This window comes from Leptodactylus fuscus, chromosome 1 (genome assembly GCF_031893055.1).
Source record: "Leptodactylus fuscus isolate aLepFus1 chromosome 1, aLepFus1.hap2, whole genome shotgun sequence".
Lineage (NCBI taxonomy): Eukaryota > Metazoa > Chordata > Amphibia > Anura > Leptodactylidae > Leptodactylus > Leptodactylus fuscus.
The window spans coordinates 108,373,728-108,445,816 of NC_134265.1; the positions used below are offsets into that span (position 1 = coordinate 108,373,728).

The window sequence follows — 72,089 nt, forward strand, 5'->3', positions numbered from 1 at the left end:
AACATCCCAATGATCCTGGTAACTATGGCACCAATTCTGATTCTATGGATAACCTCACCAATGTGTTTCAGTAAGGCTGGTCTTACACGACCGTAGTGTTTTTACGGTCACTTAAAAAACACCAAAAAAAACCTCATTCTGCAGACGACTGTGCTCAACCGCAAAGTGTGCATGTGTGCATCCGCGTGCATCCGTTTTTGTGCGGATCCGCAAAAAACAACACATACCCCCTCCCAACAAAAAAGGAAGTCACTGCAACTTTATCTATATACAGAGGACCTGTGGTTACCAAGTTAGACCCCTAAGGGTAAATTCACATGGGGTTTTATGGTCAGGATTTTGAGGCCGTATCCACCTCAAAATTCTGACCAAAAAGACAGCTTCCATTCAAATCAATTGGAGCCAGACAGTTCTTTTTTCCGGGAGCTGGTTTGTTCATTCTTTCAGGCGGATTCGGCTCGCGACATCCGACTGAAGACACTCCCTCCCGACTAGGCCCATTCATTTGCCATGCACTGCACCGACATCCAGTCACAGCTACCCGTATTTTGGTCCGGAACCTGAGGCAGCCTCCACCTCAGATTCCGGACCAAAAAAATCACATGTGAATTTACCCTAACATAAAATTGACAAGTCTCAATGGGTGGGGACCACTGGCTAAAACAGATGCTCTGACAAGCGCTACCACACCCTGGTGCACCAAACAGCTCACTTTTCGTGCAGGCTTAAGAGTTGATTTTCTCAGCAGTAAGACTGCAGTTTGGTACAGAAAGGTATGTTCAGTATTCCAGTAACAGCCCCTGCAACACAATATAAGTGGTTATTCACATGATTGTGTATCGGCCACATCTCCTGAATGGACTATGGCTGTGTGAATAGAGCTCACTACATAATGAGTGATGATGTAGAAAGCTCCCGGACAGCCAAAGCCCTGATGTACTGAACTGACATGAACCCGTGTTCAATACTGAACTCACTATAAGGCAGTAAGTTCCATCCACAAGGACATGTCCAGCTGACAGATAAAACAATTCTCTGAAGACATTTTGGTGGTGGTGAACAGTTTCCTGACCTCCGCCATACTATTAGAACAGTCTGAGAAGGAGAACGGGTAATTGAAAAGAATTGCAATGCATTGTATTAGTGAACAGATCCCCAGGGGACAGTAAGAACAGTAAGAATTAGAAATCTGAATCACCTCTGCTTTCCCTAGAACTGATATAAAAGTGCTTAAAGGTAACACACACAGTATCCCTGTTTCCAAAAAAGAGACAGCAGATTTCTATAAAAATTGAAATATAATAAAGTTATATGCGTCAGAATATGGTGATGGTGAAGTGTTGGATATTTTTTTAAAGGGGGGTTAAAATGTAAAAAACAAATTTAATATCTTTGGAATTGTATCAACATGCAAATACTGTACAAACGAAACCCATGAAAAAAGTCACACACAATTTTCTTTATGAAAAGTTTATTGAAATTTTTACAATTTTTACAAAACCAAGGGAGGGGGGGGGGAGGGAAGACCATAAAGGCATACAGAAATATTAACAAAGCACAGTGTGGGAAGGAAAAAAGGGGGGTAGAGGGGGGTGGGATATGGGGAGTGGGCAAGTAACAGGTAAATGCTCTGACGCAGCGGAGCTGGCAAACAAAACATCTCAAGAACCTGGGACATTCGGGTGTCAATTGTCAAGTAAAATTAAAGACAAAGTTTACAAACAAAACACATAGGGAGACATCACACAGGGGACACAGAAGGAAAGGGGGTACGGAAGTCAGTGAAGTAGTAGAAGTGATTCCAAAGGAGCCACGTCTGTCGGTGCTTGTCATCAGTCTGGTGGAGCTCAGCTACCAGGGTTTCCATAGTACGTAAGGCAAGCACCTCGTTCAACCAAGAAACAAGCGAGGGTGGGGGATTGTAGACCTCCACAGCCTGGGAATGACCAAGCACGCCGCCGCTAACAGAAACGTGAGGAGTCTACAGGTGGATTTACGAAACTTCCTGGGAAATATAGAAAGAAGCATTCTTCCAGAGTCCTGCTGATTGGCCTTAGCGGTCACGTGACCGCTGAGGCCAACCAGCAGATCCCTGATAGAGGCCCATGAGAATTTTGGAAGAGGAGGAGTCAAAAAGGTAATTCAAAAAACGGCTGCAGTGGGAAAGGGTTAATACGATGAATAAATTTTTCAACTGCATTGCAGCAATTCAGCTGTTAGAGACATGCCCATGTTCTCTTATACATTTTTTTTTATTAATAGTACGAGCACGTTTTCTAATACTTTACAACCAGTGGGTGCATATACAAAGAATGTCTTGACAGAGTAATAAAATCAATAAACATATCAAACAATAGAGGACCCTGCTCACAAGTGTATATGGGGAAATAGGGGTGACAAGTTACAGTGCATGCTTGGCACAACGCTTCAGCAATGCATTAAAACAGGGTAGTGCCCCATACGTGTTTTCCTGACTGTAGTTTCTGCTGTGTTTTCCCTGTCTGTTGGTTTGCCCCCTACTCTCCTTTTGATGTTGTTCTTTCTAGTCCCATATGTCTGGACCTCCCGTCCCCTTATTATTATGTTATGTTCCATAGCGCTGGATGGGATCTTCTCCCCATCCTCTTGTTTACAGGCATGACCTGCGAGCTATTGCACCAACTGTTTGCATACATTACTCTTGGGGTTTTTTCTGTTCTATTTTAAAAGCTTGAATAAAATTTGATTATAAATAAAACCGGGTAGCACATATAAATCTATATATAGTCCAATATTTTGTGCATGCAGAGATACATGTTATATACAGGTTTAATTGTGAAATTATTAGAAATCTATTATAAAACAGCCTGCATAGGCACAGAGTGCCTGTGAAAGTTTGTTATGACCCCAGCCACTTACAGCACATTCCTGCTACACATAATTTGCTTGAGTTTTCTTTAGGGTCCCCTTACCAAATCTTGCAGGAGAAATATAAACAGTCCTCTCTATAGTTGTCAGAATGAATTTTTTCTGGCTCACTGGCAGGTGTCTGCCACTTTCCCTTAGGCCTGCTGTGAAATGTCCGGTCAAATGAGAAGAAATTCCAGTCAGATAGGCAGTGGACCTATGTGCCAACACCACATGGATTAGCGACTGAATCTCCAAGGTGCTAGCTCAGGCTTGTTCTGTAAGTGTAGTGGGGCACATCAGCCAGGAGAGGGGCCGAGGACATTACTACACAGGCCATCGGTAATATGAATGCAGAGAGGACAGAGACAAATTATGTACCCCAACCCACATAATAAACAAGATCATGCCACTATCCTCCTATACACGTCTGCCCAAACACAACACTGAACCAGTTACTGGCTAAGATGTCTTCATGTGTACCGGAGATCAATGATCATGTGAATATCAGCACTGCCACCAAAATAGAGACCTGAAGCTGACCACCATATATTTACAGAGTGCCATTAAATAGCTGATCAGTGGGGGTCTGACCGCTGAGAACTGGGGGTGTATTACACCTATTGTAAATTTAGCCTAAATGCAGATGTACCCCCTCCTGGACAGGAAGCATTTACGCTCCCTTGCACTTCAATGGGAGCACAGAAGATGTCCAACACACTCTAAGGGTGAATTCACACTGAGTAAACGCTAGCTTATTCTGAACGTAAAACACGTTCAGAATAAGCGGCGTCTAAAGCAGCTCCATTCATTTCTATGGGAGCGGGGATACGAGCGCTCCCCATAGAAATGAATGGGCTGCTTCTTTCACTCCGTGCAGTCCCATTGAAGTGAATGGGGAGTGCCGGCGTATACGGCAAGCTCTGCTCATGCCGGAGCGTACACGCCGGCACTCCCCATTCACTTCAATGGGACTGCACGGAGTGAAAGAAGCAGCCCATTCATTTCTATGGGGAGCGCTCGTATCCCCGCTCCCATAGAAATGAATGGAGCTGCTTTAGACGCCGCTTATTCTGAACGTGTTTTACGTTCAGAATAAGCTAGCGTTTACTCAGTGTGAATGCACCCTAAGGGTTGTGATAAATAGGCTTTCTGGCATAACCCCTTTACAGGCATATTTTTTCTTTAATTATTTTTTTTTCAATAAGCAAAGCCAGGAAAGAGACTATGCAAAAATGGATATTGGCCACTTTCCCTCTTTTTGAAGTGAAAATGGCCCCATTGAGGTTAGGTTCACATCTGTGTTAGGCTCCGTTCCCACGGAGTAACACGCCACTCATTCTGACACGTAAACACGTGTCAGAGTGAGGCGCTTCAAAACAGATCCCATTAACTTGAATGGGTGCCGGCTTATGCGCGCTACACATTGAACTCAATGGGAGGCTTTTTTTTTTACCTATTGCTTTCGATATGATACGCGCATGCAGAAAATCCACAGTGCAATACAGTAGTGGCTAAACTTAATGTGGCATACACACAAAAATGAATTAGATGTCTATGGATTTCTCTATGAATCCTTACAGAGAAATACGTTATGCAGATTCACCATTGATTTCTTCCTATGTATTCTAATGGATGATATAACTATGAAAACATGTCATATAGATGACATTCTTAAAATTTCATCTGCTTAGCTGTTACTGTATTATACGGCAAACGTTCTATATCCACAACTAAGGCTAAGGTCATAGACTACAAGTTGCAGCAGGAGCCACAGCAGATTCATTGCCAGTTAAAACCAGTTGTGAAGTACAGCACAAGTGTAGCATAAGGGATATCAAAAAATCCAATACATATATACAGTACATTCACTGCAAAAAGAGAAAAAAAACAAAAACCAACCTATGACCACCCGCTGTGAACTTGCAATGTGTAGCTTTAGACTAATACATGTGTAATCTGAACATTTTTATCTACACTTTGCAGAAATTTCGACTGTGCATATTGACCTCAGGTGTGGATTTAGATATCTGGAGTATGTCAACTCCTTGTAATGCATAGGGGTGAAATCCCTGGCAAGGCTGTAAAATATGGATTTGTTACAGAATCACAGTAAAATAGCGATGTAAAACTTAACAGAAAATGTGCATCAAACCCGTAATATTGTGCATGTAGACTAGGGACTGCAGGGGTCACCACATTGTTCTGCTAGGCACAAGTCTTAGATATTTTGTAGGGCTTCTTCCTGTCACAGGTAATACTTTTAGGCTAAGGCCCCACAGGCCGTAAACGCAGCGCTAAAGCGCTGCAAAAAGAACTGCGGTGTGTACGCATTGCGGTTCTCTCCGCAGCGCTTTGAAGAGAAAGTTCACAGAGTTTTCCTCTGCGGACTTTCTCTTAACATTATATCTATCAGAAAGCCGCCAGCGTTTCCGTATATATAATTGACATGCTCCGATTTGTCCACGCTGCGATTTCTTCTGCAAAGTGCGGATGGGATTTGCGTCTCCACTGCGGGCAAATCGTGGCGTTTACGTCCCGTGGGGGCCCCGGCCTAAAAGTAACTTTCCAGTGTATAGACTTGTCATGTCATTATTTAACTCCATATGTACCGTATATTAGTGAACATTCCTACTGGGAGTTGAGACCCTTCGCCATAGAATAGTGCAGAAATTTACCATGGATATTATCTCTTTCCATATTGCGATATTCCTTGGTCTTTGTATTTTCCAATACCAGACAAGGAGAACTTTCTTCGCTGTTTACATTGGTAAAAAAGCAGGACTAATCCCTCTTCTTTTAGCATGACTCTAGGCGCACGGGTTATTCTGTGCCAAGTTTAGGAGCTTTAAGCCATTCATGCATCTTAATTTGTTTGTTTATGTTCTCCAACCCACATCTTACATCGGTAAGCACTGGAGTAATAGACGCGAAAACATTTGACTGCAATTTCGCACAGCTTTAGCATTTACTGTGCTCAAGAAAATTAGAAAAATATTTAAAAAAATAAATAAATCCTGCAAGCAGCACTTTTCTCTCAGCATTTTTCATGCATAAACCACACGGACCCCATTATAGTCTATGGGGTCCACGGGTTTCCTTAAGTAACCACTTTATGTGGATAGGTTTCTGTCCAGGTAGTCCCCAAGCACACTCCCAGAATGCAGATGTGAACCAGGCCTTAGAGATTTATTTTTCACACAATTTACTGTGTAAAAAATGTTGTTACCATTAATGAGTGTGTTGGTACAATCGCAGCAATACCAAATTTATATATTTACTAGCTGGTACCCGCGACTTCGTCTGCAGTGATTGTAGCAGTGGGTATATACAGGGGCGGGTAAGGTTTTTGTACTGTGTATAAGGTATGGGATATGAAATGTAACTTTGTATCTTGTTTTTGCTGTAATTCTGAGAATACGTGAGACTTTTGTGTTGAAGTTAATTTGTATTCGAGCTGCTATATATACGGTGTTGTGAGAAACTTTACATAGTGACTTTGGGACAGAGGTATTTGAAGTTAACCCTTTCCCGCCGATGGCATTTTTTGATTTTCGTTTTTGACTCCCCTCCTTCTAAACCCCATAACTTTTTTATTTCTCCGCTCCCAGAGCCATATGAGGTCTTAATTTTTGCGGGACAAATTTTTCTTCATGATGCCGCCATTAATTATTCTATATAATGTACTGGGAAGCAGGGAAAAAAATTAAAAATGGGGTGGATTTCAAGAAAAAATGCATTTCTGCGACTTTCTTACGGGCTTTGGTTTTACGGCGTTCACTGTGCAACCAAAATGACATGTCCCCTGTATTCTGTGTTTCGTTACGATTCCGGGGATACCAAATTTATATGGTTTTAGTTACATTTTGACCCCTTAAAAACAAATCCAAAACTGTTAAAAAAATTTTTTTTGAAAAGTCGCCATATTCCGACAGCCGTAACTTTTTTATACGTGCATGTACGGGGATGTATATGGCGTCTTTTTTTGCAGGACTGGGTGTACTTTGTAGTTCTACCATCTTCAGGAAATGTTATTGCTTTGATCACTTTTTATTCAAATTTTTATCAGAATCAAAACAGTGAAAAAACGGCGGTTTGGCACTTTTGACCATTTTTCCCGGTACGGCGTTTACCGAACAGGAAAAATATTTGTATAGCTTTGTAGAGCGGGCGATTTTGGACGCGGGGATACCTAACATGTATGTGTTTCACAGTTTTTAACTACTTTTATGTGTTCTAGGGAAAGGGGGGTGATTTGAATTTTTAATCCTTTTTTTTTTGTTTTTAATATTTTTTTTAACTTTTTTAAAACTTTTTTTTTTGCATTTATTAGACCACCTAGGGGTATTGACATGGGTGGGCGGTGTCGCGGATTGTCATAGCGGTGGGGGTTGGCAAACATGGCTGCTCCGGAGCGTTAAAGAGAACCTCCTGGAGTATCGTTAAGGTGAGGGGCAAAGTGGTAAAGTATATGTATATGTGATTGTGTGGGGTTAGGGGCGAGGCTGTAGAGGGCAATATGAATTTTGTGGCTTGCTATGGTCCAAAGTGTGTGAGATTGCAGAGATGGTGGTGTGAGTTTGGGGTTTGTGGGGGTCCTGGGAAAAATGTATGTGCGCTATTGTGACGAAAAGTAGCCTATTGCGCAATGGGGTGTATTAACTATGTGGAAAATTTCAGCCAAATCGGTCGAGCGGGTTTTGCGTGATTGACTAACAAACATCCCAACACACAAACCCACAAACATCCAAACTCACAAACTTTCACATTTATAATATTAATAGGATGATTTAGTGGCAATTTTAAAAATTTCCAATACCATATTGGGACATTCATAACTTTAAAATTTCCCTGTACAGTGCTGTATTTTAGTAGGGCTTTTTACAGTTTATAATTCATGCTTGGTTTTGGAACAAAACCTGAATTTGTGGCATCTCCATCACACCTTCTGCGAAATGACAAGTGGAAATAAAAGTAAATGAGCTTGGATTACCCTTCATCAGAAAGGGCCAGTTAAGATGTCGGAAATCCTCCGGGCCAGTCCGTAGCTCGATTTCTCTGTTGGTATAGAGGGGATGATGTTTGCCTTCGTCAGGTGGTTGGCGACTCCTCACTCCCTCCCTTCGCTCAGTTATGCCTCTCCCATCCCGATCTCCACCTCTCCTGGCTGGAATATGGTCAGTTGTCATCCTTCCTGAGGGAGTTTTCTCTTCCTCCCTTGTCTCCACGCCCCTGACTACGCTGGAATCCTGTGCTGCGGGTTCGGCTCCCCTCCCGCGCGCCCTTTCAGCCCTCTATGATCTTCTCCTTTGCGACGCCACTCCAGGGCTTCCCTCTTTTGTAGAGTCTTGGAATTCTGACCCCTTCGAGTCTGCTGCCTGCCGATTGGAGTAAATCTTTCAGGTTGTCCCATAGATTGGCTTTACCTTGTAGTGCGCAGGAAAGGAACTTTAAAATTTTAACCAGTTTGTATAGGTGTCCCGACCTTCTCCACAGGATCTTCCCTGCTGTCTCTGACCGGTGTTGGCGCTGTGGTACCGAGAGGGGCACCATGCTTCATACTTGGTGGGATTGTGACATCATCAGGCCTTTTTGGGATGCGGTCTTCCCGTCTTACGCTAAGGTATAAGATTACCCTGTCGTTCCTACCCCCCAGCTGGCCTTGATGTCAGTCATACCTGGAAAGCTTTCCCAGATTAAAAAGAATCTATTGGGTCATTTCCTCATGGCTGCCAGGGCTGTCATTCCGCGACATTGGCAGAGCTCTACGCCGCCTTTGACGCTTGAGTTCCTACAGGAATTTCTCCTCATGCGGAGAATGGAGGCTCTGGTCGCGGAGGACTCTCCTGACTCCTCCCGGTTTGACCGGCTCTGGCGGCCCTGGGTGATCTTTCAGGAATCTTCTGCTTTCTCGTCTTCCTTCCTCTGACCAGTCTCTGGCTGCTCCTTCATTTCCCTCCCTTTCCTTCTTCTTGACTGCTCCCCCTTCCCTCCGTGCCTGCCTTTTCCCTCCCGTTTGTGGTCTTGTCTCATCATTGTGTTGGTCGTTTTTGTTCCTGTGCAATCGTTGTACCCTCCCTTCCCTCGCTTCTTTCTGTCTTCCTGTTTACGGCCTGGTTCTGGTCCGTTTCTGTTGTACCCTTACCTTTCTTTTTGTATTTGTGCGGCCCATGTAGTTCTTTGCGTTGCTGGGCAGGGGGGATCCCCCTCGCCTATTCATGCTGTTTGGGGCCTGCGCGTCTGACCTGACAACCCTTGTTTTCTGTGTTTTATCCTTTTGTTATGTAAAATCTCAATAAAACCCGATTATACATTAGATGTCGGAAAATGAAGATGAATTTGAGGTGGACCTCTTTTGATTTCTTCTCATATTCCAACACTTCTACCCGCCTCGGAAAGCAGAAGATGAATGAGTGGGGAGTTTCAAGCCAGAGCCCTACTCTAATCTCTGCCTCCCATACAAAACAATGGGAGGCAGAATAGGAGTAGAATCCACCGCTGAGCAAAATCAGTAGCAGATTTCACTGTATAAACTGGCCCTTAGGGTCCTTTTACATGGGCAAATGGCCTCTGAAAGTGAAATCAGCATATGGACTGTGTGCTAAAAGTTTCAATAAAATGTGTTTCCACAGCAGCCAGACATAAGCTTTAAATTACCTTGTACAAACCAAGTATCAGCTGGAGAAGTGAACTCATCACCACTATACTATGACACAGGCGCACAGCTACAGTGAGAACATCTGTAGCAGTCGCTACTGGCCCTGGAGTCTGAGGGGCCCCAAAGGTCCTTCTGTCACATAATAAAAACCACTATTTTAAATAATACAAGATAGGAAGAGGATCATTTATAGATAGATTTTCAGGTGTTCTAATCTATCAATCAAGTTTTGGTGAACACAGCCTGCCCCAGAATGCAAAGTGCCTTTGGTGGTAGAGAGATCATGGATTTTTATTTTGTTCATTCCAAAACCTTGTAGAAAGCCATTTCAGAAGTGTATTGGAATGGTCAGGTGGCCATGTACATGGTGGCTCAATATGATTGACAGGTCTCAAATGATGAGCCAGGCAGGTGAGAGCATCTAGTGCACCCCTTCTCCTAGTACCCATCACCTTAGAGTTAAAGTGTACTTCAAATTATTGAGAAAAAAAAAAAAGAGAAAAAAAACATACCATACTTTACAAGTGAATATAAGAAACTTTGTAATGTACCGTATATACTCTAGTATAAGCCGACCCGAATATAAGCAGAGGCCCGTAATTTTACCACAAAAAACTGGGAAAACTTATTGACTCAAGTATAAGCAGAGGGGGGAAATGCAGCAGCTACTGGAAAATTTCAAAAATTAAAATGGTCGGAGTTTTTGGGTGCAGTAGATGCTGGGGAAGGGGAGGGGGTGTTTTGGTTGTCTGTCTGCCCCTTCCCTGAGCTTGAGGAATTTTTTTCCCCCCCACTTGGAATTCAGCCTGGCTGAATATAGGGTATCTATAGGAGCACTGCAGATCCCCTATATTCAGTAGACCGGGCACTTTCAGACACAGGGATACCTAATGTGTTTGTGTTTCACAGTAATTTTCTACTTTTATATGTATTCTAGGGAAAGGAGGGATTTAGAACTTTTATTTTTTTTTTAAAGCTTCTTTTTCCCCCCACTATTTTATGGGAGATTCTATACATTGATATTGCGGCTGGTCTGATTCAAAAACCTGAAACTGATTTTGGTGGATTATCATGCATCAACCTGATGACAGACTCCCTTTAAAACAAAACCAGTAGCCTTGACGTCAATGTTTTATTTACAATATTAGGGGATTAGTCAAGAAGGAACATGATAAAATGATTATTAGTGCTGAATGTATCAGCCATAATTTAAAGTTTGCACATAAAAAAATACATGTAAAACATGAATAAAACAAAACATTTACATGGAGACAAGCGTGACAGAACACCATGGCCCACTCAAATAGCACCTTTTCCTGAGAAGAGAGAGAAAATAGGTCAGCATATAATTATTAGGCTGTAAGGTTGCCAACAAATGGAATTGCTCCAATGCATACACAGTACTGTGTAGAAAAGTGGATCATACACTAACCATAGAAAACAAATTAAAATAAAAACTACCTAAAAAGGAGAATTGCTACACTGAATATTAAAGGGATCCCATCACTCAGACCCATTTTTTTTGTAGGTACCACATTGGAATAGCCTTAAGAAAGGCTATTCGTCTCCTACCTTTTGTCGTCTTCTCCACGCCGCTGTTCGCCTACAATCCCGGTTCTTGTCGGTATGTAAATTAGCTCTCTCACAGCACTGGGGGGCGGCTCCAATGCTGCCAGAGAACTCTTTCCAGCAGCGTCAACTTCAGCCTCTTATTCCAGCGGTGGTTTGTAACTTCTAAGGCCTTGGGCAGAGCAGACTGTGCATGCCCACAGGCCATGAGAAAATGGCCACTTACAATACTGTGCAAGCGGCCATTTTCTAGTGGCCTGTGGGCATGCGCAGTCTGCTCTGCCCAAGGCCTTAGAAGTTACAAGCCACCATCGGAAGAAGAGGCTGAAGATGATGCTGCTGAATAAGAGGCGGTGGCCCTGTAGGGAGTTCTCTGGCAGCATTGGGGCCCGCCCCCAAGTGCTGTCTGAGCGCTGGGGCCCGCCCCCAGTGCTGCAACAGAGCTAATTTACATACTGACAAGAACCGGGATTGTAGGCGAACGGCAGTGCGTAGAAGACGACGAAAGGTAGGAGACGAACAGCTTTTCTTAAGGCTATTCCGACGTGGTACCTACAAAAAATTGGGTCTGAGTGATAGGATCCCTTTAAAGAGGACCTTTCACCATTTTGCCCACAGGCAGTTCTATATACTGCCGGAAAGCTGACAGTGCGCTGAATTCAGCACACTGTCGGCTTTCCCAATGTGGGCCCAGTGTGAAGAGCTTATGGTCCCGGTACCGTAGCTCTTCTATGGTCAGAAGGGCGTTTCCGACACTCAGTCAGAGACGTCCTTCTTCACAGCACAGCCAATCGCACTGTGCTGTGAGAGCCGGAGGAACGCCCCCTCCATCTGCTCGCAGTACTCGTCCATAGACGAGCATTATCAGGGAGGGAGTTCCTCCCGGCTCTCACAGCACAGCGCGATTGGCTGTGCTGTGAAGAAGGACGTCTCTGACTGAGTGTCGGAAACGCCCTTCTGACCATAGAAGAGCTACGGTACCGGGACCGTAAAGCTCTTCACACTGGGCCCACATCGGGAAAGCCGACAGTGTGCTGAATTCAGCGCAGTCAGCTTTCCGGCATTATATAGAACTGCCTGTGGGCAAAATGGTGAAAGGTCCTCTTTAAATATATAGAGTAAAATATATAAAATAATGAATTCTGAGTGATCTCTAAAAAAAAACAAACCTGATACCTTATGAAAGGAGAGAAATGAGAGCATCCAGGAATTTGCTACGGTCTTCTGTTCTTAGATTAATTACTAAATACAAGAGAGAAAAGATCATCAATAACAATCTGTATATGTTCTATTTAATAACAATATTGAAAATACATTAGTAGTCACCAAGAGTGTTCTATTTATGGGCAGATGAAGCGCTTCTTCTTAAGAAAGCAACCCCCACCTTTTCCAATGCAGCTGGTAAAATAATAAACACTCAAGACATGTGAAGAGGACATGGGTCAACCTGAACTTCCAGCCTGACCTCATTAAAGCCATTGCAGCAGCCACTGTGTAGCAGCCAGAGAGCTTCAAAGTAAATCTGAACAGTCTGGCTCCCGGCACCTCACTGTAGTTTACCCTTAATCTAAATATCCATAGTGGTCACTTACTAGAAATATCAAATTGATTGTGAAGCGTCCTTGAACTTGTACTCTCTGCAGCTTTCTCAAAGGCTCGACCAAAGAAACTATAGGTAAAACAGAAATACAAAAAAAAAAAATAAATAAATAAAAAAAAATCATTACTACAGTACTGGTGAGAATTCATACTATACAGTTATGAACTCTAAAAAATATACTACAAAATGAAACTAAACTATGCTAATTTTATATATATATATATATATATATATATATATATATATATATATATATATTATATTTTATATTATACACACACATACATACACACACACACACACACACACCACAAAAGTTTGGTGCACAGTAAGTGGCTAGAACCCTCCTGTGCAAAGAGAAACAGTGAACGGAACAGTATTGTGATGTTGTGATGACCGCCCTCCTACTTTTCATTCTCAGGAGCAGGTCCTAGAGATCAGACCCCACCGATTTTAAAGGGATTCTACCATTAAAACTTCTTTTTTTGTGGATAAGACGTCGGAATAGCCTTTAGAAAGGCTATTAGTTTCTTACCTTTAGATGTGCTCTCCGCCGCACCGTTCCTTAGAAATACTGGTTTTTACTGGTATGCAAATTAGTTCTCTCGCAGCGATGGGGGCATCCCTACTGCAGCTCGAGAACACGATCCTGCGACGCCTCTATTTTTGGCTGGATCCTCCCCTTCTCTGTCGTCTTCCTCCTGCGTCACCTCCAACGCCTGCGCAGTTGGCTCTGCCAGTGAGATACCAGCAGAGCCGAGTGCGAATGCAGGCCGGTGGCCATTTTTGGGAGGCTGCTCCTGCATTCAACTACAAGAGCAAGAGCGGCCTCCCAAAAATGGCTGCCGGCCGGCATGCGCAATCGGCTATACTAGTGTCTCACTGGCAGAGCCAACTGCGCAGGCGTCAGAGGTGCCGCAGGAGGAAGACGACAGAGAAGGGGAGGATCCAGCCGAAGACAGAGGTGTCGCAGGATTGTGTTCTCGAGCAGCAGCGGGGACGCCCCCATCGCATTTTCAGCGCTGGGGGCCGCCCCCATCGCTGCCAGAGAACTAATTTGCATACCGATAAAAAAAAGGTATTTCTAAGGAACAGTGCGGCAGAGATCACATCTAAAGGTAAGATACAATAGACTGTGGGGCATAATAGAGGTTACAGGGGGGCCGCTGTGGGGCATAATATAGGTTACAGGGGCCACAGTGGACCCTTCAAGCTGTATTATGCCCCACAGTTGCACACCCATGAACTATTATTATACTCAGGGGTCTCAGACCCCCGAGAATAATAATCGGAGCCTCAGGAGAGGTGAGAGAATATAATAAACACTGTTACTCACCTCTCTGGGATCCGGTGTTAATCCTAGCAGGCTTCGGGGCTATATACCATATAGGCCCAAAGCCTGTGTTTGCAGTACCATATAGGCCCGAAGCCTGTGCTAGTAGTAATAGCCTGTTACTACTAACACAGGCTTTGGGCCTATATGGTAATATCCCAGACCATGTGACGTCTGGGACATTACCATGTAGGACCAAAGCCTGCTAGGAGTAACATCGGATCCCAGAGAGGTGAGTAACAGTGTTTATTATGTTCCCTCACCTCCCCTGGGGCTCCGCTTATTACACTTGGGGGTCTGAGACCCCTAAGTATAATAATAGTTCATGGGTGTGCAACTGTGGGGCATAATACAGCTTGAAGGGTCCACTGTGGCCCCTGTAACCTATATTATGCCCCACAGCAGCCCCCCTGCAACCTCTATTATGCCCCACAGTCTATTGTGCCACTGTGGGGCATAATATAGGCTGCAGATTGAGAGGATGCAGAAGGAACTTTAGTGAGACAGCTGGACTGACATTAAGGTCCTCATCCGAGAGTTTGTTCAGAATTTGTCACACTAGTGTTGCTGTCTGCCCTTTGTGAGTCCGTCAAAAAGGCAGGCAAAACTGCTTGAGGACAGCTTACCGTTAGTCAGTTTAAAAACCCATTCATTTCGATGGGGTTTTTAAAGCAAACTGCCAGTGTCCGTAAGCAGCCTCTCCACGGTAAAACCGTTTTTTTTTTTTTTTTTTTTGCAGGGACACAAAGTTGGACATGCATGTTTTCACGGCAGAGAGGCTGCATACGGACATTGTTGATTTGCTTTAAAAACCCATTCAAATGAATAGGTTTTTAATCTGACTGCCGGCAAGCCATTCCAGAGCAGTTTTGTCTGGCTTTTCGACAGACTCACAAAGGGCGGGCAGCTGCACTAGTGTGAACACCCCGTCACCAGTGACATCAGGAGGGGATGGAGTAGGGGGCTGGTTCCTATAATGTAAGCTAGGACTCCCAGGGTGCATGATAAAGAATCTGCCTGATAAAGCAAGGTAAATTTAAGTCCTGCACAATTCCTTTAAGTTATGAGGTAGCCACCAAAATTATTTTTTTGGTTTGGAGTCACCTCAACATGAGGAACTGTATTGTGGGGTCACGGCATTAGAAAGGTTGAGAACCACTGATCTAAAGAAATGCTAATTTAATTTATTTATTATGCTTAATTGTAGATCCCCAACATATTCTACAGCGCTTTACAGACACTGTACCACATAGGATTCACAATCTACATTCCCTATCAGTATGTCTTTAGAGTGTGGGAAGAAACTGAAGACCCAGAGGAAACCCACGCAAACACAGGGAGAACAGATGTTGTCCTTGGCAGGATTTGAACCCAGGACTCCGACGCTGCAATGCTAACCATTGAGCCACTGCTGCCCCACAAGTGAATTGTACAACTGTAAAAGCTGGCTGTGCCATTTTCAATTTTCTATAAATATCAACATTTCCCGTGTTCACAAAGTTGAAGCTGTACCCCCAAATAAACAGGTCTTACTTTTTTTTGTCAGAACTCTCAACTTCTGGAGGTATTCCCACCATGATCACAGTCCCCTTTTCAACATCCAGCGGAGCAGCCAGAACAAGAGGGAGCAGCTTACATCGCTTGTTTTTAGTCTATATTAAATAGATATTACAAGTCAAACTCAACATTTGTATTCTATATTTAGAAACACATAGCACTACGCAAGAGATCTAACAATAAAATATCTATAAAATCATCCAGCTTTTCAAATGACTTACAAGAAACTGAACTACAATTCAAGATCCAGGATATGAGCTGACTCAAAGAAAAACATTACAGAAGGTCAATGTAAATGTCGTCCTAACAGAAGTCTTGAACTTTTAGTATGTGCAAATGACAGGAGGATATCCCTCAAGATTAGAGGATATATGGCTTTCCCCAGTCAACGGAAAGAGGTTTTTACTGTAAGGACAGCAAAGGAAAAGCTCACAATTGAAGGAGAGCAGGGCACGTATCTAAAGCTGTACAAGTCTAGCAGAACCTCATCTGTAAAGCTGGAGGTGCGGTAATAAATCACAGAGTCAGGAAAGACCTCATCCTCCTCCTGACAGAAAACCTGCAAATGCACCCCTAAGTTTATTTTGGTTGAAAGTCTGCTTTTCCATCCCAAAATGGTTTGCAATTTCAACCTAAAATCTCACAAGAACTAAACGTTAGAACAGAAGCTCTGTACAAACATTTCTATTTTTCGTTTATATTGACTTGTAATAGAACATTCATGATAAAAGTGAACTATAACTAACTAGTCAGTTTTAATGGCAACCATCTTTGCAATATTCACATGAAGAAATGCCATCAGGAAGCAGTCAACAAGCAGGCTATCTGCCCTCAGAACAGATAAAAATTAAATCGGTTTACGCTGCCACCTAGAACTGACCAATACATTTTTATCAGTGAGTTGATTGTTTGTGTAATCTCAGCTTCACATATGAATTGAATCAATGATTTCATCACAAAAGTGTACCATATAAAACTCTTTTGTCAATAAGCACTTGGTAAGGTTTTTTGTTTTTTTTAATTCTTAAGGGCTGAATGAAGATTAGGTTACATACTCACAGAACTGACAAAGGATTTCAACAAATATTTACAGAGCAGACTCAAGGACACGGGTTTAGAAAACATCTTGACATCTGGAGTTCCCTAGAGATTAAAGAATTAAACTCAGGTTAAACAGTAATACATCCTATGCCACTTCACTTTGAAGGGGTTTTCCTGGCAAAAAAAAAAGTCTGTTAGCGCTATTAATGGGTTACTAAATGCACCCAAATACCTCACTGGGAGCTCTTGGCTTTTTCTGCATTTGTTTATATGGGTAGCTTCTTGTTCTTTTATCCTACAACTATCATGATCCATTGCTCTTCATTCAGACCTGACTCCCACTCCCTCCCTAACACCACCTCTTTTCCCCTACCTACCCTGCCCACTTCTAGCTCTAACTAACTCAGCCCTCCCACGCACCCCATCATACTTGCCTGTCTTCCTGTCCAGATCTTCTGAGCATGGCACGTCACTTCCTTCTGTGGGGCCAGTTCCTCCTCTTGACGTCTGCACTATAGAGCCAGAGTGCCAGCATGCCTGCAATCTGGCTCTATTGCACAGATGCCAGCAGACATCAAGAGGAGGAGCCAGCCCCAGACTTGACGTACCAATGCCCAGAAGATCTGGACAGGAAGACAGGCAAATATGATGGGGTGGGAGTAGTTTTAGTCTTGGTGACGCTATGTTTCCAGAAACAGGCAAACAGAACAACACCGTAAAATCTAAAAATGTGCCTGGGGCGGTCATATGACTGTCCCAGCGATATGGGTAAATGTACATTTTTGGTAAAGAAAGTTAGAAATTAGGCAGGGGGATGGCGATTAATTAGTGTATCATTGCATCCCGGACAACCCCTTTAATACAAATTCTTAAATTTCATCAGGTGCTTTTAGAAGTGTTCATCAGGATTTTTCCCCATGTTTCACGTATATCTGTATATATCTATTTTTTTTTTTTTTAATACCTAGATTCTGCAGCATGCAGCTAATATAAACACTTTTGGAAGACTTGGAGTAAAAAACGAAAATCAAAAGAAGTTTGCAGTGGGAAGAGGTTAAAAGCAGTGCAGATTCTTTGTTGACCATCTCTCCCAAGGACAATATACAGAGTAATCTTCACTACATAAACTATATCACTACAGTAAGAGAATTTACCTCAGTCAGTATCTATATCTTATGAATGTTTTAGATATGCTAAATCAGCATTAGAGCATTACTGATCTAACATTAAGAAATTTTCTGAAATAGGACAGTTTTGAATATAGATTTGAATGAACAGTTGAAGACTCATACCTACCTCCATAAGATAACAGTACAGGAAAGGGCCCTGAGATAGAATAAGATTGGTGCATATGCAACTAGCTACAGTCTGTTGAATGGCGCACAGTAACTTCTTCGAGAGATCCAGGCCATGGTGCAGTTTATCAATGTTGCTTCTGTTTGTTAAAAGGAGAAACAATAAGATAATCTGGATAGTTCTCAGATTTGCTCTATACATAGAAAATGAATTAAAATGGAGTTTGTCAGCAATAAATTGGTTGGAGTAAATTGTACAGGAGTTTGCACTGTTCCAAAATATGTCTTTTATTCAGCTTTGGAGCCCCATTTTCAGATAAATCACCATTTTATTCATATGCAAATGAGGGGAACGTGCTTTACCCAGGGATCAAGAACAGCACCAAAGCCTTGGTAAGCTAAGGCATGGGCCCTAAACACTTCCTCCTCATTTACACATGCAATTTACATGGAAATAGGGCTCCAAAGCTGAGCAACAGTGGAAACTGTAGATTCATCTCTAGAAAGTACTGGGGTCAGGTTTATAGCGAAGCTACTACTGACAGTCTTCGTTTAACTCTACCTCAAAATCAACTCTAAATTCCACCTTCAATCTCCCACCCATTGTTTTAAATGGGAGGTAGAAATTGAAGCAGGACACAGAGTGTTGCAGAGGATTCCACACTTGACTAAGCCACAGACTCCGCTGAACAGTCCCAATCATCTGAGACTATTCACCGGATGAAAGGCGTAGCAGAAATAGAAGGAGAATGCAGGGCAGAAGTCCGCCTCAAATTCCTATTCTATTTACGCCATGTGAATCTACCCTTACACTGCAAAAAATCAAAAACACTGTGTAATTATCTTCTTGGGCAGGTATGGGTGTAATGTAAAGATTATTTACCTGGACAAACTGTCTAATGCCTTGATGAAGTTATCAGTCCCATGCTCATCTTTCTCTGTGTTTTCCATGAGAGCAATTACAGAAAAAACAACGTCACTGGCCAGAAACTTATTCTTGAAACCAAACTGCACACTGAAAGTCTGTACCCTGATGTCTTTCATTCTGTCAAAGTAAGGAGAACAAAATAAAGAGGTTCAGAAAATAGAGGATACGTATGTAGATACAGATCAAGCAAACTCTGAAATGTAACTTTCACTTGTTTTTTCTAAATAAATCTTTAGCTGGAAAAGTTAATACAGATTTTTGAAATATACTTACAGTTTAATGAGAAAACGGCCTAACTCTGACCACTACTAGCCGACTTTGGCCATGCCCACTTTCCTCAAAGACGCATCCCCTTTCTACAGATGCTATAACCCCTTCATACAAGATATCTGAAGCATTGACAGAGAATGATTTCTAATGATACACACAACTCTTTTGTATATACTTAAAGGGGTTGTCTGGAATAAATGGAGAACCCTACAGCAGGGGTCAGCAACCTTTGGCACTCCAGTTGCTGTGAAACATGCTGGAAGTTGTAATTTTACAATAGTTGGAGTCCTGAAGGGTGCCTATCCCTGCCCTACACTAATCTAAACACCCCCTCCTACTTTCTAAATAATCAACAACATATATTTACCCATTTGAGACATTTGCTGGTTATCCGGTGATGTCACTACTACTCTCCCTTCCACATCCACTCCATCATACTTACTTTCCAGACATCTTCCTGCAGGACAGTTGCTCCTCCTTTCTGACTGCCAGCGCTGTTCTGTTGACAATAATCCACCTCTCCTGCGCAGCTCCCATGCCTGGGCTACAGAGCAGCGCTGGGACAAGAGCACACTTGGCAGTCAGAAAAGAAGGATGGGCCGTCTCGCAGCAAGAAGCCTGGAAGGAAGGGAGGTAAGTATATAATGGGTTCGGGGGTTAGGCCGAGTAGGTTTGGAAGTTCTAACATTTATACAGAACACCAAAAATACTAATATAGCTTTACTTACCCAAATTTGTTGGCAGATTCTTCAATCATTTCCCGGAGATTTTCCTTTAACGAAATGTCCATGGAGTTAAATTTTTGTTTCACTTGCTTTAAAGGAAGCCTGGGAAGACATACATTTTACCTTTAAAAGGAGAATGAAATTATAAACAGGAGGTCATGTAAGGACTCTAAGGCCAGGGCCACATAGACAGTAATCACAGCAGCCAAGAAGCCTGCAGATGGCAGCAGAAAAATTGTGATTGTGAGGCGATTTGCACTGAAGGAAATAACAAAAATAAAACAATACAAGAAATTAATTTAAGGGTGCCACAGTCTTCCAAACTTAACTAGCAAATTGTAACCACTTGATTCTTCAACCCAAATGTTAAACCAAGTTAACTGACACTGTACTGTAGTCCCTGCAGTGTGGATATGTTGTTAAGCATTGCCATAAGGTCACTTACCCCATATCTGCCAAGAATTCTTGAAGCTTTTTTTGGCCATGCACAGACCAGAGTTTAAGACTGGAGGATGTATAACACGAGTTACAGATGCTTTCATATAATGACCAGTGTTGGTATAAAGAAAGACGCACGCTAAGATCCCAATGTTAAAGAAAATTGGTTGAATCAGTAGGAACAAATATACAGTTAGCTATGAAAACTAACATCACAAAACTAGCAACACAAGATATCAATAGGTCTCAATTTTACAACAATGACCTTCCTTAACCCCTTCCCGCCGATGGCATTTTTTGATTTTCGTTTTTGACTCCCCTCCTTCTAAACCCCATAACTTTTTTATTTCTCCGCTCCCAGAGTCATATGAGGTCTTAATTTTTGCGGGACAATTTTTTCTTCATGATGCCACCATTAATTATTCTATATAATGTACTGGGAAGCAGGAAAAAAATTCAGAATGGGGTGGATTTGAAGAAAAAATGCATTTCTGCGACTTTCTTACGGGCTTTGGTTTTACGGCGTTCACTGTGCAACCAAAATGACATGTCCCCTGTATTCTGTGTTTCGGTACGGTTCCAGGGATACCAAATTTATATGGTTTTATTTACAATTTGACCCCTAAAAAAAATTCCAAAACTGTGTTAAAAAATTTTTTTTCTAGAAGTCGCCATATTCCGACGGCCGTAACTTTTTTATACGTAAGTGTACGGGGATGCATAGGGCGTCTTTTTTTGCGGGGCCGGGTGTACTTTTTAGTTCTACCATTTTCGGGAAATGTTATTGCTTTGATCACTTTTTATTCAAATTTTTATCAGAATTAAAACAGTGAAAAAACGGCGGTTTGGCACTTTTGACTATTTTTCCCGCTACGGCGTTTACCGAACAGGAAAAATATTTTTATAGATTTGTAGAGCGGGCGATTTCGGACGCGGGGATACCTAACATGTATGTGTTTCACAGTTTTTAACTACTTTTATATTTGTTCTAGGGAAAGGGGGGTGATTTGAACTTTTAATACTTTTTATATTTTTTTTATATTTTAACTTTTTTTTTTTTTTAATTTTTTTTTTGCATTTATTAGACCCCCTAGGGGTGTTGAACCCCAGGGGGTCTGATCACTAATGCAATGTATTACAATGCTAATGCATTGTAATGCATTGCAAAAAATCATCATCTCTTTTGCAGGCTGTATACACCAGCCTGCAAAAGAGAGAATTTGCAGACTGGCTGGGAGCCCTTAACAAGGCTCCCGGCTGTCATGGCAACGGGGGGGTCGGCCCTGGAGCATGCTCCAGGAGCCGGCGATCCCTGCCAAAATGGCGGCGCCCATGCGCCGCCGGGAAGATGGCGCCTTTGACAGCAGCGCCGGAGGGGTTAATGCCTCCGATCGGTCCGGGGACCGATCGGAGGCATTAGAGCCGGTTGTCTACTGCTTAAAGCAGTAGACACCCGGCGGCTATGGCGGCCGCCCGGCTCCCGGGCGGTCGCCATAGTTACAGACCCGACACGCGCCGTACTATTACGGCGCATGTCGGGAAGGGGTTAAAGAAAAAAAAAAAAAAAGACCTTACCGTAATTTAGAGCCTGATATAGGCTCTTAGTGTGGGCAGAGGTAGATAGGCGCAGCAGTTATAATTTTGTGTTGAAGGCCAGGATACAGAGACCAGCAAAAGACCCTTTTGAGTGGTAAAGGGGACTATAAGGTTATGTTCAAAGTTTTTTTGCAGGCTGATTTTGAAGAGGAATCTGCCTCAATGGGAGTCAGTAGCAGATTTTTTTTTTTTTTTTTTCCCTCTGGTTGATTTTTATCAGCTAGAGGTAAAAGTGACGTGACCTATCTTCAGGTGGATTCTGCCATGAAAAACCCATTGAAGTCAATGAGAGGCAGTTTTTGCAAAAACCACTAAGTTTTTTTTTTAAAGAGAAGTTTCCAGGTCCATAGCATGTGCTGGAGCAAAAAACTGCATCAAAAACCAGAACAAAGCGCGTAAAACCCCCCACAAGTCAAAAAGCTCTTTCCTATTTCCTGAGGCAGATTTTTTTCAGCTTAGAATAAAAAACTCTGTATGAACATAACCTTACTCAGTTTGTCATTCTAGCGCATGAGAAGTTTTTTGTATTTTTTTAATCCAAAAATAAAAATCAAGCGGCTGGACAGCACCTTTAACCCCTTCCCAACATCAACCGCACTAGTATGACGGATGCTGGTTGTTTAACTATGATGGCCGCTTGGGACCCGGGCAGCCATAGCTACGTGGTGTCTGCTGTTTTATACATCGCGGGCACCTCGGTAAAGCTGATGGAGGCCGCCATTTTCCCAGTGATCACTGGCACCTGGAGCAAGTTCGGGGGCCTGTGTCCCGTTTCTTTGACAGCCAGGAGCCTTGTGAAGGCTCTCCAGCCTGTCATTCTATACTTTCAATTCCAGGCTATATACAGTCCTATGAAAAAGTTTGGGCACCCCTATTAATCTTAATCATTTTTAGTTCTAAATATTTTGGTGTTTGCAACAGCCATTTCAGTTTGATATATCTAATAACTGATGGACACAGTAATATTTCAGGATTGAAATGAGGTTTATTGTACTAACAGAAAATGTGCACTATGCAATAAACCAAAATTTGACCAGTGCAAAAGTATGGGCACCTCAACAGAAAAGTGACAATATTTAGTAGATCTTCCTTTTGCAAAGATAACAGCCTCTAGTCGCTTCCTGTAGCTTTTAATCAGTTCCTGGATCCTGGTAGTTAGGAGTATTCAAATCAATAAAATGATAAGGGTGCCCATACTTTTGCACCGGTCAAATTTTGGTTTAATGCATGTTGCACATTTTCTGTCAGTACAATAAACCTCATTTCACTCCTGAAATATTACTGTGTCCATCAGTTATTAGATATATCAAACTGAAATGGCTGCTGCAAACACCAAAATATTTAGAACTAAAAATGATTAAGATTAATAGGGGTGCCCAAACTTTTTCATAGGACTGTATATATATATATATATATATACACACACACACACACACACACACACACACACACTAGCTTTTACCCGCGACTTCGTCTACCGTGATTTTAGAATTGGGCGGACACAGACGTCTGAAAATAGTTTAAAAATGTTGGTGGGACAGAAAATGTGAAATTGTATATTGTGTATGTAGCAATACAGACAATTTGTTGTTATTTTCGGAGGATTTTTTTTTAATTTCAGCTGGTATATGGTAAAGTGGAAACGTACATACTGTATTGGCGAGCGACGTATTTCAAGTTAATATACTTCTATATACTATATTGTAGGGCTTGTTATTTTCTGCCAAGACGTGTAAGTTTTCTGGGCTGAATACTTGGGAGCAAGTGACAAAGTTGACAGCCGCGCTGGGTCTGAAAGATGTCCGGCCGTGAGCGGCGGTGAGCGTTTTATGCTCTCCGCCGAGAAACCATTTTTTTAAAATCGAACACAGAGTCGGACATGCAGTACTCTGTGTCCAATTTAAAAAATCCGGTTTCGCGGCGGAGAGCATAAAATGCTCACCACCGCACCCGGTCTGACAGGTTTCCGTCTTCTGCATGCAGAAGACGGAAACCACAGAACAGAGATCGAACGCAGGTGTGAACCTAGCGCAAGACTCACCCCCACAGTCACAGGCTTCAAGAAGGCCCTGAAGACTCACCTATTCAGGATGGCCTACAACCTCCAATAACAATACTGTCACCACACCACCATCTGGGCGCCGCCATTTTGGCCGGGATCGCCGGCTCCTGGAGCATGCTCCAGGGCTGACGTCCCGTTGCCATGACAGCCGGGAGCCTTGTACAGGCTCCCAGGCTTGTCTGCAAATCCTCTCTTTTGCAGGCTGGTCTATGCAGCCTGCAAAAGAAAGGATGCTTTTTTTGCAATGCATTAGCATTGTAATGCATTGCATTAGTGATCAGACCCCCTGGGGTTCAACACCCCTAGGGGGTCTAATAAATGCAAAAAAAAAAAAAAAAAAAAAAAAAAAAAGTTAAAATATAAAAAAAATATAAAAAGAATTAAAAGTTCAAATCACCCCCCTTTCCCTAGAACACATATAAAAGTAGTTAAAAACTGTGAAACACATACATGTTAGGTATCCCCGCGTCAGAAATCGCCCGCTCTACAAATCTATAAAAATATTTTTCCTGTTCGGTAAACGCCGTAGCGGGAAAAATAGTTGAAAGTGCTAAACCGCCGTTTTTTCACTGTTTTGATTCTGATAAAAATTTGAATAAAAAGTGATCAAAGCAATAACATTTCCCGAAAATGGTAGAACTAAAAAGTACACCCAGGCCCCGCAAAAAAAGACGCCCTATGCATCCCCGTACACTTACGTATAAAAAAGTTACGGCCGTCGGAATATGGCGACTTTTAGAAAAAAAAAATTTTAACACAGTTTTGGAATTTTTTTTAGGGGTCAAAATGTAAATAAAACCATATAAATTTGGTATCCCTGGAACCGTACCGAAACACAGAATACAGGGGACATGTCATTTTGGTTGCACAGTGAACGCCGTAAAACCAAAGCCCGTAAGAAAGTCGCAGAAATGCATTTTTTCTTCAAATCCACCCCATTCTGAATTTTTTTCCTGCTTCCCAGTACATTATATAGAATAATTAATGGTAGCATCATGAAGAAAAATTTGTCCCGCAAAAATTAAGACCTCATATGGCTCTGGGAGCGGAGAAATAAAAAAGTTATGGGGTTTAGAAGGAGGGGAGTCAAAAACGAAAATCAAAAAATGCCATCGGCGGGAAGGGGTTAAGCTGCCCAGCCATAATTTATGTCTCTTCAGGATAAAGAAAACATGACTTAAAAGAGCCCTTACTACTAAGTACCAAACTAACCACATCCATAAGCGGTAAAGGATACTCATACTCAAATGCTATCCTCATGCAGTCAATAGACAGGGTGTTCTCTTCATCCTCATTGCGATGGTTATGTCTAGAAACATGGCGCTGGAGAGTACCTACATCAGTCACATATTTCATCCTGTAAAACAGACAATCAGCATTTTTAAGAAACAAACATGCTGGTCTCTGTTAAACTATTCTTCCATCTCTAGTTTGCAGGGTAACAATTTTAAGACTGAAATAAAATGGTTTTTTTTGTCACGTGATTGGTGCATTTCTTTTAGGGTTTTAAAACACAAAGCCAAAGAACAGTTTATTGTGTGAATAGGGAATATCTTTTTCTCTATTCACTCAACACATTTTTATTTTCTGTGTATATGTTGATGCTGGGGACATGTTTATTCAATGTCGCAGCACATTCCCAAGTGTGATTTTTTTTTTAATCACTTAAACCACCCCCTCCCCCCGTTATTAGTGCAGTTGTTATGCTGCATTCACAATACTATTTTCTATAGTCCTATTGGGATACAATTTGTTTATTGCAGCACTAGACTTGCTGTTAGAATCAATAGAATGATGAGGCCCTTTAAGTCACTGGGATCAGTCAGAATGCTGAAGCATGTTTGACAAATATACTGTGAGCGGAGAAAGCCTAAATGTTGACCCTGCAGAGCCAATAATATTTATGCACCACAATAGATATATCTCTTCTGATGTGATGGCTCCACTCCCCACGAGCACGACTATCAAAATGACTGTTTTCTGTTTTAGAGAAGTATAACTTACTGAGTAATTCTATCCTGAACCCACTGGTCGGTCAGGCCAACAATAGCCCACCTATAAAAGCAGAAACAAAATAAAAATGCAAGCTTATAAGCAGTCAAACTCATAGATGATATAGGTCTAAAAGGTATGTAATCTGTAACATACAGTACAAAACACCAATCCCCGATAACCTAATAAGCTTGAGACATTGTTTACTTGTAAATCCCATCACAACCAGTCAGTAACACACAGGCAAGGGTGTAAACTGATGTGAACCATTAGTAAAACAAATATTCGCCTGTATAATCCAGCATAATTCTCATAATATCACAAAAACTGACATAAGTATTATATACATATACTGAAATGACAGTGGAGAGCTGAAATCTGACTGGACAGCAACTCCTCTACTCTTCTATTTATTTTTCTCCCACGCCATAAAAACACAAGCGTCTCTGCTTACCATAACATGTCATTAGAATCCTTTGACATGATCCAGGCCAATTCAAACATCATCATTGCCGACTAGAAAATCAAAAAGACAACTTAAGTTTTAATCACAGAATGATGTAATACACAGTCCAAAAACAATCAGTAGGTCTAAGAATAAAACAACCAGCTTTTGTTCCTAGAAGTCCTTAAAAATGTTTTTTTTAAAATGGAGAACACCCCTTCCCACACACAAATTGTGGAACCAATGCCAACAACTGCCCACGGAGTAAGGTTCTAAAAAAAAAAAAAAAAAAAAAGTTTTTGTTTTTTTTCTTTATAGGATGGCCTATCTTTAGGAAAAGCTATAATTATTAGAGATGAGCGAGTACTGTTCGGATCAGCCGATCCGAACAGCACGCTCGCATAGAAATGAATGGACGTAGCCGGCACGTGGGGGGGTTAAGCGGCCGGCCGCCGTCAAAGCGGAAGTACCAGGTGCATCCATTCACTTCTATGGAGCGTGCTGTTCGGATCGGCTGATCCGAATAGTACTCGCTCATCTCTAATAATTATGACCCCCACACTGATCAACTGTTTGACACAGGTGCTGTAAAGAGTCAGGAGTAGATGGCAGTGTTTATTGCAGAGCTGCAGTAACGCCACACAGCCATTACACAATGTACATTGCAACCTGCTTCATCCTCCAGGCCCTGCAGCAGTCCTGAACAGTAAATTGATGAGAGTACTGAAAGGTGGCCCTATCTTATTAACAGTCCGTCAAAATAAATAAATAAAAATTTCACAAAATTTGAAAACATTTGCCTTAACTGTTCTTTAACTGCCCCCTCCACCTTATCAGGTTGCTAGTTGCTCCATAAGATGGATGTTTATCACAGTGAACCCAGTTACCCAGTACTTGTAACACAAAAACAAATATGGATATAAATCATTAAAGATTGCCCAATAAATTTCTTAATAATGAAATAAATGTCATTAAGTCATTTCATTGTGTGAGTTTTAAATATTAACATAAAAACAAAAAAGATTAATTACCGTATATACTTGCGTATAAGCCGGCTTTTCCAGCACATTTTTCATGCTGAAAAAGCTCTCCTCTGCTTATACACGAGTCAGGGTCCACGGAGCACAGAAAACTGGAAGGACCTGGAAGGGGGAGGTCCTTTAGTGCTACTGCTCTGTGATTGGCTTGTCATGAGGTCACGTGACTGTGATGTCATCAAAGGTCCTGTAGCCACTGGTATGTAACATCTGCAGATAAGGTTGAATCTAAATCCTAGTAGCTCCGCCCATAGCAGAGTCCGATCACATGGTCATGACGTCATCAGAGGTCCTTTAGCACACTAGGATTTAGCATCTACCCTGAAGATGAGTGGCCAGGATTCATTGTGTCTTATGGAAGATGTCTGTTGTATGGAGGAGAGGAAACTGCAGTAAAGTGACACACACAGGGACCTTCCTTTAGTTACTCTGCCTATTAATGTCAGGCATTTGGGGTTATTAATTTAGTTTCAGTAACTCCATGTGCCTCACATTAATAACAGTTAACCCCATCATGTCTCTCATATTAACCCGTGTTCCCCATATAAGGGTTACTAATATGTGAGACACATGAGGGTACTAATGAAGGACCTTAATTATGAAGATACCTAATTATTACCTCTATATGTCCCACATATCAGTAACTCTTATGTGAGGCACACAGGGGGTTAATATGAGGGACACGATGGAGTGAACTGCTATTACTATGATCCCCATGGAGTTACTAAGCTGTAATGCACATGACCAGACTTTTTATCTGCAATGGTGGATTCCTTTCCCCCCCGGCTTATACTCGAGTCAATAATTTTTCCCGTTTTTTTGTGGTAAAATTAGGGGTCTCTGCTTATATTCGGATCGGCTTATACTCAAGTATATACGGTATTTTTACTGTTTGCTGCTACCTGCATGAACATATACACTACATGGGCAGAATTACCAGAGCTTTTATGATGTTCCATTTTAAAGTCCTAGGTCATAATATGGGGTTCCCCACTTCCTCTTTAGCCAAAACTGCTTCAAGATTTTGGGCTTTTTAGCCTATTAATCCAGAAGACCATTTGTGAGGCTCATATGTTGGACAAGAGGGCCTAACATGCAATCTCCATTGTAGATTATCCCATAAGTGTATAACGTGGTTGAGGTCAGGATTCTCAGCAAACTAGTCAACCAGGTATCCTTTTATTGACCTTGCTTTTTGCACTAAGGCAGAGAAATGCTGGATTCAGAGAAGGGCCAACACCACAAAACTGGAACTATACAATAGTCCAAAATGTCTTTGGTATGATCAAGCATTTAACCCCTTCCCACCAAGGGCATTTTTTGATTTTAGATTTTGACTCCCCTCCTTCCAAACCCCATAACTTTTTTTTTTTCTTCGCTCTCAGAGTCATATGAGGTCTTAATGTTTGCGGGACAACTTGTTATTCATGATGCTACCATTAACTTTTCTGTACAATGTGCTGGAAAGCTGGGAAAAAAAAATTCAGAATGGGGTGGATTTGAAGAAAAAGTGTATTTGTGCGATTCTCTTACGGGCTTCGGTTTTACGGCATTCACTGTGCAGCCAAAATGACATGTCCCCTGTATTCTATGTTTCGGTACGATTCCAGGGATGACAACTTTATATGGTTTTATTTTCATTTTAACCCCTTAACAAAAATCCAAAACTATGTAAAAAAAAGATTTTTTTTCTAAAAGTCGCCATATTCTGACACCCGTAACTTTTTTATACTTCTGTGTATGGGGATATATAGGGCGTCTTTTTTTGCAGGGCCGGGTGTACTTTTCAGTTCTACCATTTTGGGGAAAATGCTATTGCTTTGATCACTTTTTATTCAAATTTTTATTAGACGCAAAACAGTGGAAAAAAAAAAAATGGTGGTTTTGGCATTTTTGACTGTTTCTCCAACTACGGCGTTTGCTGTACGGGAAAAATATTTTTATAGATTTGTAGAGCAGGCGTTTTCACACACAGGGATATACCTAATGTGTTTCACAGTATTTAAGCAATTTCATATGTGTTCTAGGGAAAGGGGGTAAGTTTAACTTTTAATATTTTATTTTTTTTTTTTAACTTCTTTTTTGCATTTGTTAGACCCCCCTAGGGGTCTTGAAGCCCAAGGGGTCTGATCCCTAATGCATTGCAAAATACCGGGGCTTCTATTGCAGGCTTCATAGAGTAGCCTGTAATAGAACAAATAAAATGACAGGCCGGGGAGCCTTCACAAGGCTTCCGGGTGTCATAGCAACGTGACGCAGGCCTCGAAGCTTACTCCTGGTGCCTGCGATCAGAGGGAAAAATGTCAGCTGTGTGCGGGCACTGACTGTAGGCAGTAGCGCTAGGTGTCTACTGTATAAAACAGTAGATACCTGGCGGCCGCCCAGCTCCCGACAGTTAAACACCCGGCATCCGCTATAATAGGTGTTAAATGGGTTTCAGCATATCCATAGTATTGGGAATAAATTGCCAATGCTGTCCAACCACTGAGACCCAAAAGAGAACAGATTGTGTTACCCAGTTTTGAATGTAGTGTTGAATGCAAAATAAGCCCCTGAACTTAATTTCCTTCAATAGGAATTCCATAAATAGTCATCCTAAAATTCTGGACAAAATTCCTGCAGGCTCAACTTTTTCATCCAGTTATATCAGGGAGAAAACAACGAATACACACAAAAAAAACAAACAAAAAAAAAAACCAACCCCAAAAACCCCCTATAAAAGTCACTTGTTACTTACAGATGTTCCATGGTATTCATACTGTTCATAGTCAAAGAGGATTTCCCTCCTGTAGATTAGAGTGGATAATGTGAGACTAAGACACAAAGCATAGCTCTGTGAAAATAATTGTAATAATGCAATTACATGTAAGAAAACCCGTCCATCTGTCTGTCTATATTTACTAGCATTATAAATTTTTAAAAAGCCACAAGAAACCCCCTCCCCCCAAAAAAAAACTGCTTCTGCACTAGCTTTTATACATTAAGCACAATGCAGTTTTTATTTAGTGAAGATCTTATCTTACCTACGTGCCTCCCACTCTCTTCTTTGACGTCTTCTCTCAATTCTTCTTTCTACAGCTCCCTTAGGAAAGAAGAATCAATACAAAACATGAAATTTTTGAGTCGCATGTTTAAATATATGTCTGATGCTACTATACGGCAGAAATCTCCAGTTTCAGGATGTGTATCAATTCATTTATTTACATCTCTATGCAAAGTAAATAACTGGTATTTAGCATACACATATATTTGTTTAATATTTTATGTAATTAGTTAAAGGGGTTGTCCAGGCAGAAATTTATTTTAAATGGGCAAGAGAAGGAGAAGAGAAAAAAAAAAAAAGATTGAGGATTACCTCATCAAATCGCCTCCTCTTTCCAGAAGGCTCAGAGCCTTCACTTTCGTTCCCAGAATCGTCCTCATCCTCCTCATCTTCATCATCACGGAAAATGTCATCATAGGAAGGAATTTCTAGATCATCATCTTGTTTGATAAGCAACTTTATCTGTATAAACCATAAGGAATAAATTATTGATGATGTTCTGTCTGTAAAATAAACTAAATTAAATGATTCTTTAGACATACCTGGGTGTCATTGTATACATTTACTACATCTATTGGTCTGTGTGTGTCACATATGAAGAAGACTGTCTCTTCTTGTGGTTGCAGAGTCTCCAGAAGATCAACATTTGCACCACAATTTATTAGAACAAAATAACGAAACTGAAGGAAAAAAAAGTCACAAAATAAACAAACACTATGAAGGCATTTACATTTATTTGTTTTCTTTTTGATATAGTGGAGGTTCCCTTGATTTAGTAGTGGTAGCTATGTATGACACTTTCAAACATAACTGTAAAATATTTAACCCATTAAAATGCCAAACATTAAAACCTTCAGCTGAGGAAATATTCACAAAAATGATTAATGGCCAATAAAAAAAAATTAAGATGTCAGACTGATGTTAAAAGGAAATGAACAAGTAAATATACATATTTAACACCAGCCTTGATCTGTGTTGCAATAATATGCAAATAATTTATGAAGATGTTCATGAAACTTAATAAATTAGGCGCATCTTCGCTCACCCACATTCTGCTGCAAAATTTCTTTCACGGTTTTAGTAAAGCTCCATGCAATTCTTTTGGACTATCTGATACAACAGAGCACTGTACTCTGGATCCCATCAGTAGGACTCTAACAGACCTAATACTTATCCTCTATACAGTAAATATGGGATAATGTATTACCCATCACCCCTAATGGGAGTCCATGGCCTACTTTAAATAGTAACACACAGTTTTTGGATTCAGTGGGTTATGAGTGCATGCATGTTTTTCTAGCTTTAATTTATAGAGTCTTGAAGACCTATACTGCAATAAAACAGTTGTCAAGTAATAACTGGAGAGGGATTCATTAAATAGTAGCAAGAATATAAGACAAAAATTTATTGACATCAGACAAGTATCATAAAAACTGCATTCTTATCACAGATTTTTAGACACAGCCTTGTGCAGTTATTTATTTTGCACAAGACAAAAAAAAGGGAAGTAAAGGAAGAAACTGTACACTGAGTGCAATAAATGACAGTCATCATACCTGTTCTTTGTGCTCAAGGAAAACAAATTCAAGTTCTTGCCATCCAGAAACAGGAACTAATGTATACTGAACATGGTCACACTGAAATAATGCCTGAGGAAAAAACACATTTGGACAACTTATTTCTAAATTCTAATATAATAATATTAGCTTCAGCTAAATAAATGCTCTGCTAAAAATCATATATAGAACACGCATTTAGGTCAGAGATGCTCCACTATCCACAAATGTTAAAGACACCAGGGTCTATAGTAATTTCACCATTGTAAGAGGATAGAGCACAAATCAGTCAACAAATACAGAGTAGCTGTATTTGTATATAGTCACAGGATTACAGGAGAGCCTGCAAAAATAAAATACACTTAAAGGGGTTGTCCTGGCAAAAATGAACAACACATCCAAGTTTTAAAAAGGGGGTGGAGGAAACCCCCCCCCAAAAAAACATACGGTACTCTCCCTCCCATGGCACTCCAGTGCTGACGTATGGCAGAAGTCCCACCCACAAGTGATCATTGAGCCAATCAGCGGCCTCAGTGAAGGGCATGTGATGTCACTACCTGTGACACCATGGGTCTCTTCCTGAGGCTGATGATTGGCCTTTTAGGCCATTTGGGATTTGCTCTATGGTACAGCGTTATGTCTTCAGTAGTGAACAGATTCTAAGGCCCATAGTCATGTTCCGATTCCAGTTGTTTTGCTTTTGTCATCATTTCAAAGCTACACTTAAGGATTTTCTTACATACCCTTGCTGGAAACTATTTTTTTGCCATTTATTAATTATCAAAGAAAAAATTAGCATGGTCACCTTCTTAAACCCTAAACAAGGATAAAAGGAAAGTCATCTTACCTGTAGAATTTTACATGCACACAAAGCATCCACATCAGGAGCAACTAGAAGGAGGACACGCTGCAAAGTGCAAAAAGAAATGCAGAAAAAGAATGGTAAGACAATTGAAACAGGATTATTACCTTACACCTCTTTACTTCAGAACCACATGCAAACAAATATAGTTAAAGAAAGTCTGTAAGAAGGAAAATTGGTATCATACGAATGGCAGAAACTTATAGGGCTGCTTCTACACTTTATTATTCTAAATTGCATTAAAAAAAAAAAAGTTTTATTTTTATGTAAATTAGCTGAAACGTGCTTTAGCAGCATTTCTTTTCCTGCAAGGGCTTCACTCTCTACTTTAGATAACTTCCAACAACCTCCACCCCCTCTTTGCTTCAGAGACATATCCCACTTTGTCTGCAGTTAGGGATGTTTCCTAGAGGGGAGAGAGAGAAGCCCTAGGAGTAGAACACTCACCCAAAAGGCCCTTTTTAGCTAATTTACATGAGAATAAAATGAAGATTTTCATGAAAAATGAGCTGCAATACAAAATAAGAAGACATCATTAGACAGTGTAGAAGCCGCCCTACAAGCTACTGTATTTGTACTTCTTAGTCTTTAGCATTTTCTAGGCCATTCTTGATAAACCCTTCCAGAGATTGTGTCTAATTTCTGACAAGGTGAACTCCTCACCATAACTTAGATGCATCCTCTGGGGTCCGTGTACCTAAAATCTACACCAGCTCCTTGCTACCGTAGACTTCTGGCATAAATGATGCTAGATGTGACTTTATTCAAGCTTGTATGCCACGTTTCTGACACAGAAGCCCCAATGTGTTTACACCAGGTAAGTGGTACAAATAAACAGTTATGCCTAAATTCACACTAGCGGTCGGGTCTCCGTCAGGGAGCCCGTCTGCTAAAAAAAAAAGCGGTTACCCGTGGACGTCATACACTGTAATGGAGATCCGCAACGCAGATATGAACCTAGCCTTAGGCTCAGGGTCTGACTGTCCCACCAGGGTAGCTGTGAATCCCACGGTGGGTTCCGAGCCTTTAGTGGGCCCACCCCCATAGTTTTTATTAATAGGCAGTCGAGGTCTGTTAACGGGCAGCATAATGAGTGGTACAGGGCCTGTTGGACATGGCTGGGTGCCCTCAGCACTTTTATAGCGATGAAGCAAAGCTTGGTTCTTCGACCGCTATACACATTGTTAATTGAAAGGGGCCCGGCATTCTGTGATGTCTGTACATGCCAGTCCCCTTTCCAATATTAGCCACCCCATGTGATTAAATATAACAAATACTTACAACATCCAGCATCTTCGTTGTGGGCTCTTTCAGTCTGTGACTGAGGTCATGCACACCAGATGTCATTGTTGGGACCTGTGATTGGGCCCCAGAGGTCATGTGGTGTGCACCAGTGTAATGATGTCTGAGGCAACCCCAGTGTATAATTATAGCACTAAAATGAATCAGAATGCCGAACCTCACGAATATTCATCAAATTTTGTGGGGTTCGCCTGAAGTGGCTTAAAGAGGACCTTTCATGGGTTTGGGCACAGGCAGTTCTATATACTGCTGGAAAGCCAACAGTGCGCTGAATTCAGCGCACTGTCTGCTTTCCTGATCTGTGCCCCGGGTAAAGAGCTATCGGTCCCGGTACCGTAGCTTTTTACAGTCAGAAGGCCGTTCCTGACAGTCATTCAGGTACGTCCTTCTTCAAAGCAGCGCCTATCGCGCTGTAGAGTGTGAGCGGGGAGGAACGCCCCCCTTCACTCCTGATAACACTCATCTATGGACAAGCACTGTGAGCAGAGGGAGGGGGCGTTCCTCCCCGCTCACACTGTACAGCGCGATAGGCGCTGCTTTGAAGAAGGACGTACCTGACAGACTGTCAGAAACGCCCTTCTGACAGTAAGGAGCTACAGTACCACACCGATAGCGCTTTACCCGGGGCACAGATCGGGAAAGCCTACAGTGCACTTAATTCAGCGCACTGTCAGCTTTCCAGCAGTTTATAGAACTGCCTGTGCCCAAACCATGAAAGGTTCTCGTTAAGGGGACCCCGTGGAGCATTTTATGTGTGGGGGCCCTTCATTATTTACATCCCATTTATTTTATAGCAGACATGATGTTATCACATGCTATAAATTACATTGTATGGGCACTATAAAACAGATCTGTGTGAAGCAAATAGCAAAGGGGTGAGGGTGCTTGTAAAAGCACCACAGACCCTTCAAACAGTTGATCAGCAAGGGCCCTGGGTGTAGACTCCCACTGAACTCTTAAACTGTTAGGACCACACAGATCAGATGTTTACCAGAACACACAGCTCTAAGTATCATTTTCATAGTGGGCGCCGTGCTGCTCACTCATCATATTCTTGATAACCACAGTTGTGGGTACTATACTATGCCATAGTGTAGAGGTGGGTCTAGGTAGTGCACATCATATGGCGGGTGAGCAGCATGGCATTGTTATTACCTGCAGCCGTGCGGTGTTGGTACAGCTGATCAGCAGAGGTCCTGGCAGTGAGCCCTAGACATCCCAGTCTGACACTGCTTAGGCTCTATTCACATGACTGGACTTCTTGACCAAATGCTGACCATGACCATGCTCTACTGTGTGACAGAATGGAAACAACGCTCTGTTGCCATAGAATAGACTCTTCTACTGAAAGTCAATGTCAGCACAGTCCTAGGGATATCTAGTCTGGGGTTATATTGTGTGTAGCTGTCACAGTCTCCTTCTCCAGAATGTACTGCCATGTTGTGTCACTCCCAGCAGTGTGACCCCACACCTCACTGCCCATGTAACGTTAGCTTCTCTGTAGGCTTCCCACCCTGGGTCCCTCAGTGAGTGTGGACAGATAAGCACTTAGCACCCGTCAGAATGGCGCCGAGCGGAGGTCTCAGTACTAAGTATTACGTCACCAGCCCCGCTCACCTGGTTTACTATGACATCGTAGAACTCTTTGCGGACATCGCTGACGAACATCTCTGCGGCTGGCGGGCTGGCGCGTCCTCAAAACTGGCGCTAAATCCAGGCTCGCCCTCCGACCAATCATAGAGCGCCCTGGGCCTGACGCGCTGCACACGTCTGCCAGTGACAACTACAATATCCTCGGCACTGTTCACACACTGAGTGCGGTAGGCGGCCAATAGTAGCGCAGGACTTCCGCAGCCGGCGCGGTGCTTGCTGGTTGTTGTAGTTTTTAGCTGTGTACACAGCCATTCTGCTTCTGCGCGCTGCATTCTATTGAATACTCTCCAAAACCAACACTTCCGGGAAGGAGAGTGACTCAGGCTGTGCTAAGGAGTCCGGACTGCAACAGATCGACAGACGACAACATGGTAAGAATGGGGGCTCTTCAGGCTGGTAGGCGGTATGGGCGATTACTTATTCCCATAGAGGTGCATGGCTCATCTTCCTCTGACTATTGGCGACCACCACAAGGCAAGCAGAACTGAGTTCTCTCAGGTTCTGGGTACCTGGAAAGTTTCTGTAATGTGAACTGGGACAGAGGCAGTGAGTTAGCCTGGATAGGGTCCCAGATCCCTGTTATCAGCATAGTGGAGCCTGGTGGTGGTATACTATACTTTACATGAGATGCATGGCGACCATTTCTGCCCGAATGCCAAACCAAATGAATTCCCCCATACAGTGCCAAGGTAGTAACACCGTAACCAGTAACTCAGCCATAAAGAAATCCCTTATAGTAGCCAAGTAATAAGACTACAGTACTATATACCATAAGCATACAGTCATTTATATTAGAACCAAAATAACGGGTAATATAACCCCTAAAACAGCTCAGATTGGTTCTCGCCTCAAAACTGCCTGATCCCCCTTTCTCCTGCAGCAGTGATATCTGGAGCCAGTCACTGACTATAGTGCGCCCCCTTCTAGTTGGGCATTGTCTGCAGCAGTGACATAGTCATGTGCTGAGATGTTATTGGGGGTGTAAAACGACCGTTCCCATCTGTACACAGGTTTACCATAGCTGGAGCCAACTAATGCAGGAAGCCTTTACCATCAGGAAAATAATCATAGAAATCTATGAGTATATGAAGTGGTTAAAAACACTAGAGGGGTTGTCACTAGGATCAGCTATCAAAAAACTAATGGGGCCGAACCAGTTCTATGAGCCCCTCACTCTCTGGATCCCTTAATGTGATGAGAAAACCCCTTTATTACAAGCTGTTCTCCGTGGGGCTTTTTTGTCTGTAAAAATGCTGAATTGTATAATGACCTTTTGTTTATGATTCTCTTTCAGTTTTCCTTCAACATGTTTGACCACCCAATACCGCGGGTTTTTCAGAATCGCTTTTCCACACAGTACCGCTGCTATTCTGTTTCCATGCTGGCTGGACCAAATGACCGCTCTGATGTGGAGAAAGGAGGGAAAAGTATACCACACTAATATTATTATGTACATTGTATTGGTAGTGCAGTACATGTCAGTATGTGATTTGTTTGTAAATGTACGGTTGAATGGGATCTTAGGAAGGTTGCCTCATCGCTGACTCCATTGCTGAGATATTCGCTTTTTAGAGTTGCAGAACAATGTAGAATTCTAAGAAGAGATGCTCCGGAAATTTTATTTATTGAAAAAAATAAAGCTTACTGAAAGTAGATGCATCAGTAATTGTGTCAGGTCCCCTTTCATTTCTACATTCAATGTTGGAAGCAAGGTAGATACTATTCCATTAGGTCCTGCCATCTGCACTGCTGTTCTGTAGTGTAGCTGATGTATAGCTTGTACAGGTAACTACTTACTTGGAACTCTCTTTGTTTTTTCCAGTTATTATGCCTCCATCTGCTCTGGATCAACTAAGTAAGTGCATTGTACCATGTAATATTAAAAGGGTTTGACAATATTGATGACCTATCATATCATTAGGACTTTTGTCACCCAGGACCCCAATTGTTCAGCTGTTCTCAGCAGCAGATACACAAAGAATAGGTCAGGAAGCAGACAGCTCTGTCCTCTGTGTAGTTACCAGAACATGCTACTGTGGATCAGTTCCCATTCCCTTGAAAGGGAGCTTAGTTGCAGTGACTTGGTTCAACCACTGCACAAAGAACGGAACTGTCTGCTTCCTGCATACAACAGCTGATCAGGGTGGGTGCTGGCTATTGGCTCTCCATTGATCTGATATTGATGACTCCATTTTTTTTCTCACTGGTGGTTTAGTTGCTTGTAGTTTATAATATTTCTGTCCTTCGGGTAATGGAAATTAACTCTAACTTCCTGGTTACCTTGTTTTTAGACATAGTACTCTAGAGTAGGCAGAGTTGTAGTGTAAAGAAGGGTGGAGGAATGGGGAATAGATAAGTTACCTAAACCACTTTCCTATCCTCCAGTAAACAAGGAGAAAGATAATAGTCAGTGCTTAAAGGGAGTGTATCATTGAGATCTTACTATCTTAACTAAGCGTATGCTCAAGTAGACTTTAGAAAGGCTATTGTAGGCAAACCTTTTATTTGCAGATGGTTGCAGCTGTTTTTCTGAAAAATCCAGATTATTGTTATGCAAATTAGTATTCCTGGAGCACAGGCGACGTTCCTGTACGCTCGGCCCGAAGCCAAAGTGGCTGGCGTATAGTACATGCGATAGATTTCAACACCCTTGTGCTCCAAGAATAGTAATTTCCATAACAGTAATCCAGATTTTTCGTGAAAACAGTTACAATAATCTGCAAATAACAGGTATGCCTACAATAGACTTTGTAAAGGTTACTTGAGCATAGGGTAGTAAAAATCGCAATGATACACTTTAATAATGTAGACTTTACAGGTTATTGTGTCTTTATTCAACATTTTCTAATTTCTGCTTTATATGTTGTACTACATTCAGTTCAGTAACAACTTCAGGTAACAATTCTGAGGTTGAATATTTACACAGAACGCATATATTTAGGTGATATTTGGTCTGTTTTATCTCCAGGCCGATTGAATATCACTTATCCCATGCTTTTCAAGTTAACCAACAAAAATTCTGATAGGATGACACACTGCGGGGTTCTCGAGTTTGTAGCAGATGAAGGGATATGCTATCTCCCACACTGGGTAAGTGAACACCAGAAACTCAATTTGCAGAACGGTGTAAATAATTTTTAATTTTAAAATAACAAATTCAACAGCATAACCAGTTGAAATGATCATATTCCCATTCCTCAAATGTTCAGCTTCATACTGCTAAAGTGTTCCTAAAATTTGGAACAATTTTGGATTTTCTGGCAGCATTTGTGCCATTGAGAAATGATGTATTATCCTTTATTTAATTTTGACTCCTTTTTGTGACATTCTGTATCCTGTATAAGTCTGTATACTTCTATTCCATGTATAATGCAGGAAAGCTGAGGCTGGGAGATCACTTCAGACAGTTACCGTATTTTTCGGACTATAAGACGCACTTTTTTTCCCCCAAATTTCGGAGGAAAATGAGGGTGCGTCTTATAGTCTGAATGTGGGTTTGCAGCATGGCCGCGCTACTGCCACCGCTGGTTTTCTTCAGCGGCAGTAGCGCGGCAATCTGCAGGCCCCGGCAGCTAAGACAGTCCCCGGCATCTGCTGTAATAGACCGGTGGATGCCGGGGAGTGTCTTAGCTGCCGGGGCCTGCAGATTGCCGCGCTACTGCCACCGCTGGTTTTCTTCAGCGGCAGGAGTGTGACAATACTGCAGGCCCCAGCAGCTAAGACACTCCCCGGCATCTGCCGGTCTATTACAGCAGATGCCGGGGACTGTCTTAGCTGCCGGGGCCTGCAGATTGCCGCGCTACTGCCGCTGAAGAAAACCAGCGGTGACAGTAGCGCGGCCATGCTGCAAATCCACTCCTCCTCCGCAGGTCCCGGCAGTTAGTTAGCCCCCCCCCACCGGCCCCATACCTTTAGTGATGCAGGCCGGCTCCTGCACGGCGAGGCCGCAGGAGCCGACCTGTTCCGATGACAGCCGGGAGCCTAATGAAGGCTCCGAGGCTTGTCATATATTACTATCGCGGCTGGTCTATGACACTCCGCGATAGTAATGTATAGAATACAAGTGTATTGCCGTCTATGGGACTTGCAATCAAATGATTGCAGGTTCAAGCCCCCTAGGCGGGGGATAATAAAATAGTAAAAAAAAAAAAAAAAAACACTTAAAAAAAATATAATAAAAAATAAAATAAATAAAAGTTCACCTCCTTTCCCTAGAATACATATAAAAGTATAACATTACTGTGAAACATATACATTAGGTATCCCTGTGTCTGAAAATGCCCGGTCTACTAATAGTTTTATGCACAGTGAACGTCAAAATCAAAAGTGCTAAACTGCCGGGTTTTTCTCTCTGTTTTGCCTCTGAATTAAATAAAAGGTGATCTAAGCAATAAACATTTCCCAAAATGGTATATCTAAAAAGTACACCTGGCCCCACAAAAAAAACGCCCTATACATCCCCGTACAGCTGCAGGGTCACCTGTCAATGTGGCCTTGCAGCTGTTCCAAAACTACAACTCCCATATATTAAATATTTTACCATTTTTTGCCTGAAAATTTTTTTTCCCTATTTTTCTCCTCTAAAACCTTATAGTCCGAAAAATACGGTACTTATTTTTCATAATCTTTCCCAACCCCAATTTTATTTACTTTATTTTTTATTATATTTTTATTAAAGCTTCTTTTTTTTCACTATTTTCACTATTTTATGGGAGATTCTATACATTACTATTGCGGATGGTCATAGACATGCACTTCATGCAAAAAAAAAATAATAATAATAATTTTAATAATAATAATAACAATGTCTATTCCGACATGGTGTTTGTGGAACATGGGATTCTAATGATAGAATCCTTTTAAAAAGCTCATTTTAACTGAATTTCCAGTTTGGATGGATATGGAGAGCGGTTTCTTAAACATAACTTATATCATTGCTATTTCATTGTTAAACTGTAGTGCTACTTGATGACTTTTTTTTCTCTCTCCTAACAGATGATGCAGAATTTACTTTTAGAAGAGGGAGGTTTGGTGCAAGTGGAAAGTGTCAACCTTCAAGTCGCTACATATTCCAAATTTCAACCCCAGAGCCCAGACTTCCTTGACATCACAAATCCCAAAGCAGTGTATCCTTCCTTTTTATTTGTGTGGATGGTATGATATTACCGTATATACTCGAGTATAAGCCAAATTTTTCAGCACAGTTTTTGTGCTGAAAAAGCCCCCCTCGGCTTATACTCAAGTCAAGCAAAAAAAAAAAAAAAAAATTATTATTTTTTTTTTTTTGCATGAAGTGCATGTCTATGACCATCCGCAATAGTAATGTATAGAATCTCCCATAAAATAGTGAAAAAAAAGAAGCTTTAAAAAAAATATATAATAAAAAATAAAGTAAATAAAAGTTCTAAATCCCTCCTTTCCCTAGAATACATATAAAAGTAGAAAATTACTGTGAAACACATACACATTAGACATTCTGTGTCTGAAAGTGCCCGGTCTACTGAACATAGGGTATCTGCAGTGCTCCTGTTCCGTCGGGAAGGGGTTAATAGGAGCACTGCAGTGGGGGGGGGGGGGGACTGAAGCTCAGGGAAGGGGCAGACAGACAACCAAACCACCCCCTCCCCTTTCCCAGCACCCAGCATCTACTGCACCCAAAAACTCCGACCATTTTAATTTTTGAAATTTTCCAGTAGCTGCTGCATTTCCCCCCTAGGCTTATACTCGAGTCAATAAGTTTCCCCAGTTTTTTGTGGTAAAATTAGGGGCCTCGGCTTATATTCGGGTCGGCTTCTACTTGAGTATATACGGTATGTTTCAGATGCAAGCAAACTGTAAGCCTTTTGTATCTTTCAGAAGTACAGTATGAACACGTCTTAATTGTGTATTGACAGTGGCTTCTAAGATGTCTAGGTATTAGGTACACAGATACAAGTGTTTTTTTAATCACTGACCTTGACTTTATAATAAGACTGGAGAATGCACTGAGGAACTTTGCTTGTTTGACAACAGGAGATGTAATTGCCATTAACTACAATGAGAAGGTAATGTTAACTTATGGGTAGCTGCCCGATTATGTGTTATATTACACTGTACATGTTTTCCCTCTTACACAGGACAGTTGGAAAAAGATAGGTGTTCATCACGTTCAACCAGGGAAAGGGCATGACTAAAGGAAATAAGTATTCTGTACATTTCTATAAGCATCAATGCTGTTTTGCTGTAAAAAGGCATCTAAGGCTGTTTTTAAGCTGCCAACTGTTGCTGCTGTGACCAGGTCCTGGGGTAGGCTATTCCACAGATTCACTGTCTTTGCAGTGAATAAGCCTTTTCGCCTCTAGCGATTAAACCTCTTTTTCTGCAGATGGAGGAAGTACCTCCTTGTCTTCTGAGGGGATTTTACATGGAACAGCTTTTCGACATATTTCTTGTATGGGCTATTTATATAGGTTTGTCTTATCTTCCCTTAGTCCCCAATTCTCAAGACTAGAACAAATTTAACTCCTTTAATCGCTCCTCATAACTGAGGTCTTCCATGCCCCCTAGCAATTTTGGGGCCCTCTGTTGAACCTTTTCTAACTCTAGGACATCTCTTCTGTGAACTGGTGCCCAGAACTGAAGTGCATATTCTAGTTGGGGCCGCACCAATGATTTATAAGATGGTAATGTTACATCTCTGTCCTGAGAGTCCATACTGATTTTAACACATGATCATATCCTACTGGCCTTAGAAGCAGCTGACTGACATTGCATGCTGTAAATTAACCTATGATTTATAAGTTCACCCAGGTCCTTCTCCACTAGTGACTCTACCTGGAGCTCTATTAGTGCAGTTTATTCTCTTTCCAGTTCAATGATACAATTGTGGTAGTTCAATTTAATATTTATTTAATATTAAAGGGATTCTATCATTAGAATGCATTTTTTTTTTACAAATACCATGTTGAAATAGCCTTTATTTATTTATCTATTCTTCTCCTACCTTAGTTATTCTCATCCATGGGCCCCGTTCCAGAGAAATTTCTTATTTCTTCCTTATGCAAATGAGTCTTCAGAAAGCACAGGGGGCGTCCTCTGTGCTCCCCGAAGACTCTCCAGCAATGCTTCTGTCTTGTGCCGCCGACGCCTCTATGCCGCGTCATCACACACTTCATCAGCTGGTAGAGCTGACTTAACGTGTCTGTTCGGCCATTTTCTTGTAGCCTCTTAAACGAGCGTCTGTTCGACCACAGGAAAATGGCCAAACGGACATGTGCGGTCAGCTCTGTTTGCAGTCTTCTCTAAATCAGGGGGTTTGTTTTTTTGTGTGCAAAGGGGCGTTCCAGTTCTTTTATTAATGTCCTAACATAACTGGGATCCAGTGAAGAGTCTCCGTTCAGGTCTGCAGTCTTCCTGACCTTAGGCCCACACAGGTAAGTCAGCCATCAATGTCTGAACGGTGATGCTCCCTTTGAACAGAGCACAGACAAATGGCAAACACTGAGGACCCAAACAGAGACTCTCTGCTGGAACACCCCTTTAAAGAGATAAAAACCCAAAGGCCATCTATGTACAGTTGCTGTGCAGCTGAATACATTTTCTTTCTCTTGTTCACTATCAGCCATTTCAGATAAGGAGTTAATGACCATAACTGGTTAACTGTTTGTTTTGCTTCATATTTTAATAATATCTCCATTTTTAAACCTTATAGGCTATTCGGCTAATTTTATAATGGTGACATGAAATAATCTTCTTTACATGTAAAACCATTTACTGTTACAGATTTATGAACTTCGCGTCATGGAGACCAAGCCGGACAAAGCTGTATCCATTATAGAATGTGATATGAATGTAAGTGTCCATTGTGAGAGCACCAAAACAGGCTGTTTGTTAGGTCTGTCAGCTTTTAAAATGATCTTTGTTGTAATAGAAAACATTTTTCAGTAGTGTTTAATGAACTTTACTATAATATATATATTTTTTTTTTCTTTACAAAATACTATCAAAAGTCAGCAGTATGACATTATTACATGATGCAGTACTGCTCACAGTCTTCTCTTGCATGAGGCTCTAGAGCCAGCATTGAGAAACTGTATTATCAGCTTATTAGGCACCTTATATCGCCTGCCAATTGATCAGTTTAGTAATTGTCCTTCAGCCAGCATGGTTTATAGATAAAGCTGCTGCAGGACAATGTCACATACCAATATAGCTGCGTACTCATTTCTGGAAATATAAACACAGGGTTGTTCGCACCTCCAGGCATTGCAGAGCGTTCTTTGCAGATTTCTACATGCTCCTAAACTTACCTAGCTGAGATGAAGATTGGCAATTGTAACTTGCATTGTAATATCTGCCTATACTAGGGTGCTATTAGGTGTGATAACCATGAGCTCATTTAAAGGGTCATGGCTTTATTTAATGTTCAATATCAGGTACTTCTCACTGTCACAAGTACATACCTCCCCATTAAATAACTTATTTTTTTCTGGAATGTTATATATGCCTTTTATTTAATGCAGCATGCACCTCTATGATTGGGAAACTGCAATCTCTACTAAGTACTGTAGACTTTGTTTGAAGCTTAAAGGGGTTGTCCCGGAGTCTTTAAAAATTGGGTTAAACAGGAAATGTGATAAAATAACTTATACTCAACTGTTCCTTTGATCCCGCCAATATGTGTTAACATTGTAATAATCGGGAAAGTCGACAGTGCGCTGAATTCAGCGCACTGTTGACTTTCTCGATCTGTGCCCCGAAAAAAGAGCTATCGGCACCGGTACGTAGCTCTTTACAGTCAGAAGGGCGTTCCTGACAGTCAGTCAGGAACGTCCTTCTCTACAGCAGCGCCTATCGTGCTGTACAGTGTGAGCGGGGAGGAATGCCCCCTCCCTCTGCTCACAGTATTTGTCCATAGACTTGTATTATCAGGAGGGAAGGGCGCGTTCCTCCCCGCTCACACTGTACAGCGCAATAGGCTCCGCTGTGGAGGACATTCCAGACTGACTGTCAGGAAAACCCTTCTGACTGTAAAGCGCTACGGTACCGGGACTGAAAGCTCTTTACCCAGGGCACAGATCGGGAAGGCTGACAGTGCGCTGAATTCAGAGCACTGTCAGCTTTCCAGCAGTTTATAAAACTGCCTGTGCCCCAAACCATGAAAGGTCCTCTTTAACCAGAGCCCTTTGTCAGTAAACTGCATCGGTCAATTGCACATGGTCGACATTGCAGGATGCTGGAGTTAGTGGTGCAGTGAATATACCTTTTTATTGTGTCAAAGTACAGTCTTGCTGCTGATAAAATCATCTTTTAATCCATATTCAAATTATCTACACCCAAGACATAGCTGCTTTTTCCAGAGCACCTAGCGCTGCCTCTTAACATAAAGATTGACAAGTCCTGTAGTGTGTTGATCACAGGCAACAATGGGTGCTCATGCAGACTCAACCAAACCCCTATTGCACCAAGCCGATTATTTGCATACAGATTAAGGCTGATGCTACAAGTTGTGGAAACGCAGCTTTTTTTGTTGCAGATATTCCTTCAGGTTTTTTTTTAGCCAAAACCATGAATAGCTATGAAAGGAATAGGAAATATATAGGAAGTTCTTATACATCTACCATCTGCTCAATCCACTCCTGGCTTTGGCTCAAAAACTGCAGCAAAATCTGCAACAAAAAAAAGCTGTGTTTCCACATCGTGGGGCCTCGACCTAAAAGTTAAATTTCTCTGGAGCGCTAGTGCAGGTAACTTCACTATGCCAGTAATCACCCCTACAACAGCATATAAGTGGTTTAGAAGAGATGTTTAGTGGTGGTATGTCCCTTTTAAAGTTTGAACATATAGAAGTCACATAAAAACACCATTGCAAAGGTACTGTCATTTCAGGGCATACATTTTCATTATTTTTCAATATTAGGCCTAATGTTTAATTTATATAATTTCAGGTGGATTTTGATGCTCCACTCGGTTACAAAGAACCAGAAAGACATACGCAACATGAAGAGCCAACGGTAAAAATAAAAACATGTTCTTCACTTAGTTTAGGCACTACGAACACGACTGTGTGCTTTGTCATTGTGCAAACTGTGTTTTTCATGGCCATATACACATACCTGTGAATTGTTATGAGCCATGTATGCAACAGTGAGTCTGGGGCAAAACTCAGGATAGATCCTATACCTGTACATAATGCAGTCCCGGGTCCATATGAATGTACTGGTTGTACCGTTTAATCACGGACTATGTGTATGGTCATATGCATGTAGTCTTAGTATTAGTTGTAATATGTGCACAATAAATAATGACGTGGACGTATTTACATCCTTATTTAATACATTGCCCTGCTATCTATTTTATCCATTAGTGTTAATGGATGTAACATGTACCATGAGAGTTAAAGGGATTGAACCATCAATATAAATGCAATAAGTTAAGTGAATATGCATTTGGAGTAACTTTGTAAAGTGTTGTTTTTTTTTTTTTCTGTCTTGAAGTGCTTATCTGATTGCTTTTACACTTACTTCTTGGAGTCTGTATCAGGGTGGTTACCTTTTACTAAATGTTGCTTCTCTTAGGCTCTCTCTCCCTATGAGAAGCGAAGCAGGAAAAAAGCAATAGACTGATATGAACTGAAATACATTTTGAACACTAGGGGGCGCTATTGCAAACAGATAAATGCGATAATTCTGCTAGGAAACATTTTATTCAGCCTAAATGATATCCTGCTTATACTGAGAATACAGTAGAAACTGACTATAGTACACTTTCTGCTGTGTCCTCAGTAAAAGAAACAGGTATATTAGGCTAAATATTAGTTTTCTTTCTGTGGTGAGAAGCATTATTAGTCACCCATACAACATAGAGAATTAAAACAATGTATCACACAATACAGTGACAATTAAAAAAAAAAAAAAAACTTATTGAGAACACCCCAACTACCCTGTGTGCCAATACACAGTGAAAAAAGATCACAAAGCTGGAAGTCTATAGGAACAGCTACAGAACTAGCATAGACATGACTTGGCTCATGACCGCATAATTGTTCTTTCATATACCAGGACTTAAAGGGGTTACAATAAAAAGATATACAATTTTCCAATATACTTTCTGTATCAATTCCTCACAGTTTTCTAGATCTCTGCTTGCTGTCATTCATTCTGTTACTTCTAGGAGATAAAAGGCTGACCATGGTCATGTGAATTGTACTATTTCTGCAAAGAAACTCTTTTTTCTTCATATTTTACTCAAATTATATTAACTTTACATTGTTATTCATGGTACAACTCCTTTAAGGGTGCATTCACACTGAGTAAACGCTAGCTTATTTTGTAGAGTAAAATTACACTTGTAAATTTTGCTATCCCATTGACTTCAATGACATTTTACAGGCGTATTTTTTACAGGCGTATTTTTTACAGGCGTATTTTTTACAGGCGTATTTTTACACTTGTAAAAAAATATCATTGAAGTCAATGGGATAGCAAAATTTACAAGTGTAATTTTACTCTACAAAATAAGCTAGCGTTTACTCAGTGTGAATGCACCCTTAATTGCTGAAAGGAGAACACAGTCTATAGTAAGTCATATATTACTAAATCTTTGATTTTCTTCTAGGATGTTGAACCAGATCACAGTGAATATGTAGCAGACATAGGATTCAGGGTGAGTCTGGATCTTTGTTTCTTTTGCTTGTACTACTACCTTTATACAGTAACCATACTATCTAACAGTGCAAACTTAAACTAGACAGTCTTAAAATATACTAGAGTTATCACAGTTGCTAGAGCTGAAAGATAAATCTCCTGGCTGTCTAGTCTAAGTTTAAACTCCTTTCAGTCAGATTAGCTTCTGATATATGGCAACATTTTGTGATATTTTCATTAGTAAATCCACCTCCATTTTTTATATTACTGCCCATATTTCTGGACTTACTATTGTACTTTCCCTATTTTTTCATGTTTTGTTCAAATGTAGGCGTTCTCTGGATCTGGCAATAGACTAGATGGGAAGAAAAAGGGGATTGATCCCAGTCCTACTCCATTAAAACCAGGGGATATTCGAAGGTTAGTAAATGAGTCTCTGCTTTCACATTGACTTATTTAAAGCATAGCCTAAAGTTTTCTCTTTTTATTATAAATTCATAGTACAGGTGGAGATAAAGTTTGTAATATACTTTATTAAATAAAGTGGCCAGTTTCTTCACATATTTGCTTTCTTCTGTCACTGATCAAATCTGTACGATAGAAGTCAATGAAGATGTAAGGAGAAATCCTCATCTGAAATATAGAGAATTTTCTTGCTGTCCAGCCTTCTCTTAAGGGGAGAAAAATCATTCCGTTGAGGGCTCCATGTCTTTGCCTCTCTCCATAACTTCGTACCCCCTCACCTCTATATAGACTTCATTGTAAACTGATTTGCTTATGTACTGGACAAAATCATAAAAAGTACTTTTCTTTAGTGAAGTGTATTACAAAGTGTGTCCCATTCACCTGCACTATTACTTTATGAAAACCTAAAAAGTTTCCGTATACTTTGGGAATACAATTTTAGTCATGCATTCTGTTTTGGTATCATGTTAATGGTTGTACTGTGTATGTTTATTACTAATCTACTGTAAAGGCCTGCAGCATTAATAAAGTATATATTCACATATCTTCTAACAAGGTTCTTGTGTGGTGCAAAGAGTTCTCTTAGCTCAATATATACTCATATGGAAGAGCTGCACTGCAATGTCTGTATTTTCTGATAAAATACTGTAAAATAACTGTAGGGAAAAACATGATACTGTTGAGCGATGAATAAATGTCTGTGAATTTTATCTCACTTATTTTATCTCACATATGATTTATATTTCCTATTTGCAGAGGAATTCCTAATTATGACTTCAAGATTGGCACAATTACTTTTATTAGAAATTCCCGGCCACAAGCAAAGAAAGTAGAAGAGGTAAGTATGGGCTGAAGTACCTAAAAGAAGTATCATGTTAGAGAGTCCAAGTACCTTTCCATAGAATGCATTTAAAAATAAATATAAACATCGAAAATGCCGAAAGCTATATAAATTTGGTATTTATGTGATTGTACTGACCCAAAGAATATAGGGAACATGTCATTTTTACCGCACAGTGAACGTGGAAGGTGGAGATTAAAAAACAAAAACGCTAAAATGAAAATGGCTATGGGTGGGGGAGTTTTGCAATTACAGAAATAATGTTAAAGTGCTGTATAAAATAAGAAATACTTCATTTTTCAGTTCCTCACCTCTAATATGCACTGTTCAAAAAAATAAAGGGAACACTAAAATACCACATTCCAGATATCAATGAATTAAATATTTCAGTGGTAAATCTTTATTGATTACATAGTGTAATGCATTGAGAACAATAAAACATAAAAATTGATCAATGTAAATCTAAATTATTGTGCCATGGAGGCCGGAATTTGGACTGATACTCAAAATCAAAGTGGAAAATCTTGAGACATTTCCAGGTTCGCGGTATCTCGAGATTCTGTTACATGCTCATTGTGAACCTGTTTTTATTCATGAAGCACAGGGTGGCAATGTCGAATCTGCCAATCTTGGTGTTCTCTGGCGATTGCGAATGGCCCTACACTTCTGGATGTCAGGACCTCATACCATCCTCATGGAGTCTGTTTCTGACAGTTTTAGCAGACACATGGATGTTTGTGGCCTGATGGAGGTTATTTTGCAGGGCTCTGGCAGTGTTCCTCCTTGCACAACTGTGGAGGTAGTGGTCCTGATGCTGGGTTGTTGCCCTCCTACGTCCCCCTCCACAGCTCCTGTTGTACTGGTCTGTCTCTTGGTATCTGCTCCACGCTCTGGACACTGTGCTAACAGACACAGCTAGCCTTCTTGCCAGAACGCGTATTGATTTGCCATCCCAGATGAACTGCACTACACTACCTGAGCAACTTCTGTAGAGTGTTGATGCCAAAATGGTCTGTGGTCATCATCGGTAGAACCGCTATTGACGATCATATCTACCTGTTGTCTGTTCCATTTACACAACAGCAGGAGAAAATGATTCGCATTCAGTGTTGCTTCATAACTGGACAGGTTTATTTCACAGAAGTGTCATTGACTTACATTGTGTTGTGTAAGTGTTCTCTGTATTTTTTGAGCAGTATATTTAATTGCTGTCTGTGAACAAGAACAAAATGTGAGCTTGTGTCTTATGCATAAGCAGAGCTACAGTATAAAGTACAAAAAGGGTCAGACGTGGAAAGAGTAGCAACTTGGGATTCTAGCATGAGCAAAAATCAGGTATACAGTATAGTAGATGCCTGGTTACCCCAGTGTGAATTTAGCATCAGTTACTGGAGTGAAATTGCAACAATTTTTGCAAAAGTTGTAGTTGATAAAGCTGATGTACAAATACAGAAATTCAGACAGGCCAACCAAGCTTATTTTCACACCCACTTTTCAAAACTGGAATGCAAAAAGTCACAAAACATTTGTGCAAGTAAGCTCGCCAATCCCCATTTGACAAATTTTTTATTTTTATTTTTTACACCAGAATTTTGGAGTGCAGGGCCTGATAAATTCCCTGTATTGTGGGAATTCATCTGTCCTAGTGTGTAGGGGAGGTGGAATGTACTGATGCCACTGCTGGAAAAAGAAAGCAGTCACCGTAATGGGTAGATACATAAGAAGCTAAGCCAGACAGAATTTTATCGCTCTATGTTCAGATAACGCGACTGTTTAGTATATGAAAACTTACAATATGACAAGACACACCAGTAAACCTTGTTTTGTTTCTTTGTATATAGGATGATTCAGTCAACCGCTTTATTGCATTTTCTGGAGAAGGACAGTCCCTGCGGAAGAAAGGCAGAAAGCCCTAGAGTGACTTTGCAAGTAGAAAATAAAATTATCCAGCTTATGTGGTTGTATTTCTTCATGTGGAGGGAGAAAATCAATCTTGATGTACTTCCTTTGGATTGCTCACTTATTACGTGCAAGCCTCAGGACGCTGGGAAAGCTCTGACAAACCTGACAATCTGTACATGGGTTTCTCAATCTCATAACATCAGAATTTCCCAGATAGGCTGCATACACAATATGTTGAAATTATCACAAAATCTTGATGCAAGGAACAGTTTGAAAGATACGTGTATTACAGACAAAGGCAGTCTGGTCCAATATTTCCATAAATTACTATTCACTTGTTCAAGTATACCTCTCAGGTATTTTTCCACCTTAAGCTGACCTTAGCAAGTGCAGTACGTTTTCTATGGTGTTCCTCACTAAGCTTTCTGTTGTTGAAAAGTCAGGTTATAAGATTTGAAAACCTTAGATTATGATATGCAAGTTTACCTTAGCTAGTCACAGGGGTGGGGAGCAGCTTCATTTAGTCATGAAAGCGTCACCCTATGAGGTGCGATTGGTATTCCCCTGACTGATGTCGGCCTGATACCCTAACACATAGGTCCCCAATGACTGGTACACAGACCAGTACTGGGCCATGTATCACTCAGTACCAGGCCAGTCCAGTCATTTTGGACCTCTGTTGGCTAGTAGGAGTCAGCTGATGCTTCTATGCTGCGTGTAAGCCACAGCATAGGAGCATCGGCCGACATCTGGTAAGTGAACAAAGGACCTTTGAGAGTGATCTGCTGGTGTAGGCTACACAAGTGGATCACTTTCCACCTATCTGATGACTGATGCAGCTCCTGGGATCTTTTCTGACACACACTAGATGCATGTAACGGAGCACTCTCCATATCATCCTTAATTGAGTGTGGGTTCCCGTCCTACCCATACCTTTAATTAAGGAAGCTTGTCCATACCACCAATAAGTTATGCATGATATGGAGAGATCTCCCTTAATAAAAGTATAGATAAATTTAATCATTAAATACACACTTTATTGTGTTTTCTGAGCCGCCCAATTGCCTCAACCATGTCTCGCCTTCGAAACCCCATTCCCATGGCATTGCACTATTTGGTGGATGGCAAGCTAGAAGCGTTGAGCATGAAGGCAGGTTTACCACATGTGGAAAGTAGTCCCTAAGACATTGCAACCCTTAAAACAAGGGATGAGACTAGGATAAAAGTTATGCACACAATGAGGGACTAGATAGATCCTATGAAGGACTTTCAGTGAAGTTTCCATAAGTAAAATTAGGTTCTAAAGGCTTATAGCTTGACGTCTCATCAACAGAATTTTTTTTGAGGGGCATCATAAGAAAGATCATTGCGTGATACTGCACATGCTGACGTTAGCTTTGAGTGGGGGAAAAAAAACACCTGACGGGTTCCCTTAAAGCTTTTGTTGCTCTAGGACTGTTACATATTTAGCTATATGGCAGTCCTTCCAATTATGTGTGCCTTTTGCAGACTGATTGCAGAGAGTAGAAAGTTAGGGGGGAAAAAAGAGCCTGAGACTTAAAGGATTTTTGCTATTTTAGGCAATCATGGCAAATTGGTGCTAATCCCATCTAAGGGGCTAGCATTGTAGTACAGAAATGTGTGTGCTTACCTACAGCCCTCACCAGTGTAAGGGCATTATAGAAAAGAGTTAAAAATAAGGATATGGCTCCTGTGATCCCGAACATTTCCAAGATGGGAATACCCCTTTACTTCATAATAAAGAGTTCTTGGTGCTTCAATACTTATTGCTACCCACCATCAACATGTACACAGGACACCAAATGCTCCACAATGGAACTCATACGTAAAAAGCAAGTTTTACTGTTTCCTATGGTACCCAATCAGATCTCTTATTTTCAGAACTGCTAAGATAAAAATAAAACTAGAGTCTGATTGGTACATCAGTTTTCATTAATAGTATTTTCTCAATCTATTCTTACATAGCTACAATCCCAACGCAGTAAAAGTTGCAGCTTTTTTATGTAATAAACTTCTCAATACTGCCCATCCTGTTTCATTTGTTTCTGTCTCATATTAGCTTGTTAAACTTACATTTAACCTCAACTTTTTGGCTTGAACCAAAGGTGAAAGTGAACAGTAGTTCAGATGACTATCAATAATATGATGGAGGATACACAATACTGAAAACACTGTAGATTTTCTGGTGAAAATCTGCAACAACAAATAAAATTAATCAAATGGTTTAGGAAATGCTACAACATAAATGACCATGTTGTAGATTTTAAATCCACACTACAAGTCGTTTTCTGCTGCGATGTTTTCAGCCACGGGATAATGAGATTTACTAAAACCTCATCCACTTTACAGGGATTGTAAAACGCTGCATTGTTTTTCTGCAACTACATGACATCAAAAACACAACCTTTCTGCTTGGTGTATCTCCAACATTAAGGGTAAAAAAGCATTGCGGGAAAACCCATAGCGGCAATGCACTGCTTTTTTTTCTGCAGTGCTTTTCATGGGAAAGTCCACAGTGGTTCCCTCTGCGGACTTTTTGCTTCCATTATACCTATAGGGAAACTGACGGCGTTTCCATAGGTCTAATTGACATGCTGCAATTTCCAAAACTGCAATGGTTTTGAAAATCGCAGCATGTCCTCTGTGCATATTTTTCCCGCAATGTGTGGATGCAGGGACTGTAAAACACCACGTTTTGTTTTTGTTTTTTTTTGCCACGTAGGGTCCCAGCCTAAAATTTACTAAGCTAAATCTGGAAGACATTCCACTTAATTTGCATCAATAAAAACTGTCCTATGTGTTGTGCACCACAATGGGTCATGGCTTAGTGCAAAGAGGAATGTCTTGTTGAAAAGGGTTGTGGGTTAACCAGTAACAGAGGCCGTCAATTATTATTGTGGTTGCACCTAGAGACTGGTGTAAATGTAGCACATCTGGTTTTGGCTAAAGTTTTTGAACTTGCTAGACGTGTGTGTTCTCAGAAAAAGGGTCTATGGTTTGATTGAGACAAAATTGTGTCATAAATTTTGCTCAAAGTAAGCCAAAAGTGAACACTTTTAACGTTAATATCAGCTGGAGGCAGTGAAAAAACTAAAAAAAAAATGCATACCTGTCCCCATTGGTGTCTTCTCACGCGTTCCGGTTCTTCTGCTCTTTTGGCATCTCCTGGGTCTCTTCCGGAGCTCCACTGAAACCTCTGATTGGCTTTAGCGGTCAAGTCACCACTGAGGCCAATCAGCGCCCAAGACGCCGCCGGAGCAGAAGAACTGGGACGTGCAGAAAGACACACGACCAACAGGGAAAGGTGAGTATGCTCTGGGTTTTTGTTTTTTTTTTTGTTACTGACCCTACCTGATTTAAACGTTAAAAGGGTCATCCATTTTTGCCTGAAAACCTCTTTAATATCCAGCATCAACCACTGAATCTGGCAAATTTTCAGACTGCCTGTCTATCAGTAAATCTGGGCAAGTCTGTACCAGAATTTCAACAAAATTCTTGCATAAAGTAAGCCAGTAAATTGTAGTATAAACTAGACAGTCTAAAGATGCGCCAGATTCGATCATATCAAAGATCAACCATTGTTCCAGTCATATTTTTACTATTTAATAGGGTTGTTACTGGGGATATAAATATAACAAAAAAATCCCTTCTCCCATGCCTAAGTTTCCAGCAATAACCACTTCATTGGTCTATATATCAATTCCCTGGATAACGTCACCAGTGACATCTCATTTGTGGTAGGGGACCCCTGTAGCCAATCACAGGCCTCAGCTTTTACCTCTTCACAAATGACACGTGACCTCTATGATGTGCTGTTTCTGAAGATGTCACCATGGAGGCCTGCCATTGTGTGAGGAGACTGCTGCGCCAAACACTACAGAACATGTATAAAATAAAGGGCGCTACTGGGAAGAGTTGAGTACTTGTTTGTTATGTTTATATCCCCAGTAGCCGTCCTATTAAACAATACAATTATCATCTGGACAACCATTTTAAGACTTTAATTATAAAGTCTGCACTGAAAATGTAACAGGTTTTGAGTAGCAGAAATTCTTTCCATGTCCATGCAGCCTGCATATACTCTGATAGAAGATAAAATAAGTTATTTCAAATCTGACCATCCTTTCTACCAAAGGTGGAATCCTATTTTTTTTTTTTATTGCTCACTAGAAGTAATTCTCCCATCATTTTGTGATGATCCAAACAATAAGAAAGTGAATTTAATCATCAGATGTGTCCTAGAAAACACTATCTAGCTCAGGGATGGTGGAGCTAAAATGGGGAAGTATTGTCCAGTATAGTGGCATTTGGAGGGGGGTATCCCCCAGATAGATCTTTTTGCTAGAACAAGGTTTGATGTATAAGGCTTGCCTTACAGATGCATACATCAAGACACCTTACATCTTTCCATGCGTCTGTAATGAGAATGAGTGAAATGCTTGTATGACTATTGATTCTGAATGTGAAGGCGGCTTTACATGTGGAAAGCATTCGATATTGGTCACCTCTGACAAAGATTACATGCACACAAACAACAGATCATAGTAGGATGGCACACAGATGATATCCTCGTGTTGCCTGTGCTTCCACAGCCCCATTAATCTACTTCAGCTATAAAATAAACACGAATAGGACCTGCCCCAAGTTTTGCCCTGGGTTCATTGCTCCATGCACAGACCCATGATTCATTAGAATGTAATGGGTCAGTGGGCTAGCTGTGAAAAACACAACTAGCATCCTAACAATGCACATGTACGATGGAATGAAGCCTAAAAGATCTAAAAACACTGAAACAGCTAAATTTGTGTTGGTCTCTAAGTGTTTAGGCACAAATTGCACCTGAATTATGGTACATTTTCAATAGCAAAACTACCTCAATATCTACAGAAGAGAAGCTGTAGCTAGAAAAAGCATTTATTCTGACCCACATGGAGAAAAGGACTACTATCAAAGAAGGTATACACTATGAGTCATTGAGTATAATTTTCTGTATTCTGTGTGTGACTGATCAGAATACAGAGTTCTCCTGTATTTCCTGTTGCATTTACTGTTAATTCAAAGGGAGTCTGGCAGTAGTAAAATTATTATGAAACTAATGACAGTACCTTGTAATGCTGTGTCTACACTTTCCAAAGATGCTTTTATTATTCTATATTGCAGCTTCATTTTCATGACAATCTGGACTTTAGCCTTAGGATTGTTTCTTCTTCTGTTGGGGCTCCGCAGTTAGGGGCAGTTAACTGGATTTCAGAACACAGCCCCAGCAGGAGAAGAAGCATCTGTAAAAACCTTTTCAGTTAATTTGCATAAGAATAAAACACTAAGTTTCATGAAAATGGAGCTGCAATCCAGAATAAGAAAGACCACTTTGGAAAGTGTAGAAGCAGTCCTACAAGGTATTGGCATTAATTTGATATCAATTTTCCTACTGAAAGACTCCCCTTAAACATATGTGCAAATATAAGCACAGGTTTTGCAGTTGTAAATATTTTCCCTATCCATCTAAGTGATGGCAGCTTTTTTTTTTTTTTAATTTGATAGGATGTCAGTAGTACTTAATAATGCAGGAACTTTCTATGGTCCCAAAGTTGTCATACTGCCAGGTATGATTTCCTTTGGTTTCCTGACTTTGCTTTAGTTATTATTCTTACTTAAAGGAGTTGTCTATGAAATACAGGTTTGTTGTTTTTTTTTTCATGGAGGCCAGGGAAGATGAAAAAAAACCAAATTAAATAAATTCTCGTTTCCAGCACAGCAGACTGCGGAGGCCAATTTACAGCCTAAGGGTGCATTCACACAGAGAAAGGTGCTGATTCTGAAAAAAAAGACTCCCATTGATGTCAATGGGTTCCGTTTTCCGCTTTTTTCCCGAGTGGAAAACGGAACCCATTTAAAGTAAATGGGAGTCCTTTTTTCAGGGCTGATTCTGACGCGGGGTCTGCGCCAGAATTAGTGCCAACTTCCTCCATGTGAATGCACCCTAAGGAAAGGACCTGAGACGTCATTGGTCCTTTCCTTAGCCTTCTGACTAGCCTCAACGGGCATGTGCCATGACAACTTCCACCAAAAAACAAGCCCCGGAACTGGACATTGGAGAGCCAAGGACAGGTAAGTATGTTTTTTTTTTGTTTTATTATTTTTCAACTCTATTTCCTGGACAATCCATTTAAAGTGGTTTTGCCTCCAGAGCAGGTTATTCCCTATCCATAAGGATACAGGATAACTTGTAGTTCAAAAGAACTTCTCATTGAGGAGGTGATCAGGGAGTGCGGCGTTTCCATGGGAGCCTCAAAGATAGTCGAGCCCTGTACTACGGTTATTTACAGTTTTATATAATAAAACACCATCCTCCAATAGATCCATATAACAATACCACTCGTTGCTCCCCCCCCCCAAAAAAAAACAAAAAACATTTGGTCCCAAATAAAGAACACCAATCTTTTATTGTCAGTCCCATGTAAACAGCAGCATGAAGTCTCATATAAAACACTCCTTCTCCCATCAGCCCGTCCAAAATACAGTCCGATATAAACAACATAACTTCCTTCCTTAAGCCTCTCCAATATGCAGTCCCATGCAAATATCCCCGCTGTCCGTTCATACACGCCGGTATAAAGCCCATCAATCCTCGCCCCCTCCTGCCTATCACATACTCCGCCTCCGCCGGCTGCACGTGCACTGCGCCCACTTCCTGTATTCAGCACAATAATCCACGAGGCCCCGCCCCTTCCCGTTACGTCATATCTGTCAGGCGTAACTGCAATCTAGGCACGACCTGCCCTGTAGTGTTATCCTGCTAGCATGGCTGACTCCTGGCGGGTGAGTGTGGTGAAGGACACATGACATGTTATATGTATGACGAGTAGGTTACATGTTGGTGAGTTATGTATGATGGAAAAGGGTAGGCACTACATGTACAGGATATCTATCTATATATATATATATATATATCTCATTTTACTGGTCATATAAACATGTTTGACTATATCCAAAGTTCTCCAAAGAAATAACTGCAGGGACAGCAGAACCCCTGTAATATCTGTATGGACAGCAGCACCCTGTAATAACTGTATGGACGGTAGCACCTCTGTGATATCTGTATGAATGGCGGCACTTCTGTAATATCTGTATGGACAGCAGAACCCCTGTAATATCCGTATGGACGGCGGCACCCTGTAAGGACTGTATTGACGGTAGCACCTCTGTAATACAGTTAGGGCCAGAAATATTTGGACAGTGACACAAGTTTTATTTTAGCTGTTTACTAAAACATGTTCAGAAATACAATTATATATATAATATGGGCTGAAAGTGCACATTCCCAGCTGCAATATGAGAGTTTCCACATCCAAATCGGAGAAAGGGTTTAGGAATCATAGCTCTGTAATGCATAGCCTCCTCTTTTTCAAGGGACCAAAAGTAATTGGACAATGGACTCTAAGGGCTGCAATTAACTCTGAAGGCGTCTCCCTCGTAAACCTGTAATCAATGAAGTAGTTAAAAGGTCTGGGGTTGATTCCAGGTGTGTGGTTTTGCATTTGGAAGCTGTTGCTGTGACCAGACAACATGCGGTCAAAGGAACTCTCAATTGAGGTGAAGCAGAACATCCTGAGGCTGAAAAAAAAAAAAGAAAAAATCCATCAGAGAGATAGCAGACATGCTTGGAGTAGCAAAATCAACAGTCGGGTACATTCTAAGAAAAAAGGAATTGACTGGTGAGCTTGGGAACTCAAAAAGGCCTGGGCGTCCACGGATGACAACAGTGGTGGATGATCGCCGCATACTTTCTTTGGTCAAGAAGAACCCGTTCACAACATCAACTGAAGTCCAAAACACTCTCAGTGAAGTAGGTGTATCTGTCTCTAAGTCAACAGTAAAGAGAAGACTCCATGAAAGTAAATACAAAGGGTTCACATCTAGATGCAAACCATTCATCAATTCCAAAAATAGACAGGCCAGAGTTAAATTTGCTGAAAAACACCTCAAGAAGCCAGCTCAGTTCTGGAAAAGTATTCTATGGACAGATGAGACAAAGATCAACCTGTACCAGAATGATGGGAAGAAAAAAGTTTGGAGAAGAAAGGGAACGGCACATGATCCAAGGCACACCACATCCTCTGTAAAACATGGTGGAGGCAACATAATGGCATGGGCATGCATGGCTTTCAATGGCACTGGGTCACTTGTGTTTATTGATGACATAACAGCAGACAAGAGTAGCCGGATGAATTCTGAAGTGTACCGGGATATACTTTCAGCCCAGATTCAGCCAAATGCTGCCAAGTTGATCGGACGGCGCTTCATAGTACAGATGGACAATGACCCCAAGCATACAGCCAAAGCTACCCAGGAGTTCGAGTGCAAAAAAGTGGAACATTCTGCAATGGCCAAGTCAATCACCAGATCTTAACCCAATTGAGCATGCATTTCACTTGCTCAAATCCAGACTTAAGGCGGAAAGACCCACAAACAAGCAAGACCTGAAGGCTGCGGCTGTAAAGGTCTGGCAAAGCATTAAGGAGGAGGAAACCCAGCGTTTGGTGATGTCCATGGGTTCCAGACTTAAGGCAGTGATTGCCTCCAAAGGATTCGTAACAAAATATTGAAAAAAAAAAATATTTTGTTTGGGTTATGTTTATTTGTCCAATTACTTTTGAGCTCCTAAAATGTGGAGTGTTTGTAAAGAAATATGTACAATTCCTACATTTTCTATCAGATATTTTTGTGCAACCCTTCAAATTAAACGTTACAATCTGCACTTGAATTCTGTTGTAGAGGTTTCATTTCAAAACCAATGTGGTGGCATGCAGAGCCCAACTCGCGAAAATTGTGTCACTGTCCAAATATTTCTGGCCCTAACTGTATTTGTATGAATGGCAGCACCTCTGTAATAACTGTATGAATGGCAGCACCTCTGTAATATCTGTATGGACAGCAGCACCCCTGTAATAACTGTATGGACGGCGGCACCCTGTAATAACTGTATGGACAGCAGCACCTCTGTAATATCTGTATGGACGGCGGCACCTCTGTAATATCTGTATGGACAGCAGCACCTCTGTAATAACTGTATGAATGGCAGCACCTCTGTAATATCTGTATGGACAGCAGCACCTCTGTAATAACTGTATGGACGGCGGCACCCTGTAATAACTGTATGGACGGTAGCACCTCTGTAATATCTGTATGAATGGCAGCACCTCTGTAATATCTGTATGAATGGCAGCACCCCTGTAATAACTGTATGGACGGTGGCACCCTGTAATAACTGTATGGACGGTAGCACCTCTGTAATATCTGTATGGACGGTAGCACCTCTGTAATATCTGTATGAATGGCAGCACCTCTGTAATATCTGTATGGACAGCAGCACCTCTGTAATAACTGTATGGACGGTGGCACCCTGTAATAACTGTATGAATGGCAGCACCTCTGTAATATCTGTATGGACAGCAGCACCTCTGTAATAACTGTATGGACGGTAGCACCCCTGTAATAACTGTATGGACGGTGGCACCCTGTAATAACTGTATGGACGGTGGCACCCTGTAATAACTGTATGGACGGTGGCACCCTGTAATAACTGTATGGACGGTGGCACCCTGTAATAACTGTATGGACGGTGGCACCCTGTAATAACTGTATGGACGGTGGCACCCTGTAATATCTGTATGAACGGCAGCACCTCTGTAATATCTGTATGGACAGCAGCACCCCTGTAATAACTGTAGGGACGGCGGCACCCCTGTAATAACTGTAGGGACGGCGGCACCCCTGTAATAACTGTATGGACGGCGGCACCCCTGTAATAACTGTATGGACGGCGGCACCCCTGTCATAACTGTATGGACGGCGGCATCCCTGTCATATCTGTATGGACGGCGGCACCCCTGTAATAACTGCGAGGACAGAACATATAATAACTATAGGGACAGCATCACATGTAATAATTGTAGGGACAGAAGCACCTGTAAGGACTCAACACCCCTGTAACAATTGATGGAACATTACACCTCTGACTGCGGGACGGTCATTAGAGGTGCAGTATTCCTTCAGTTGTTTCAGGGGTGTTGAGTCCTTACAGGTGCTTCTGTCCCTACAATTATTATAGCATCCTTGTAGTAACTGCAGAGACAGTGTTACTTGCAATGACTGTAAAGACGTAGCACTACTGTAATAACTATAGGGACACAACATCAGTGTGATTACTAGAGGGACAGTAGCACTTGTAATGTCTGTAGGGACTCCTCACCCTTGTAACAACTGTAGAGACCATAGCACCTCTAATGACTATCCTGTATTTTCTTTGCTCTGCCCCAACTGCTCTCCTATCCACTCCTCTTTCTTCTTGACCCCTCAGCTACTGATTTACAATGTCTCCCTCCAACTGCTGTCTAAACCATCAGCTACAGGATTTGAAGGAATGTGAAGTTGGTCCCTGTTCACATGGTGGAAAGTGAATTTAACACCTTAACAACCAAGTAATAGTACTTCATTGGTCGTATGAGGATGTATGGAGACACTCAGGAGCTGTGTCCTCTCCATACATGGCAGATGCTGGCTGTATACTAGGGGGTCAACCCTAGTTGTCAGCTCCCTTATGGTCAGTGTCCAATTGTTTTTGGGTTGTCTGCTTTACTAGATGTCCTGCTATATTCTATTTACATGTATAGCTGCCTAGACACTATTTTTAATGAACTGAAACTGGGGCTTATTTTCAGAGTAGGGGTTAAGCATACTCCAAAAATCCTGAAAAATTATGCTAGGGCTTATTATCAGGATATGCCTTATTTTCGGGGAAACCTGGTATTATGTATATGTAGATAAAACACAGAATCCACCAGAATACGTGATTTCACAGCGTATCTACTCCATTCTGCACAGGTCACAGTGCATGCCTAGAAAACTCATATCTAAGTCACTAGGACCTGCTCCAGGTTATTGTGTCTAAGGCCAGGTCAGGATTTTGAGGCCGTATTCGCCTCAAAATCCTGACCAAAAAGACGGCTCCCATTGAAATTAATGGGAGCCAGTCAGGTGTTTTTTCGGGAGCCATTTGTTCCGGCTCCTGGAAAAAAGAATGGATATGCTCATTCTTCAGGCCGAGTCGCCTCACAAATCTGCCTGATGACACTCCTGACTAGGCCCATTCATTGGGCCTAATCCGGGGCGGAGTGTGCGACCGGATGCCGGTGCTACCTGTTTTTTGGACCAAAAAACCCTGTGCACTCAGCCTAAAGCCTATGCTCCAAGAAACGGGAAGCGAAAGACTATTTTAGCCTTAGTGGCCACAGTTAGAACTGCAGGATGTTTAGCTCTTAATAAATAATAACGTGGGAAGGGGGAGACCAAAAATTATTTAATAAAACAAAACAATTTCTTTAATCCCCCTCAGCTGGTCACCTGCTTAATATTTTATTTCACTCAGTGATCACGCAAAGCTCCTGGTAATTTTTTTTTATTTATTTATTTTTATTTTTTATGATTATAGCTTTGTTTTGTTTTTTTGTTTTAAATTAACAACAAAATTAAAAACAAAAACCATCCCCAGGTGTATCTGGCAGTGCTACAGCACAGGGATCAGGTTGAATGCTGTTCCCCATTGTCTCCTCCAATGACCATGGTGTAAGATGGTAAAGGAGCTAATGGTTACATTCCTGGCGATCCTGGATATTGGCTAATGTCTCTGGTGCACTGCCTATCACTGCGTGTTGTAATGGAGTAGCAGTAAATGATTGGTATTCTTGGATATGAGAAGAATGGGACCAATGGTTATCTTTATTACAAATAAACATAGCAACTATGTTCTCCTGAAAAGCAGGAAGCTCAAACAGCCGCCATTATCCGTCACAAAGCTCATTTGCAGAATGCACAGAGACTACACTGACACCTCCCTGCAGTATAGTACCGTCTGAAGGGATGATGGCTTAGATTAGAGAATTAAAGTATGGCCGTAGTAAAATACACTTTTTTCCCCATTTTCCTTGTTTCCGTCTTCAAAGCCTCCCCGAGACTGTGAGGACTATTGGGATGAATGGAAGTATTGTAAGAGCTTTAAGAACCGTTTCCACTACTACTACACTCATGGTGGAAAACCCGCCTGTCAGCAGTGGAAGACAGACTACATGGCCTGTAAGGAATGGGAGAAGAAGAGGAGTCATGAAGCTAAGGTGAGATTTTCGGAAATTTGTATAACTACATAATAGTACATTGCTCCTCTTGCAATGATCAGAGATAGGTCGGCTATTTCTAATATCTCTGCATGTTTACGTTTCAGTAGTGGTGATTTGTCAATTTAAAGGGAAGCCCTGTAGAAGTTAAAGGAGCTCTAGTTCAATCCACATGGACCATACAGGAAAACTTTCAGTACTCTGTTCTCCTGATGAAGGTTTTAGGTTAAAATAAAAGAAATCTTCCATGTACTGAGACTAGGTGATCAATGTTGAAATAGGATGGCATTTATATATTGGTCCAAACTTCAGTATTGAGGTCATGTACAAATATATTTGCTCCAATGTCTAAGGCTAAATCACACAAATACTGCTTCTTTTTTTGTTATTCCTGGCTCAAGCTGGACTTGTGCTGCAGATGTGCCATGGGCTTGCATGAGAATTGGCTGTTTTGTCATTCAGTAGGTTCCCCCTTGACTATAAACTATTCTTGCAGTAGACTGGATTACACATGGAACAAAAATAGTCTCCACAGAGTCATTGACCTCACCTCACTATTTTCATACATTTTTGGTTTGTTCGAAAGGTTCTCTTAAAGGGGTTTTCAAGGATTGCCACCTATCCACGAAATAGGATACAATTGCTTGGTCACTGGGACCTATGCTATTCACGAGATTGAGGACTGTTTGAAAGGAACATGTTAATATGGAGTTGAGTGACTGCTGTTATATGTCAGAGATCAGTTTTCCCTAAAATGTTTTTAAAATATTTATATGTAGATGTTTTTGAGATACTAACAGTAACGTGTTCAAAAACTATTTTTTCTTCTGTGCAGGAGGCTCTAATAAAGAGCGAAGAAGCACGTCAGAAAGAGAGGCAGAATAACAACCCAGTGTGGACTATGAGAAAGCGACCTCCGATAGACTGGCATCTACCACTGAACAGGGATAAACCTCAGCAGCAGGACTGAGATCTTTCCTGTATTGGAATAATTTCCGAGCTTTAACTCATGTCATGCCACCTTACCCACAATGGCACTGTCATTTTGTTAATTTATTTGTACTTCTCTTTTAAAACATTTTTTTTTTCCACAAACACCTAGAGTAAAAAAAAAAAAAAACCTTTCTAGTTTGGTCTGCTGTAATTGAAAATCAACTTTTTATCTGTTTTACTTGCTGGTTTAATCGCATTAGAAAGAAATATTTTGCGGTCATCAGTTTTCAATTGAATGTGTTATACACTATAAACACAGGACTATTTTAGTCTGTAATGTCTTTCATCACACAATGTGGCAATCTCCTGAGCCAAAATGAAGGAATTAGAATTTTCTACTCTGCTGGTCCTTGTGACCTCCATAGGTTAAAGGGAGTCTGTTACCAGAGCTCAGCTAATGAAAGATTGTGAATGACAATCTGTTTTCCCTTAGCCCAAACAGCTGCACAACTGGGGTAATCCTGCCCCTATGAGCTGTTAGGACAGGTGGAATATTTAATTACCTAACAGCAATCAACCCCTATAAGAGGTCAGAGGACCAACTCCCCTTTGTGTTAGTAGCAAGTAAAAGGTTTTAGACATCTTATTTAACAGGAGTAATATGACATAGTACAAACAAATGGTACAAATACAGCATAGGGAGGGAGCCTTGTGCTGCTGTTTGGGCTAAGGGAAAACAGATTGTCATTCACAATCTTTCGTTCCCCCTACGCCCAACAGCAACACAACTGGGGATTTAGCAAGTATCGCTTTACCCTAGGGCAGGTGATCCTGGCAAGCTGATGCCAATACTGAATGTCCAAATGCTGTGGACTCCCTTGTTCGCCACTCAAGTCTATAACGCTTCAGCGGGGGACCCGGACTGGAGCAGGGGGAGAGACCTCATCAGGACTGCGCAGCAAGGTAAAAACTTAGGGGGGGAGAGGGGACCCCTGTAAGAGGCCAGAGCACCTCTCCCCCATCCACCTGTCCTGTCCCACAGGACAGAAAAAACACAAAGGGGAGTTGGTCCTCTGACCTCTTATAGGGGTTGATTGCTGTTAGGTAATTAAATATTCCACCTGTCCTAACAGCTCATAGGGGCAGGATTACCCCAGTTGTGCTGCTGTTGGGCGTAGGGGGAACTGCAGATATAGGTTTGGGTCATTTAAATTAAATGGTGGTTTCCCCTTGTGAATCAGGCTCCTTGGTTAAAATAGAACAGGGTTTGGCAACCCCCGACACATTCCAAGAGTGGCATGCAACCCTTAAGCCTATGGCATGGCTACTTCCTCTTCTGTGCTGAGTGCTTTATAAAGGATGGTTATCTTCCCCCATTTAGCCAAACACTGGCACTTGCAGATATTGATCCTATCTATAATATGCTGGTCGGAGTATGACCTTGTTAGTGTACAAGTCACTCAATGTCCTCCATAGTGACACTCTGCAAACTATTGCAGACACGGTGGAGGAGACTGAGTGATGTGTACAGTCAAGTGGTCCTGAGCTATCAACAGCAACAATAACTACAAGTACCAGATGGTTGAAAGAATAGTCAGCAATCATCTTTATTAAAGAACACAGCACAGAAGTGGGAAATACAGAAGAATCACTTTGGGCAACAATGGGGTATTGTACTGTTTATAGAAGCAAAAATCGGGTATCATCCTGCGTATAAGCAACCTGGTATTCTATGCACAAAATAGCGCAGTATGCCGAACTATTAATTTTCTTTATCTACAATGAAAGCTTCTAACAGCATCCAATGCACATTTTTGTGCCAGGTTCACACAGATGTAATACTGAAATAATGTACACTCTGTATTACAGCTACAAATCCTGTTATGACCTACGGCACACAGAGTACTTTATTCTCGGATGATTTATTTAAATCGACGCACCATACGAAATAAGGTTACCTACCCTGGACATAGAACACAAGTCTGCTGCGGGGTGTACAAAGTAATGGCAGGGTGTTGGAGATGTATGTGTATTGTAGCTAAATGTGGTACATTTGATGTAGAAAACCATGCAAATGCTGAAACAACTCCATTCAGATCCCTAGAATTATGTACCACGTGTGAACCTACCCATACAATCCCGTGCTGTATTTTGATATTTTACACTCCAGAAGTTTCACTCTATGGATCGGTTTCACATGGCCACCTTGGGACTTCAGAAAACCAATCCATGTATTGTCTGAATTTATCACCTCAAACATTGCTCAGCTGGTCACAGGAGAAGTCTGCATGGAGCCATCACTGGCTGAGTGGGCTGTAGGATTCAAATTTTATGGAGGGCATACAGTGCGATTTAAAGGGTCAGTCCAGAAATACCATTTTTGATTTTTAAATAGTGTCCCCCATGTAACTTTGTAGTTCACTTACTTTGTCAATTTTGTTGTGAGCTGTTCACCACTTAACCACTCCATGCTCGATTTTACAGGATCTGGTGACATTGGGGGGACTTCCCGGGCACAGAATGTCATTGAAGCACTGCCCCTTTTACATTCTCATAGTCCCCCACACAATGAGCATTGCAATCTTTCTCTTTCTGGATCTGCAATGTCACTAATCAAATGGGATGTTCTGATTGAGATTTCTCCACCCAGATGGGATTCAAGTGAGGTGAGCAGGTCTCCAACAGCTTTGTGTGTCTATAGCAGGGGTGCCCAAAACGTTGATCACGTCACATTTTTTATTTATTTTACTTTTTTTTTTTTTTTTTTGTTTGAAACAGCACATGAAAGCTGCCGCTCTCCTTGCGCTGGTTCAGACGTCTACATTTCAGCGTAGGCGGCGTCATCACGCCGCCTACGCAGACGTCTGCCAGGAGAAAAGGATGCAGCAGCATCGAGGTCGGTAAGTATGAGAAATTTATGTTTGTTTTATAATAGGTTGCTACCTCATGGAGTATTCCCAGCAGATAGTGGCCTATTTACCAACCTCCCCGGACCTGTGGCGGGCGGTAGTGAATAGGGCCAGGCCACAATCCCACTACCGCTATTATTATATTTGGAGGTCGTTTCAGACCCCCGAGTATAATAATCGGAGCCCCAGGGGAGGTGAGGGAGCATAATAAACAATGTTACTTACCTCTTCGGGATCCAATGTCAATCTGACAATGCTGTGGCCCAGGCCTCGCCCACAAGAAGTGAGTAGTAGATCTGGGTCAATTTATAAGTAGCTCGCATGAGGAAAAAAAAAGTGTGAGCACCCCTGGTCTATAGCCACAGCTGCACGGAGGAAGTTTCTTCCTCAACTCCAGGCAGGTTATGTGTTGTAGGGGAATATTTGCCTGAAGAGTCCAGGAGGAAAATTTCAAAGTATGTGTCTGAGCCCCCAAGGGTTCTCATCAGTAATAAGAAATCAGTATAAAGGGTACAGTATATAGTCTATATTCTTATTCCTATATAGTGATGACTATAATCGAGAACGATATATAGGGTGTCTGTATACTGCACCCTATACAGCATGCAATATATAAGGTGCATTATATAGAGATAAATACAGTCCTATGAAAAAGTTTGGGCACCCCTATTAATCTTAATCATTTTTAGTTCTAAATATTTTGGTATTTGCAACAGCCATTTCAGTTTGATATATCTAATAACTGATGGACACAGTAATATTTCAGGATTGAAATGAGGTTTATTGTACTAACAGAAAATGTGCAATATACATTAAACCAAAATTTGACCGGTGCAAAAGTATGGGCACCTCAACAGAAAAGTGACATTAATATTTAGTACATCCTCCTTTTGCAAAGATAACAGCCTCTAGTCGCTTCCTGTAGCTTTTAATCAGTTCCTGGATCCTGGATAAAGGTATTTTGGACAAACAATTCAAGTTCAGTTAAGTTAGATGGTCGCCGAGCATGGACAGCCCGCTTCAAATCATCCCACAGATGTTCAATGATATTCAGGTCTGGGGACTGGGATGGCCATTCCAGAACATTGTACTTGTTCCTCTGCATGAGTGCCTGAGGATTTGGAGCGGTGTTTTGGATCATTGTCTTGCTGAAATATCCATCCCCGGGGTAACTTCAACTTCGTCACTGATTCTTGAACATTATTCTCAAGAATCTGCTGATACTGAGTGGAATCCATGCGACCCTCAACTTTAACAAGATTCCCGGGGCCGGCATTGGCCACACAGCCACAAAGCATGATGGAACCTCCACCAAATTTTACAGTGGGTAGCAAGTGTTTTTCTTGGAATGCTGTTTCTTTTTGGACGCCATGCATAACGCCTTTTTTTTTATAACCAAACAACTCAATCTTTGTTTCCAAAATGAAGTTGGCTTCTCCAAATGTGCTTTTGCATACCTCAGGCAACTCTATTTGTGGCGTACGTGCAGAAACGGCTTCTTTCTCATCACTCTCCCATACAGCTTCTCCTTGTGCAAAGTGCACTGTATTGCTGACTGATGCACAGTGACACCATCTGCAGCAAGATGATGCTGCAGCTCTTTGGAGGTGGTCTGTGGATTGTCCTTGACTGTTCTCACCATTCTTCTTCTCTGACTTTCTGATATTTTTCTTGACCTGCCACTTCTGGGCTTAACAAGAACTGTCCCTGTGGTCTTCCATTTCCTTACTATGTTCCTCACAGTGGAAACTGACAGGTTAAATCTCTGAGACAACGTTTTGTATCCTTCCCCTGAACAACTATGTTGAACAATCTTTGTTTTCAGATCATTTGAGAGCGGGCTGTCCATGTTCGGCGACCATCAAACTTAACTGAACTTGAATTGTTTTGTAAAGAGGAATGGTCCAAAATCCCTTCATCCAGGATCCAGGAACTGATTAAAAGCTACAGGAAGCAACTAGAGGCTGTTATCTTTACAAAAGGAGGATGTACTAAATATTAATGTCACTTTTCTGTTGAGGTGCCCATATTTTTGCACCGGTCAAATTTTGGTTTAATGCATATTGCGCATTTTCTGTTAGTACAATAAACCTCATTTCAATCCTGAAATATTACTGTGTCCATCAGTTATTAGATATATCAAACTGAAATGGCTGTTGCAAACACCAAAATATTTAGAACTAAAAATGATTAAGATTAATAGGGGTGCCCAAACTTTTTCATAGGACTGTATATAGTCAATATACTGTTCCCTATGCATCAATTCCTATAATAGCGATCAGTATATAGTCTGTATACTGTGCCCTACATACGAATATACAGATCAGTATATAGGGAGCTATGGCATTGCATGGCACTTAAGTCTCCAAATTCATCAGAGAGCGAAGTGCTGAAACAGAGAACTAGGACCATTAAAGGATTATCTTATCTTAGTGAGGGGGAGTGAGTTACAGCACAAAGAATCATGGGTGTTGTAAAAGCACACAGGAAGATGCAGATGTAAAAAAATGCAAAACATGCCAGGAGCTCCCAGAAATCACTCAAATGGCTGCTGAAGGCATTTGGGTGGCACTTACTAAAAGTGCTAGCAGCCCTCTTTTAAAATTTAATTTTGTACCCAGAAAATACCTTTAACCCCCAGATAATTTTGGACGAGTAGGACTTGAGCCAAGTGCATTACAGTTGATAGATCTCTCATTTCTACTATATCTGTTTCCAGATTGCTTGAGCGCTATTCTTTGTTATAAACCGAAAGATGTTTGGGAGATTCAATGGAGGGTCCTAATTTATGACCCAAAGCCACAAGTGGATTAAAATGAATGGAAAATATAAAGAGACAGACTTGTACTTCTATCTGATGGACCTACTTGGAGATTTGCCTCAAAACAGTTCATTAAAAACTGCAATGGTAGTTTTCCCATAGAACCCCTTATGTTGATTAAATGGCTTTATTCTTCACCATACTAACTTTGGCAGATTTTATTTGTATAACTAAACATATACACTTTCGGAATTAAAATCGGCACAAAACTCCATGTCCATTGACCATGTTCCCACGTAGAAAAGTGCCAAAATTCATAATTACAGTCAGACAGCAGGTGCCCCCTCATTGTTGGGTATACACTTTGGTTATGTCATTATACTTCCCATCAGGCGGATTGTATTTAGGGATAGGGGGAGTATTACATGGTCCAGGATTTTCCAGTGGTAACATTCCTGTGTCACAACGAATAGCAGCATTATAGAGCTCCTCTGACTCCAGGCGCAATTCTTCTAGGGCTTTTCTTTGAGACTCCAAGAGACATACAATACCACTTTCTTCTGCATCATGTTCTTGCTTCTTACTCCAAGCCCATTTTTTAATAAGTAGAGCGCGTCTTTCTTGTTCTTCTCCAGAGAGCTGTGCTGGTTTCCGAATTCTACATTATATAAAAAAAAAAAAAAAAAAACCTTTAATGGTCCCATGATTAGTCGCATTACTTCAGTAAGCACTGTGTGAAGACTGGGGAGACCCACAAACATGAACAATATTAATATAACTGGAATATAACAAAGAATATTTCTGTCACAGAAGACTACATCTTCTTTAGGCCAAGGCCCCACATAGCATCCCAAAGCAAAAAAGCGCTGAAGGAAAAACAGTGGAGGCAACACATAGTGGCTTTTCCCACAGCGCTTTTCACAGAAAATCTCTGAAAACTTTCTGTTTCCATTATACCTATAGGGAAACAGCGTTTCCGTAGGAATAACTGACCGCATCGGTTTTGGAAATTGCAATGAGTCTGCTGCGCGTACTTTACCACACTGAGGATCAGATTCGCTAGAATCCCATCTACTACACAGCGACTATAAAACGCCGCCATGGCGTTTCTGCCGCAGGCAAACCATCGCCTTAATGTGTATTGGGATGAAGAAAAAAGATCTCATTCATAGTCTATATTAAAGGTGGATTTTACAGCTAAATTTATCGCAGAATTTCCTGCTTTGTCTGAAAGCCTAACCACTGGTGACACTATTGAAATTCACAACAATTCTGTGACAACATTAAAGTTGCTGGTTACACAAGATTTCACTTTGGAAACATAACACATATTACATTTTGCTTTAAACAACAGTTCACATACAGAATCAAGGCTGGTTTCACATCAATGTTATCTCCTCTGTTCGATAACAGGGGCAGAAACAACTGAACATAAACCCCATTATGGACAAGATTGATTTCTGTCATGGTGTTCATTTATTGAACAAACGGCACTGCATGTTGTGCTATTTTATCCAGCATTTTTTGAACAAATCTGCAACAAAGGCTCCTAATGGAACCTCCGAGGCAGATGTGAACAGAGCCTAAGTTAAAGAGGACCTATTACATCCTCTGGCACCAGCAGTATTATATACCGAGGGGGGGCTTTTCTTACCGCCCAGAGATGACACTAGGCTGTAAGAACTGCCCTTATGACAGTGGCGAGATATCCTCTAACAAACTGCACCAGGGCACATACCGGGAAAGCTGACACTGCGCTAAATTCAGCACGCTGTCAGCTTTCTAGATGTATCACCGGTGCCAAAGGACATGAAAGGTCCTCTTTAAAAGAAAGTTGAGTCACTCTGTAAACACACTGTATGGCGTATCCTTTACTTATCCCAAGTTGCACCCATTATTCAGTCCAAAGTTACATTTCTAAATTCTGCAGATTTAAAAACTACCCCCAACAACATTCCTTGCAGGCATGGTGTATATACCAAGGCTTGTTCTAGAAATCACCATTCATGAAGTCCCATATAACTGAGCAATGGTTGAGCATTTGCAACACTGCTCTGTTCATGAAGGCAATTGTGGATCCGTGTTCTTGTAACTGCTGGGAGTTAACATACTTAACATTTTATAGTATTTTGAAACCTCTTTTAGGCTGAGTTCATCTATATTTTTTCTTTACAGATCTTAGCCATTTCAGTCTTTGGGTCCACAAAAAAATAAAATAATCCATGTGCTTTTTTGTAGACATAACATAACATGCAGATTGGACATTTGGATCACTACTGAAACAAGGATGTACAATGCTGTTTTTTTTTTTTTCTTATATAGACCTTAAAACAGATCATTACCATAAAAGCAAGCTTAATCACATAGATAGGATAAGAAATTTCTATAGCATCTGCTGCGTGTGCATCTAAGCCTTGGATCAGAATGTCTTTTTCACCAAGTGCCAGATGATTACCTTCATCAAGTATACGTGTATAGATGCTTAATATTACTAATATATTACTAGAATTGCAAATATTATACAAGTTTAACTTGTGCCTCTTCTTACTCCCTTAGCAGTGAAAGTGTTTATCGGCCCAGTTTTGTGTACTCGTAACACCCTGGAATATGAACAT

General features: G+C 41.2%; 4 protein-coding genes across 6 annotated transcripts in view; 2 read left to right on the top strand and 2 right to left on the bottom strand.

Moving 5' to 3' along the window:
- Positions 1-10,768: 10,768 nt before the first annotated feature.
- CDC45 (cell division cycle 45) lies at positions 10,769-35,873 on the bottom strand. Its single transcript, XM_075275643.1, has 19 exons — positions 35,813-35,873; positions 32,879-32,938; positions 32,032-32,124; positions 31,018-31,155; positions 30,788-30,937; positions 30,456-30,514; positions 30,170-30,218; positions 26,405-26,466; positions 25,963-26,013; positions 25,196-25,315; positions 20,308-20,439; positions 19,866-19,964; positions 18,823-18,984; positions 17,941-18,079; positions 16,663-16,746; positions 15,580-15,698; positions 12,706-12,782; positions 12,290-12,355; positions 10,769-10,860 (listed from the first exon to the last, which is right to left on the bottom strand). The coding sequence occupies exons 1-18, from the start codon at positions 35,861-35,863 to the stop codon at positions 12,291-12,293; spliced, it is 1,710 nt and encodes a 569-aa protein (XP_075131744.1). The 5' UTR covers positions 35,864-35,873; the 3' UTR covers positions 10,769-10,860; position 12,290.
- Positions 35,874-36,112: 239 nt separating this feature from the next.
- Positions 36,113-50,732, top strand: UFD1 (ubiquitin recognition factor in ER associated degradation 1). Of its 2 annotated transcripts, none has more exons than XM_075275875.1 (12): positions 36,113-36,219; positions 37,143-37,275; positions 37,671-37,706; positions 38,820-38,938; positions 40,844-40,974; positions 41,820-41,892; positions 43,610-43,678; positions 45,775-45,840; positions 47,444-47,491; positions 47,804-47,892; positions 48,694-48,775; positions 50,620-50,732. In XM_075275875.1, the coding sequence occupies exons 1-12, from the start codon at positions 36,217-36,219 to the stop codon at positions 50,692-50,694; spliced, it is 924 nt and encodes a 307-aa protein (XP_075131976.1). In that variant the 5' UTR covers positions 36,113-36,216; the 3' UTR covers positions 50,695-50,732. The 2 variants fall into 2 exon arrangements, with proteins under 2 accessions (XP_075131976.1, XP_075131981.1); XM_075275880.1 differs by having other exon boundaries at positions 36,114-36,219; positions 37,671-37,703; positions 38,817-38,938.
- Positions 50,733-57,438: 6,706 nt separating this feature from the next.
- On the top strand, positions 57,439-64,007 carry C1H22orf39 (chromosome 1 C22orf39 homolog). Its single transcript, XM_075275990.1, has 3 exons — positions 57,439-57,520; positions 62,704-62,871; positions 63,707-64,007. The coding sequence occupies exons 1-3, from the start codon at positions 57,503-57,505 to the stop codon at positions 63,839-63,841; spliced, it is 321 nt and encodes a 106-aa protein (XP_075132091.1). The 5' UTR covers positions 57,439-57,502; the 3' UTR covers positions 63,842-64,007.
- A 5,670-nt stretch (positions 64,008-69,677) lies between these two features.
- The window catches only part of MRPL40 (mitochondrial ribosomal protein L40), a 6,212-nt gene continuing 3,800 nt past the window's right edge, over positions 69,678-72,089 (bottom strand). For both annotated transcript variants that reach the window (XM_075262508.1, XM_075262501.1), the window contains exon 4: positions 69,678-70,132. In XM_075262508.1, coding sequence (XP_075118609.1) covers positions 69,820-70,132 — 313 coding nt within the window. In that variant the 3' untranslated portion in view covers positions 69,678-69,819. The remainder of the gene's footprint in view (positions 70,133-72,089) is intronic.

Coding starts and splice junctions, on each gene's coding strand:
- UFD1 (XM_075275875.1), top strand. Junction 43,679..45,774: donor TTATAGAATGTGATATGAAT/GTAAGTGTCCAT, acceptor ATATAATTTCAG/GTGGATTTTGATGCTCCACT. Junction 47,492..47,803: donor TAGCAGACATAGGATTCAGG/GTGAGTCTGGAT, acceptor GTTCAAATGTAG/GCGTTCTCTGGATCTGGCAA.
- CDC45 (XM_075275643.1), bottom strand. CDS start 35,863: ATGTTCGTCAGCGATGTCCGCAAAGAGTTCTACGATGTCATAGTAAAC. Junction 30,938..31,017: donor ATGTATACAATGACACCCAG/GTATGTCTAAAG, acceptor TGGTTTATACAG/ATAAAGTTGCTTATCAAACA. Junction 12,783..15,579: donor GAGAGTTCTGACAAAAAAAA/GTAAGACCTGTT, acceptor TTTTACCTATAG/TTTCTTTGGTCGAGCCTTTG.
- C1H22orf39 (XM_075275990.1), top strand. Junction 62,872..63,706: donor AGAGGAGTCATGAAGCTAAG/GTGAGATTTTCG, acceptor TCTTCTGTGCAG/GAGGCTCTAATAAAGAGCGA.